We start from the raw sequence: 72,089 nt of genomic DNA, 5'->3' as shown, positions 1-72,089 counted from the left end.
CTAAGTGTCGTCATGCATTTCATTGACTTACTTGCTTTCAGTTGCCCATCAGCGAGTCGGCCAACCTTGGCCCAATCTCTACCTTCACCAATGCTGCACTGCACAATGTGAATAAGGGAGTCTCAGCTTCCCTCGAGATTTGAGCACTTTAGCCCACCACTGGCCTCCTAGACTAAATTGCACATTTCTGGAGGTCAGTGGCTGCTTGGAACAAAAAATTTCACAAATTTGTCCCTTGGCTAGCAATCTTTCACAACTGGAATCACACATTCTACAATCCAAGCAACCAATTGCCCAGCTAGATTGCACATTTTGTAGTTCCAGCAGTTAATTAGTCTCTCGATAGCCCAAAATGTGCCTTGTGTAGTCTTAGCAGTCAGCCTCTCAACCTCCGAGCCGAAATTGTGAAACATTCATGATCATTCAAGGTATGTTGCAAGTCAGTTCTCATGTTCATTTTGGTTTTCGACTAACAGATTACTTTCTATGAGTGTTGCCATGTCTCCAAGTATCACAATTGTTCACCTGCCTCTAATAAGTATAGGTACAATGGTTCCCAAGAGAGCATAGACAAGGACACCATTTAGAGCATGCTTAGGGATGCAGTCGATCAAGTGTCCATAGGCTTACCTACTCACAAAGACATAAAGTTGTTCGTGGACAAGGACATCAAGTAGAAACATCACAACAAGCAGCTTCATGAACAACAGTTGAAGGCAGCATACCGAATGCAGAAAATGCAACAAATGAAGTGAACAAAATGAATACAAGAGGAAGGTTGTTGACAACATAGAGACGGAAGCAAAGTTTCAAGATCAAGCATATCCACTGATAATGAAAGAAACTTTGGAGACTCGGGCTATGAAGTGACGGCACAACATGAAGATCGCGCGAAGGAAAAAGATGAAACAAAGAAGGAGTTGCATGTGCTGAAGTAGCATCTCAGGAAGAACATGAAAGTGCACAGATAGTCCAATGAGTTATAGCAGAAACAAGAACAATAATGGGCACAACATGCACTCACGGATGAAACTACACTAGTACAAGTTAAGGATCCATCCCATCAACTGACACAGAGAAAACATGGTGAGCAGTGTGGTTGATTGCATGCAAAGGATCCAACAACATGCATGTTTTTGAGAACACACATGCAATCCAACCCATTCAGCACACTCACCAAGGCAAAGACAAGAAGCAAGTCAACCTGGGGCTGAACATGAACTTTGGCAAGTTGATGCGCACGACCACCAACACACACTTGGAGATCAGCATGGACATTATGCGTCAGTGTGTTGTTGGTTCAACCGTGCCCAAGAAGAGCATGCACATGTTGGTAGATGATTTGGATGAAGGGGCTGAACCAATGCACCGGTTGCAACGGAGGCAAGAGTTCACTTCAACAATATGTCACCATGAGGTGCACACACATCATCACGAATGACCAAGCTTAGCATTTGCTCACCACCTTCAACATCACAAGCATGTCAAAGAGTTAGTCTCATCACAATGGACTGAGTGTTAGTGATGTCTTGCATGGCTTACTCAAGCCATGTTTTCTCACATGAGTACATGTGCATCGTAATGTTGAGTCATGTCAAGTGTAAGTCAAGTGTCAATAGTTGGATGTAACAGTCATAGAGTAGGTGAAGAGTCATGAGGGTAGTTTAACTATCACAAAGGGGAATGTCAGAGATCACCCCACCCTTTGCTATAAATAGTCCCTCATAACTCATTGTATGGGCTTTTGGTCAGCCAAGCTTCTACTAAGACTATCTTGAAGAAGGCTTGGATAGTATTGTAACGTGCCTTGGCTTCTCCACTGCATGGAGCTAGTACATCTCTTTGGAGGAGCAGGTGGATGTGGCTGTAACGTTCCACTGATGGGGCTAGTAGGTTTACATGGTGTATTGTTTGATTGTGACTTACACTTCTTTATATAATAAAATCAAGCACATTTTCATGCATATATTGTTGTTGTAGTTGGACTTCTTCAGTTGCCTTAATGATATATGATGTTTAACTTATGTACTTGTGTATGAACTGATTCATATGCAATTATATGAATCTTTTTGTTAATGTGTTGCATATGTTGTTTATCACTACAACAAAAAAGGTCATTGGTGAGGGTCATGCTTGTGATGGAGCTTTAAGGTCCATCGCCAATGTCGCATATGGTGACGGTCTTTAAAAAAATGTTGTTGTACATGCATTTAGTGATGGTCCTTTAAGGTTTGTCACCAAAGACATTTTTAGTGACACTTTTGGTGAGGGTTGTTAAAGGTCTGTAACTAATTCTCTCTTTGGTGACACTTCTAGTGATGATATTTCATTGACCCTCACCAATGATCTTTTTGATTACTTTTGGTGACGGTCAAAAAATTTTCATTATCATTGATCATTCCATTGAGTTTTTTATGACACAATGTGCATGATACTATATTGTTTATCAAAATATAATGATTTAAGACCATTGTTGTAGAGCCTTTTTCATTATGTGGCTGAGGCTGTAGTGGTTAGAGTCAGTCAATTTGTTAAGAAGTAATCAGTGTGTGATCAAGTAATGAGAATATAATTTTCCTATGAGTTGACGCATCATTCCTCTCTATTAGGTTTATTAACTAACAAATTCCATTTAGATAAAGTTCCATTAGTGTGTGTAGGAACCATATTATTTAATACATAATCAAGCTCTTTCAATTCTATTGATGAGAGCAACCTAGCACTCCTCAACACCCTTGGCACATCTTAACATGTTTTAGCCCACACTAGCATTCCTTGGCACCTCTCATGTCTTGGAACATCTTTGTACCTAGAAAATATTGCCATGACTAGGACACCCAAACACATGTTGGCAGGCCCTAGCATAGCATAACACTCTCTTAGCATGTGTTGGCATGCCCTGTAGTCCCTAGAATTCCCTAGAACACTTTGGCATGCATTAAAATACATTAGCACTTGGCACACATTGCACTTGTCATGTATTGGAACCTATTATTAGTGTGCCTGACATGCCCCTTTTAAAAAAGAGAAAGTCTTGACTTATTAACCCTCTTATGTGTTCATTTCCTTGCATTTTAGCTTGGTTCTTCCTTGTGTTTCCTTAACACTCCTTGAAACATATTGGCATACCTTGAGACCCTACACATCCTAGCATGCCTTAGCATCTTTCATGTCTTGGCATGCCTTGGCACTATTTTTCACATGTTAACACACATTGGAACTCCCTAGCATGCTCTGGCACTTTTTAACATGCCCTAATATTCCCTAGCCGACACAAGCTGAGTGTCCCAAAACTTATACACAATAATGTACAATATGCAATTGTCTAAAATAGTTTAAAAAATGATCATTTGGCCAAAATGTGCCACATGTCATATAAAAATAATAGCTAAAGGAAAAATAGTGTTGTGCCTAGCACAAAGTCTCCCTTTGTCTAAAACTTCTTTTTCGAGCCCCTTATTGCAACCACAGGCTTGTCTCTTACAAATCCTATTATGAACTTCTCCTGGCACACTTGGTCCTTGGCACACTTGAATTCACTAACACTCCTTGACACACACTCGTATTTGTTCATTTCCATGCATTTTGACGTAGTTCTCCTTGTGATTCCTCAACACTCCCCAACATGCATTGATATTGTACAACATTTGTTACGATGCCTTTTCATTCCTTGGCATGCCCTGACCCTCCCTAGTGATCATTCCCTCACAACTACGCTTACTTCATTTTCAACTTGGGAACCCAACCAAGTCCTCACTTGACTAAAAGAGCTTGAACAAGTGATGATTACTACAACTAGACTATGTTTTTGAATTGTGTAGCTTAGGATTTTCTCCACAAGCCTATTGAAATGGGTTTGTGTGAGTTTGTTCACAAAAGGATTTGTGGGAAAAGAACCCAAGAGAAGGGGTTTTGGACTGAAGATGGGTTTTAAAATCTAAAAAAAAAATTAAAGGAATATTAATATTTCCTAAGGTCTAAGTGGATAAAACTCATAAGTTCTAGAGGGGCCTAAGTAACCTAGCTAGGAAAAGTTATTTAAGTAGGCATTAGTATGAAGACAAGAACATGAAGTGAGAAGGAGCTCATTTGATTAAGGAGGCCAAGAGAGATGTAGTCATAAAGTAGGCTGAGTTAGAGGGTTGAGTAAGGGTTTCTAAAGGGAGGCTAACATCACCCACCAAGAGCAAGATCATCATGTGAGGGTTCACAAGAATGTCGCATACCTTAATGGGTTTGATATAAGAAGTAGGATGGCATACTATTGGTTCTCTTATGGTAAATCAAGCTCAAGAGAGGTGAGTCATGAGAATTTGGGCATGTGATTTCAGTGGTGTTTTTGTGTGAAGGCCACATCAAATTCTAAAATAGCAGAGAGGGTTGAGACCTTGTCTTGTGGTGGTTAGTAGGTTGCAAGGTATGTGATAAAGACCAACACAAATGGAGGAGGGTCTTCACTAGAATTTAGGGCCATAACAAAAGTAGTTGTAGGTGTAATATTGACTGAGGTAATCACAGTTTGAGGGTCATAGAGCTCTGAAGTCCAGGTCAAGATTCAGTAAAATAAATGCCCATAGTCTATGGATCCACATGATCTAGGTTGAGTCTCTTATTGAGGCAAATGTTTTTTTTTCTATGGGTGGATAGGCTTTTTTCTAAATCAATTAGAATATAAGTATAATTCCCTAGTTAGGGATATTTCCTAGCATGTTCAGTCCATAAGGTATGCCCTTAAGACTGTGACAAATATGTGTAGAAGAAGAGGGGTCATGACCCTTAGAGTGAGGATTATCTCTACAATATAGACCATAGATATGGAAGATGGTTTACAGAAGTATGTGTGTAGATATAGGATCCAAAGGAGGGTGGAACTTGAGAAGAGGATTGAACAAAATAAATGTGCCATATGAGGAAAAAATTTACTTGAAGAGTAGTTGATTTTTGTGGACTGTCCATAGAGTTTTGGACGGAGCACTGAAGCAACCTATAAACAATTAGTCAATGGAATTTTAGTGGATGATTTGTGACCCTAGTTCAATCATATCTAAATTTTTAGTAGGATGATAAGAGGAGTAGTTCAGTTTTGTTCATAGATTGGACAATAAAGAAATTGGTACACAAGAATAGTGATTTTGAGAGGACTCAAATCACTATTAGGTGGTAGATTTGAAGAGCCTTAGATGAGGGCAGGTTTGTGGGAACTAGATCGGTAAAAGAATCGACTGTGGTTGGGAAAATTTATGGCAGTCCTAGTACAGTTGGAGTGTTGTTAGGTTACTATGAAAGAATATCCCTAAGTCTTGTACTTATGAATGATAGCAAGACTATAAGTGGAAGGGTAGGTGTATTGGGCCTAAGGACATGCAAACTTTTAAGGACTAAAGTAATAGTCAAGTGGGCTAGCCAACTAGTGCTAGTTCATTGTATGGTAGAGGATTGAGTTAGTGAGAAGAAGTGTGACCTCCATAGCCCAATACTTGTCATCTTGGAGTAGCAGTATGGAAAAAATGGGCAGACCAAAGAGTTATTCACAAATGGAATTGTGAACACTTGATTGGAGACCCTAAGTGTTGGAGACTTTGAAGGAAAAATGAGGTACCTAGAGGGAAAATTATGTTGAGTCGATTTCATTAACCTAAAGGATTTGAGTTCATTGATAGAGTCATATTGAGGAGTTGTAGAATGGGAGGCAAGAGGACTTGCCAAATGTGTTCTAGACACATGGATTGAAAGGGTTGTGTGTGGCCACCATCAGTAAGTAGGTCAAGTGTTGTCTTGTTCAAGGTAGATTGGTTGTCAAAGGACTAACACCAATCCCTAGTTGTATTGCTTGTATCAATGAGATTGTAAAGGGACATTATCCCTGGTATGAGAGATCTAACATGTTTTATTATAGTTTTTAATATAAGGAAGAATGGTTTGAAAAAGTTAAAAATTTTCATGTGCACTATTTGATTCCCTAACGTGTGTAGATTTCATTGTGCAAAGTAGATGTGTTGTGGCACTTGAGTGTGTTTTCATCAAAGATTATAAGACCAAACCCATATTCTCATTTGGATTGTTGTGGAAATTCAACATATGTCTTGTTCACCTAAGAACTACATGTAACTCATCTTAGGCCACTCATGTCCAATCTAAAATCATCCCACTTAAACAAGTTACCAAGACAAGGCTCATCACATCCAACCGTGGCCATAAAACAACTAAGTAACACAATTTACATCTTGACATGCCATAGCACCTGACATGTCTTAGAATGACTCAGCACTATGTAGCATGTGTTAGTATCCCTTACATTCCTTCGAATTCTTTGACACTCCCTAATCCACCCTTGCACTTCCTCACATGCATTGGTAGTTTAGCATACCTTGGCACTACATAGCATATAACCTTGTCACTCCCTTATTAACACACCTAGAACTCATTAAAACTCCTTGTCACACACTCTTATTCATTCATTTCCATGAATTTTGACCTAGTGCTTCCTTGTGCTTCCCTGAGACTCCCTAACACTCCCTAGCATGCATTGGCACATCCTAGCACTTGGCACATCTTGGCATGTAGGCCTAGCAGTCTAGCATTCCTTGGCACTACCTAGCATACCTTGTCACTCTCTCCTTAGCACACTTAGAGCTTGTTGACACTCCTAGTCACAAACTCTTATTCATTCATTTCCATGTATTTTGACCTTGTTCTCCCTTATGTTTCCCTAGCACTCCTTAACACTCCTTGGCATGTGTTGGTACACCCTAGAACCTAGGACATCTTAGCATGTCATCCTGACCACGGACATGCCTTAACACTACTTAGCATACCTTGTCACTCCCTCCTTAATACACATGGAGCTCATTGAAACTTCAAATCACACACTCTTATTTATTCATTTCCGTGCATTTTGACATAGTTCTCCCTTGTGTTTCCTTGGGACTCCCAACTAACACTTCCTTGCACACGTTGGAACATCTTGGTCGCATGCCACCATAACACTCTAAAATTCATTAGCACTGCTAAGCTTGCCTTTTCACTCCTCCTTAGCACACCCTGAACTCACTTACACTCCCTTTCACACACTCTTATTCATTCATTTCCATCCATTATGACCTAGTGCTCCCTTGTGTTTCGTGAGAACTCCTTAACACTCCTTCACACACGTTGGCACACCCTGGCACTTCGCACATTTCGAAATGCTTTCCTAGCACTCTATCATGCCTTGGCACTACCTAGAATACCTTGTCTTCCCTCCTTAGCACACCAAGGACTTGCTAACACTCCTTATCACAGACTCTTATTCATTCATTTCCATGCAATTGAAGCTAGTCCTCCCTTGTGTTTCCATGAAACTCCCTAACATAGGTTGGCACCACACCCTAACACCTAACACATCTTGGAATGCCTTAGCACTTGGAATGTCTTGGCATGCCTAACATGCCTTGGAAATTTCTATCATGTTTAGAACTTCTTGGCATTCCTTACACACCTTAGCACCCCCTACTTGTCATGCCCTCATAAATAGTCTTACTTTTTTTGTGACTTGGGAACCCAACCAAGTCATTGAAAAAATAGTGTTTTCCCTAGCCCAAATTCTCCCTTTATATAAAATTTCTTTGTCCATACCCTTATCATAATCACATGATTACCTCTTGCAAGTCCTATTCTAAAATTCTCCTAACACACTTCGTCCTTGGGACACCTGGAATTCACTGACACTACTTGGAAGACACTCTTATTCATTCATTTCCATACACTTTGACCTAGTTGTACCTTGTGATTCCTTGACACTCCCCAACACTCCTTGAAACGCATTGATAATTTCTAACATGTGTTAGCACGCCTTTTCATTCCTTGGCATGCCCTGACACTCCTTAGCTATCATGCCCTCATAACTACCCTTATTTTTTTTAAGACTTGGGAACCAACCAATTCCTACATCAACTACAACATTCTGACCAAGTTATAGTTACTACAACTATACTATCCCTTTTTCACCTAAGAATGACCTATAACTCATCTTAGGCTGCTCATGTCCAATCTTATCTCATCTCACTTAACAAGTTACCAAGTCAAGGCTCACGTCCAACCATGGCTATAAAACAACTAAGCAACATAGTTTACATCTTGACATGCCATAACACCTAACACGTCTAACAATCCATTAGCACTATGTGGCACGTGTTGGCATACCCTGCATTCCTTGGCATGATTTAGCACTACCTAATACACTGTACCACTACTTGACATTCCCTAACACTCTTGCATACCATAGCATTGCCTAGAATATAACTTTGTAACTCACTCATTATCACAATTGGAACTCACTGACACTCCCTATCACACACTCTTATTCGTTCATTTGCATGCATTTTCAACTAGTACTCCCTTGTTTTTCCATCACACTCCCTAACACTACCTAGCATGCATTTGTACACCTTGGCACTTGATACATCTTGGCATGTTTCCCTAACATTCTAGCATTCCTTGGCACTACCTAGCATACCTTGTCACTCCCTCCTTAGCACACCTAGAACTCACTACCACTCCTTGTCACACACTGTTATTCATTTATTTCCATGCATTCCAAACTAGAGCTTCGTTGTGTTTCCCTAGCACTCCATAACACTCGCTAGCATGCATCGACACACATTGGAACCTGGCACATCTTGGCATATTTCCCTAGCCTCTAATATGCCTTAACACTGCCTAGCATAACTTATCACTCCCTCCTCAACATAATTTATCATTCCCTAACACACTGTACCACTCCTTGACATGCCCTGGTACTCTTGAATGCCTTGGCATTGTCTAGCGTATAATGTTTTTACTCCCTCCTTAGCACACTTGGAACTCGTTGACACTCCCTATCACACACTCTTATTCATTCATTTCCATCCATTTTTAACTAGTTCTCCCTTGTGTTTCCGTTGCACTCCCTAACACTCCCTGACACGCATTGGCACACCTTGGCACTTGGCACATCTTAGCATGTCACCCTAGCTCTTTAGAATTACTTGGAACTACCTTACCATGTCACTCCCTCCTTAGCACACCTAGAACTTGCTGACACTCCTTGTCACACACTCCTATTCATTCATTTCCTTGTATTTGAAGCTAGTGCTTCCTCATGTTTCCCTGGCACTCTATAACACTCCCTGGCATGCATTGGCACACCCTAGCACCCGACATATCTTGGCATGTTACCCTGGCCTATAACATGCCTTAACACTACCTACATACCTTATCACTCCCTTCTTAACACACCTAGAACTCACTGACGCTTCATGTCACAAACTCTTAATCGTTCATTTGTATGAATTATTTTCACCTATTGGTCCCTTGTGTTTCCCTACTACTCTTTAACACTCCCTATCACGTGTTGGCACACCTTGGAACTTGACACATCTTGGCCAGATGTCACCCTGGCACACTAGCATGAATTAACGCTACCTAGCATACCATGTCACTCCCTCCTTAGCACACCGAGAACTCACTGACACCCCCATCACAACTCTAATTCATTCCTTTCCATGCATTTTGACCTAGTGCTCCCTTGTGTTTCCTTGGAACTCCCTAACACTCAGCATGCATTTCCACACCTTCGTATGCTTCTCTAGCACTCTAGCATGCCCATGAATTATCTAGAATATCTTGTCACTCCCTCCTTATCACACCTGGAACTCATTAACACTTCATTCCCATCAATTTGGAACTAATGTTCCCTTGTGTTTCCTTGACAGTTGGTCCTAACATTCCCTAGCATGTGTTTACCCCACATCCTGACACTTGGCACATCTTGGCATGCATTAGCAGTTAGCCTGCCTTTGCATGCCTAACATTCCTTCAAACTATCTAGCATGTGTTAGTACTTCCTAGCATTCCCTAACACACCTTGGCACCCTGTAACTGTCATTCCCTCATAGATAACCTTACTTCTTTTGTGGCTTGGGAACCCAAACAAGGCATTGGAAAAATAGTGTTGTACCCAACCCAAAGTTTCCCTTTATTTGAAATTGCTTTGTCTAGGCCCTCATCACAACCATAGGCTTGCCTCCTGCAAGTGCTATTATGAACTCTCCTCAGAGACTTCATCCTTGGGACACCTAGCATTTGCTGACACTCTTTGGCACACACTCTTATTCATTCATTTCCATGCATGTTGACCTAGTTCTCCCTTATGATGTGTGGTGGTTTGAGGCCCTATTCATGTTCACTGAATTAGAGAATTTTTTTTTAGGGACTAAGGATCTTGTTTTCCTTCCCTATCCATCGTAGAGGTCATAAAACCCATTCTTCTTATGAAATAAAATATTATTGTGCCCATATTCCCATTCTAATATCTTGTTCATGGACATTAAAGACGAGAAAGTCATTTTTTGGGCCTAAATCATTTTTTCATTCCTTGGCCAAGATATAAGCCCTAACTCCCATATATGATGTGGAAAACCTCATAATGGAACCTTTATCCTAAATAGAGGCCTAAAATTCCTCAAGGAGGATTTATATTGCTCTTTATGGTCTTTCTCATGTAGTGGAAGCCATAGAAGTTTTGTTTTGGGCTTGAGGCCATTGTTTTCATCCATTTGCCATGGTACAAGCCTAAGACCCATTCTTACCATGTAAAACATACTAATGGCACTAAACATCCCCCATAGAGGCCTAAGATCCTCTATAGAGGTCATGTGTGGTTATCTGAGAGCTACTTCACAAAGCTTAATCATCAACGATTCAAATAAGGCCTAAGACCCTTATGTTCCTATTTTGACCAAACCTACACTTGTAAACATCATATGTGATCTGAAAGCCTCCTAATTTCATTAAGGTTCATGATGAGGCTCCTGTTGGAAAAAGTAACTATGTGCAGTGTTCAATAATGTACTTGAGTCATCATGTAATGTACTTTTGAAAAGAATAAAGAAAATTATTATTATTATTATTATTGTGACTTATTAAAGTATGGGTTTCATGCTTGGGTCACCATGTTTTAGGTAAAATTCCCCATTAAGGACTTCTAGGATTTATTCTGAGTTTAAAGAATTATCGTACATTTTGTTATCACTCAGGTTGTTCCCCAAAAGTTGTAAGAAAAGGGAATACAGCCAAGGTAACCAGTAACCAATCTTTTAGATGCATATTCTAGCCAATATGCATCCAGAGAGGGCTCTCTCTTTATGATTTAGCTTGGTTTTTATTGGTATATTAGGCTAGTTATGAAGTACAAAGGTTTGTTTGGTTTTTGGATGGTGATTTTTCAATAAAACAGGGGTGTAATCTGAGAAGTTCAGTCCATTGGGCTAATGGAGTCTATGAGGATGAACTGCTGGATATGGCTTTCATGATAGAGGGAGGAACTACAGAGCAAGGTAATTGACCATGGAACAATTTGTAAGCTGGAATCAGATGGTATGGAATCAGGGGGTGAAGGGCAATCAAGAATCATTCATCATGCTGACAGAGGGAAAGTGGATGAATATTGCCAGGGAGCAGTTAAGAATTCCTTAGCTATACTCAAGATGCAAGAACCAGGGGAAACATGAACATTTAAGAATTCCTATCTATGCTAATCGTGAATAAAACATTTAAAAATAACAGGGATTGAACAAAGAGTACAGTTAAGTAATGTCTGAGTTATTCCTTTTTCCTGTAATTTAGAATATGATATATAAATGATATATAAAACACAGAAACAGTAAAACATGAGTTAAAAAGACTTATTGATCCATGAAATAATTCGAGAATTCTGTAACATGGTCCTCGGCCATCAAATCCACATCCAACAAGTTCAGCAACAATGCATTCCAACAGGCTTTTATTCAGAAGAGTTTCAGAATTACAACGCAGTTCCAGAAATGTATCACCAACCCCTAATACTTCACTTGGGGAGGTATTTGTACAAAAATGTTTACAAAATATCTCAATGAGATAATATCTAGCAATAACTTTTTCCACCTACTCTACAGGAGAAGTAAATGATCTTGGGAACAGAGAGAAATGAATGCAGAAGTAAGAGATGCTGTGCTGGCTACTCAGTTGGTCAGATGCATTGATTATTTTCTCAGCGAGTCGGCCGATGGATACTTTACTGACATTCTGCTGCTAGCATTGCTTTCTTGGGTGCTTTAACTGCGTTTTAATAGACCATTGCCTAGCGCGATTTTTATCTCCTCTCTATCTCCACTTTATGATATCTGTTGTGTTCGGGGAAGAATAAACCAAACTTTGAAATCCGCCTACAAAATTTCCAGCATACTCTACCACCATTGGTCATCTGGTAATTGGTGTCTACACATTTTTATTAGAGTTTCATCAGCATCCATGTACCTGAAGAAAGTAGGCTGGACTGTGAAAAGATGTCTCACTTCATGCTCAATAAAAAATAGATTTTCTAAATTGTCATATAGGCTCTGTCCAGATGGGAGTGCCTTCTCTCCTGCAGAACTTGATGATGTTGTGACTTGATTATCCACATATGTATTCAACCTACGAGCATAGTCTGCATGTTTCATCAGTCTATAGTCATTGGTTAATAAATTGGGCAGACCCTTTTCGTCCAAAGCTGTAAACTTCTGTGTGAAAGAATTTATATCCACTTTCATGTCCTTGCACTTCCTCCCCAGATTTTGTATGAAGTTCCTCATGGTCAGAACTCTTTTGACTATTAGAATGGTGCCTATCCTGTCCCTGATATCCAGTGCTGCCAACTGTTCCTTGGCGTGGGTGTTCAAAAACTGTATTAGCCTATTGGCCTGTTCGGGCATGTGTCCCAATAAATCCCTGGCCTTTTGAATTTCTACTTGAGCTGCTGTCACCAAATCAATCTGCTCATGAATTATCTGTATTGATTTCCATATATCTGTGAGGGATTGGCCAATGTTGGTCCATAAAATTGTTTTGATTTCTACCAAGGGTTTATGTAGAGAGAGATCCTTTTCTAAGGCTCTTACTTTATTTTCGAATGCCTTTACCTCCCTTGTCTTTTCTGCCACAGTCATTTTAGATTTGTCAAAACTTATTTCCAACTTGGCCAATTTCTCTTTAGCATCTTTAATGCTGATACTTGGAGTCTTAGATCCTCCATAGCCTTTATCAATTCCTCAGTTGTCATGGTAGTGTTGCTGCCTGTTGTTGTTGTTGTTGAAGTACCTGTTGCTGATGTCGGGCCAGTGGGAGGGACTGCTGTTGTTGCTGTAGGAGGAGCAGTTGTAACTGTTGGAGCTGTTTGAGATGGCTGGGAGGTTGACACTCCCTGTTTTTCCTGTAATGCCTTCTCTAATTCCTGCTCTGTCTCATTTAGTCTTTGATTCATTTTCATTAGCAGGTCCATTATGTCTTCTTCTGATTTTTCTTGCACAACCTCTGTGGTTTGCAGATGCATAGTAATTGGCAATTTCAATTGTTTCCTGAGGGCAACTATGTCATCCTCTTTTTTCTTCATTAATGCTTTTATTCCCTTGGCATCCTTGGGATCATGTCCCAGCTCAATGATAATTTCCTCCAAGGACTTTATCCTGTTGTCCTTGGCCAAAGAGGATGCCTTTTCCAACTCTAGTTGGGCAGATGTGTTGTTCAATGAATTTTGCAATTGTTGAGCTAGTATGGCTTTGTCTGCCAATGTGGAGTAGACCATTTCACTAGTTTGCTTGTGCAACTCAATCTGGTCCATAGGGTGAATGTCTTTGGCAAGAGCCTCTAGATTTGTTCTAATATAATCAGCAGCTGACTGTGGCTGCACACTTTAGGCTTGAAGTGGCTCAAGATCATCTTTCCTTCCTTAATGTCATATGCAGACATCAACCTTTGCTGTTTGGCGGGGGTCATTTTGAGAAATTGATCATAAAGTTGCAGTCTTATTGGCTCATTCTGTGCCTTGATGTCTGTGAATGTCCTTTTAATATCAGAACCTTGCTTGCTCTATGGCCTTGCTGAGGAAATTTCCACACTATGTTGTTTCCCCAATTGCCGCCCATCAGAACTGGTGGATGTTTCTAGCACTGGAGATGTCTATGGGCTGGTTGCCCTCTCACTTCTTGGACTTTCTATGATCTCCTCTATAACTTCCTCTTCAGGTAGAGGATTCACTTTTTGCCTCTTTGCCTCTGGTTGCTCTGCCGGCCCACTTACTAGTGTGGTCTCTTCTTGGTCCCTTTTTCTGCCCTATTCCTCATTGAGAGGAATCTGCAATGCTTGTATCTCTGGTGCTTTGGTCTGGGCAGGAGGAATTTGCCCTTGGCCTTGTTGCTTTGATGATGCCGGCTGATCTGTCATTATGTGTTGCTTTGAATCCAACACTTCTTTGCTCTTTGATGTTCCTGCAGTTGGAGTAGTGCTTTCTTGGGCAGGTTGTTGTGAAGTTGTAGCAGATGATGTGCCCACTCCGATTTGCTGAGGCAATTTGAAAGAGACCTGTCCAAAAGAGTCCAGGTCAAGTGTCTTTTCAAGATTTTTCATTGCTTGTTCCATTTTTTCTTCCTCAGTAATATGCTCTATCAATGTGCCCTCTACCCACTCATCTTGATTAGCATACTGCTCTAATTTAGGGATTCTACAATGATCATAGCCTGAAAGCCACAGATGGATCCATTTGGGTCATAGGGTACCCAGCAAAAGCTCCTTTTTAATTTGAGTTGTTCACTCAATATCTTCTCAGCATCCTTCCATCCTTCCTTTTTGTTAATGATGAAGGGGCCTAATTGGTTTCTTAATTTTGGCTGAGCCTTTTTCTTGGCAGCATAAAAATGAGTCAAATCCGAGCTCATAAATTGCCTGAAATATTCAAGAGCAAACAATCCCATAGGCACATATTTTGGCAGTTTATAGGGGCATAGCTCACAGCCATATATCTTGATCTCAGTGTGATTCTGGTAAAAGTACCAGTCACCTATTTTGTAGCTTTTGGAGAGTTGTAAAAATTTTTGCATGTCACCAGAGAGTCTGGGAGGAGGAGTTCACATTAGCAGAGAGGAGACTGGATGTATGAATAGATCAATGAACTCACAGTAAGTGTAGGGAGAATTATGGACTTGATGGAAGACTGAGGTCCAAAATATCACACACTTCCTTTCGCCTTTAGCATCCAATTTTCTGATAGGAAACTGAAAACTATCTACTTGATAGTACAAGAATAGATGATATATATATGATGTATACTTGAAGACCCCTTCTCTATTTAGACTCATGAATTGTTCATGGATTTTGTTGGAAATGAAAGTAGCAAAGTCAAATTTGACATCAGGAGGATGTCCTGGAATAAATATGGACATCAGAGCTAAAATGGTCTCATCAACATACTCACTTGTCTTAAATCCCAGGACATAGGATATCATATCAATAACCAATCTTCTAGCTTCATTGAACAAGACATGGTGAAAAGGAGGTGAATCTCTAGGCTGGCAATCTGGGCTCATAAAAAACTTGGCAATTCGGCCTATTTTGCAGTGGATAGTTTAGAGCTTTGGTCCAGCAAATATTTCATGGACAGAGGAGCCAGAGGCTGAGTGAGTTTAAAGTGCAGAATTTCATTTATGGACTCAGGAGTTATATGAAAAAGGACAGTTTCAGATGGAGTCATGACTGCACTTTGAGTAGGCTCATAGTTGGAACAGCACAGGCGGATTATATCTGAAAATACATTTACTGAGGGGAGATAGTATATGGGCAGATTGGATTCCCATATCCCATAGAGATCAGTTTTGTTTAGGTAACTGTTTCTAATTTCACAAAATGCCAGTAGATGGTCTTTGTCACCAATTAAATTTGTATTTGGAAGTCCCTATCAGCTAAGGGCAACCACTCTAATTCTTTGTGAGGTGCATTGAGGGGGGCAAAAATGAGGCCCACTAGAGCCTCAATTATTCAAATTATCTTGTGGTATTCAACTTGGAGTTTGGATTTTTACAACAATAGTAGGCTAAATGACAGTTCCTGGGGGTTTTCTCAGAGAATTTGCAGGCCGAGACCGATTTGTATTTATCTTAGTGGGCGAAATTTGAAGAGGGAGACGGAGTTTGAGGGATTTCTTAGTAAAATGGGCAAACACAATGGTTATGGTGCGCAGGTTTGAAGGCAGCATGGGGTTTTTAATTCAAATTTGGGTTCTCCAGGAAATTTTGTAGAGAAAACTAAAAAAAAGGGGTTTAGAAGTGAAATTTGAGTAAATACCTGTTTTAATGAGTGCCCTGTGCGAAATGCAGGTGGCAGACCGAGCTAGAAGACCAGTTTGCGGGCTTGATTTGGCCTGGTAGCAGACTGTGTGGTAAAACACTGGTTTGAACTTAAACAGTATGCACAGGTCACACAGAGGAAACAAACAAAAATGAGCGAAAATGACTCTTTCACGCCTTTTTGACAAAAATTGATTTTGGCGGGTTTTGGCGCGTTTCGGTCGGGTGACGTTAGCATGATGAAATGGCTTGTCGATAGTTGGGTGACGTGGTGCTGACGTAGGACTGGTGGGGTCATGACGTCAGCGGATGACCCGAGGGTGATGTCAATGGGGAGGGGGCATGGGCGGTAAGCGGTTTGGCCCCCACACCACTTTTGGGCCATGGTGGTATTGGAAGGGGGGGCAGCGATCATATCAAGCGGACGCCACGTGTTTTCTGTATGGCGGCAATACCGCCCATTCCCCAAACGCTAACGGTCGGCACAAAAGGGCTTGTGATATGCATCAGAGCCGTTGGATTTGTGGACTATGATCCGACGGTTGGCGGCAAATGAAACTGGCAGAGGGCTATGGTGCGGGGACCCGCCATATAAATCAATGTTTTGTAATTTTTTTGCAATGTATTCAAACTTTGGTTAAATATTCGGGTTTGGTTATTTATTTAACCAAATGTTAAATAAATCCTGTGGTATGCACGCGCAGGGTTATTAATGGCCCCGAATGAGCCATTAACCCCATAAACATTGGTATATGGCTATATTAAGCCGGGGGTCGGGGTATTTACGCTATTTGGGGTTTTTATGTATTTTATATAATAGGGGGGGGGGGGGAATTATATAGGAACTATATGATAAAGTTAGTATGTTAATATGAAAGGTAGGTTTAATCAAGACACTAAGTTTAAAAAGTGAAACTTAGGCTTAGGGAAATGAAAAGGGATTTGAGTCATGGATTTTGGAAACTTAGCAAGATGGAAGAAAGGCGTTTTTACACAAAAAATGTGGCTTTATTATCCTAAGTAAAACATAGTTTTACTTTGTCTTTCTCATGAAATGAAGTGAACTAGGTACACTGAGCAGATCTCAATGTCCTTGTGGGGAGGTTAGTAATTGTTTTTTGGAGAAATGAGAAGGGAAATTAGTCATGCTTCATCTGTTTTGTGACCACATAGTTGACATGATACTTTATGATATCCATGAGATGAATCATCTTCAAAAGACAAAATTGCCCATAAACCTGCTTCTGCAACATCAAATTGCCTACCGAGCCAATTACACCTAACATTTTTTGTTCCTTTTTGATTGGGTGCATTTGAACTAGCAAACCCTTACTCTCTTCTTTTCTTTTAGCTGCAATCCTATCTAAGTCTACCCTTATTTCTTCCAGGGGCTCATATTTAGCTGTTGAGCTCCTTTGCTTCTCTACCTAACTACTTATCTGCCAAGCTTGAACTGTTTGGACAGATTTCATTCTCTATCTCTAAAACAGGAAATTTAAACATGGATTGGGAAAGATAGAGCTATTTGGCCACCCATCAAGTGTGACAACAGTCACCTAAGTGCACATATTGAATCTTCTTTGCAAAAATAGGATACTAGTGGCATTTTGGACTAGCACACTTTCCTGGTCTTTTCTTTGGGGTTCATTTTCTTTGTTTTTGACCAATTTATTCTTTTTTCCCTTCGATTTTCTTTTAGGGCATACCCTCTTTTCATTTTTTTAATTTTTTGATTTTCTTGGAAATATGGAACCTTTGCAGCATGGAAGGATGAACATATTTGGCATTTCATCAGTCAATCATGAAATATGACACCTATTGGTATAGGAGCACAACACTGGCTCCACTTGGGGATGGCTTTTCCTGGTGAAAAGCCAAGAACAACAGGTCAGATGGCCTTATATTCAATTCTTGCTGCAATCTGAAATTTTTCCTTTGCTGTAAATAACCAAAACTGTATCTCTGCAACATATATACATTTTTCATAAATTCATTCAAACAATTGCAGCCCTGTTTTAACAGTTTGTCTGAGTGTTTGCCATCATATTTTCAGCTCCCAAGTCTTCTTCTTCAATTCCTCTAATAAACTGAAAAGGTACTATAAAAAGGTAGCACAGTTCCTTGACTTTTTCTCAAAATTTGCTGCATATTCCTTCCCTACCTTATTGCTGTAATAAACTACAGAAAATAAACACTCTTATGTACAAGTTAGAGTCCTGTCATCTCAACAAAGTGGATCAAAATAGTGCTTGAGCATCCGACCATTGACTGGCCCATCTTCTGCTTCTGTACCATCCAAGTTTTTCAAAAAGTAGGCGTTGTTTCCTTGTACAGCCTGAATAGCAAAAGGTCCCTTCCATAGGAAGTCAAACTTCCCATGTTTTCCTTTATCTTCCCTTCTGGAATCCCATTTCAGCACTTTGTCTCCCATGAAAAAATCCTCTGCCTTTGTCCTTTTGTCAAATATCTTCTTAAGTTTTTCTTGTAAAATTTGAGACCTTTGATACACTTCTTCTCTAGTCTGCTATAAATGAATTGTTTGATTGATTCTTCTCTGAATGTCATTGGGTTGTGACTGCACTTCTTGCAGCAATTTTATTACAGGGATTCCCAAAGATGAAGGGAATATAGCCTCCATGCCATAAACTAACTCATAGGGGCTTGTTCCAATGGATCTTTTTGTAGTCAACCTGTCTGCCCAAAGTGCATTGATAAGCTTCTTATGCCAGTTTTTCTTGTTTTCCTCCAATACTTTCTTAATGATATTGATCAAGCTTTTATTGGATGATTCAGCTAGACCATTACCTTGAGGGTAATAGGCTATGGAGTGGCCTAAGGTAATATGGTATTTGTGACAAAAATTGATCATTCTTTTGGATTTAAAAGCAGCAGCATTATCAGTTATAATCTTTTCCGGACAGCCAAATCTAGACAAGATATTGGTTTCTAGGAATTGCATGATCACTGAATCATTGGCTTGCCTACAAGGGATGGCTTCTATCCACTTGGTGAAGTAATCTGTGGCAGTCAAAATCCATTTATGCTGGCCAGAAGAGGGAGGGTGAATCTCCCCATTGAAATCTAAACCCCATTGTTGAAATGGTCTTTCGGTGGAAATTGGTTTGAGGGGTAGAGGTAAAAGCTTTCTCTTGCCTTCAAAGATTTGACATTTATGGCAATAAACTACAAATTTCTTTACATCAACAAACATGGTAGGCCAATAAAATCCAGCTCTTAAGATTTTATCAGCAGTTGATTTCCAATACAAATGTCCACCACAGTCTCCTATATGAAATTCTTTAAGCACTTTGTCAGTTTCATCTTTTGTTAGGAAATTTAGTAAAATGCCTTCATGATTTTTCCAAAATAAAACATTATCTACAATACAGAATTTTGAAGCTTTCATTTTCAGAAATCTCTTTTCAGTTCTGGATAACACTGGAGGAGCCTGTAGGTTTAACAGTACATAAATTATATCAGCATACCAAGGTGATTGTAAAAAGGCTTGATTGATCTGTGGAGTCGCCATCTCTTGTTTGTTATCCAGTTCATTGATGTCAAGGGCTTGAAAGTTGGTTTCAGTCATCAATTTAGCTAATCTTTGTCCTTTTATCAGCTTTGTTGGTTTAATTTCAATGTCATATTCCAAGATGTTAGCTATCCATTTGCCTCTTTTGCCTTCTATTCCTTCTTCGGTTAGAATATCCTTGACCACAGTATTTGGCACATAAGCTATTACATGAGAGTATAAAATGTAAATTCTGAAGTCCTTGATAGCTTTTACAAGGGCATAGGCTTGTTTTTCCATGATTTGATATTTTAAAGGTGCATCTCTAAGTGCTTTGCTGAAAAAAGCTATGGGTTTTTCACATCCCTGATCATCTTTCTGTAATAGGACAGCAGCAATAGTATGTTCAGATGCAAAGGAAAAGATTATAAAGTCTCTGTCAAATTTCGGGCTTGTGAGGACTGGTGTTTTAGTTAAAGCTATTTTGATCTCTTCAAAGGCTTGTTTAGCTTTTATTGTCCACTTGACTTTGGAATCCTTTTTTAACATATTGTTCAGCAATCTTATTATTTCAGCCAAGTTGGGTATGAATCTTCTTAGAAAATTGATTTTTCCTAGGAAAGCTTGCAGTTCTTTGATATTTCTCGGGTGAGGAACTTGCAGAATGGCTTGTATTCTTTCTATATCAATCCTAATACCATATTTTGAGACTATGTGACCTAACAGTTTGCCCTCTTCTAGGCCAAACAATGATTTCTTAGGATTGAGTGATATACCATATTTTCTGCAGATTAAAAACACTTGTCTTAAATGTTCTAAATGTTCTTGATCTGATTTGGAAAAAGCAGTGAGATCATCAAGATATATGACTAGAAAATCATGAATTTCTTTAGCAAAGGCTATGTCCATTGCTCGTTGAAAAGTTGCCACTGCATTTTTAAGTCCAAAAGGCATTTTTACATACTTGAATGTTCCCCAAGGTGTTGTAAAAGAAGTCTTATCTTGATCATCAGGGTGAACTAGGATCTGATTAAAGCCTGAGAATCCATCTGGAAATGAAATTCTAGAGGCTCCCACTACCCTTTGCAAAATGTGGTCCATCTTAGGTAAGGGGTAGTGGTCTTTTAAAGAGACTTTATTTAGATTTCTCAAATCAACACACAGCCTTATTTCTCTTGTTTTCTTCCTAGTGGGCACTAGATTTGAGATCCATTTTCAGAATCTAATGGGTGTAATTATTCCAGCTTCATACATTCTCTTGACCTCTTTCTCAATGAGAGGAAGGAGCACAGGATTGACCCTTCTAAGTTTTTGCTTGAAAGGTTTTTGATTTTCTTTTAAGGGTATTGTATGCTGGATTACAGATTATCATAGGACTTAAGGTCTTCATAGCTCCATGCAAAAACATCTTGAAATTCTTTAAACAGTTCAATGTATTTCAGTTTTTGGATAGGTGGCAATGCTTTAGATAGTTTTATCATTTTAGGATTTTCTGCAGTTCCTATATTACAGTCCTCAATTTCTGCGTTTAATGGCTGCATTTTTGGCTTTCTTGGAATATCATTAGAGTCAAAAATATCCTCCAGAGGAGTCAAGCCTGTGGGTAAAAAATTATCCTTTAACTCAATCACTTCAGACTCTCCTTCAGCAATTTCATCAAAGTTTGTTTCTTTCAGCTCTTGTAATTTTTTGTTGGTAAAGATTGTTGGATGCAAAATCTGATTTGTTGTTTCAGCTGAAATGTGTTTTTTAATTGTGTCTATTTGATGATCTTCACAAATGGTGCTTGTGTCTATATTTGTGGTAGAAAATTCTTCTTTTAAAGTCAGGAAATTGTTAATCTGAGTGTCATTTTCAAACACTTGCCAATTTTTAACATTGTCTGGTACAGCAGGTCTATGTTTAATTTTAGTAGTAAAATGATGATTAGGCTCAAATGGTAGTTTACAAGTGCTGGCAAATGTTGCCAAACTGTGAGCATGCAAATTGTGGTTCCTTGGAATTTTGGAAAGTTGTAATTCTAGGAAGGTATTGAGAATTTCAATTGCTGCCACTCTGTAAGCCCTTAATCTGAGGTCATTAGTGAGAAAGTTTCCTTTCATTTGTTGGATAACCCAGTCAGAGTCTCCTAAAATCGATATCCTAGCTGCCCCTAGACTTTTGATCAATTTGAGTCCTAGTAGCAGGGCTTCATATTCACCCATGTTATTTGTACATCTAAAATTCAGCCTGTATGCATGTCCTTTAGCATGATCATTTTGCCTATTATGTATCCAAACCCCTGCCCCTGCTCCTAGTTTATTAACTGATCCATCAAACTCTAGGTACCAAAGGATTTCTTGATTACAGCTGGTATCAGGAGTTTTAGAAACTTGCTTAGTGGGAAGATTTGGATTTTCAGTTTTATGTAGTCCCTTTTGTGTGTCTATTATGTCAATTATTTCAGCAATTTCTAGAGTTTGGGCAATAGATTCTTCATTTATGCTTTTCCTTTTGTTGATGCCAAAACTTTGACATCAGTTGGGGGGCACATTTCAGCATTATATAGGATGAAAGAGTCCATATCAGAATGCATGGAATAGATAGGAAAGTTTTGGGGTTTCTCTTGACTACTGACCACATATTTCATCAACATTTCCTGGTACAATCTCTTTGGCTGGCTAAAGATTGAGATAGTAGCATAAGACATGTCTAACTGCAAAGATCCTTGGAGCTTTGCACACCAAGATCTAGACAAAAGCATTCCATATTTCGGTGGGATATCAGCTACCACTACATCCATTAAAATTGTCTTGGTAGGGTATTGGACTAGTGATACACATAAATCTTTGATTAGGCCTAGACACCTGACCTGGCTAGAATCAAAAGAAAACAAGTCTTTATATGGCGTTGCGATATCTAGGTCCAACTTTTCCATCACAGACTTAGGCATTAGATTATGGGAAGCTCCTGAATCAAATATTGAATTATGAAGTACTTTGTCATGAATATTTAGACTTACATAAAATGGAGGAACTCCTCCATCTACTAATTTTCCATTTACTTCAGGGCCAAAAATTAATTCTGGCTGGTCATCTAGGACATTCACTGTATCCCTGTTTTCGGAAATTTGAAGTGTCCTGCTGATTTTTTCCCTATAGACCTCATGTTTAGCCAATTCAGACAGTGGAATGGATATTTTTAACTTGCCTATTTCGGTTTCTAGGTTGAAAGGTTTTTCCATCTGAATTTTTGCATTCCGGGCAGCAAGATTTTCTTTTTCTGTTGTGTTTTCAATGGTTTTTTCTCTATCAGGAGTGCTGTTCTGAACTGGATCTACTTTAAAATTAATTTCAGGAGATTTGTTTGCATTTTCTTTGGCAGGAAAGGAGACAGATGGTTGACTTTTTGATGGCTGTAAGTCTGATATGTCCTCAACCGTGGGCTCTTTTGAGTTGAGGTCTTTTCTCGCAGGGAGTTCTATAGGGGAAGTTTTATCCTTTGCTTTTTTAGGCTGCTTGGTATCTTTCTGCTTGTTGGTTTCAGGGACATCTATTATTCTGCTCCTTAATTTGTATTTTTTATAGACCTCATAAACAGCTGCATCATATCCCTCTCTGAAATCAAATGATTCCCCGGATTTGGTTTGAAATTGATTAAAGGTGTGAGCCTCTTGATCATCTTGGGTCAAACAAATTTGCTGTTCATTGTTTATACCCATTAAATTAATCTGAGTATCCTCTATTGGCTCACTAGAGGTTGAAGCTTTAGCATAGTTTTCCTGGAATCGAGGTCTAATGTTTTGGTCAAGACCAGCCTTCCCCGTATTAGGATTTTGATTTTTCTTGAAGTTTGGATTTCTTTCGGTGTTACTTGGTTGACACTCCCATGAAGACTTCCTCTCAATTGTTTCTACTCTATCACACAGTCTATCCATTCCTTTAATAATTGCATCTAACTTTTGTTCAAATGCAGAAGGTTCTTCTTTGAAGGGAGTCCTTCTTTCAGCTCTAACTCGAGCTCTTTTAGAGATCAAATTGTCCTCTACACTGACAGCTATACTCTACATGTCTTCTAAGCTTGGAGGAGCTCTTTCCCTCAGCTGATATGCCATATTAGAATCAAATCCATCAGGGAATTTGATCAAGGCCAAGTCTGGTGGAGGTCTAGTATTCTGAGGAATAGCATTGTACACATTATTAAATCTGGCACAGTAATCTTGAACAGTTTTTTATGGGCCTCTTTTCAAACTTTTATATTCTGATAGGATGTGCAATGGGTCCTTCTTCTTCTCCCATCTGTTAAAAAAGATTTGGTAAAGGGCATCTGGATCAGCAATTGTGTTTATAGGAAGCACCCTAAACCAGGTCCTAACATCACCAGTTATTCTTTGTACAAAGATTTTCATTTTGACATCATTATCATCAATTTCATAGTTCTCAAAATAATCCATCATTTTCTTAGTATGTTGTTGAGCTGCGTAGGTGCCAGTACCATCAAAATAGGTAATTTTGCTTTGATAATCTTGAGGCATAGCGCCTGGATTTGCAGGTAACTGCAAGGGAGCATATCAGTTTGTCATGTTAACAGGGATAAATGTGACAGCTGGGAGAATGGGGAAATAGTGGAAATATGTGCTGTGGATGGGGGAGTGGAAAAGATGTTTTGAAGTGATGATGGTGAACTAGAAGAAGCTACAGTAATGGCAGAAAGGACTGCTGCTTTTCCGGGAGTAAGCTCAGTTTGGATAGAGTTCTGCTGAGGTGTGTCAAGGTTTAAATCAGTAGAATTTTCTTGATTATCTCAGCTCCTAAGGTTCTTTGGGATCAAATTGGGATTTTCAAAGATAGCTAGAGGATTTGGATCTGGATTTGATCTAGTGTAATGGGTTCTCTTTTTTGGAGCCAGCTTCTGACTATATTTTTTGGTATTTTCTGGAAATATTTGAAGAATACAAGTTTTGACAATATTTTGAAGGAAGCTTTTGAAATATAGGAGGCTTTGGGCTTTCCTTCAGATATGTTGAAACAAGGAAACTGATCAAGTCTTTGAGATAGCTGTTTAAAGCCTAAAACTAGACTCGAGATAGGCTGAAGCATCTTTTATTTACTCCTGTAATTGCATATCAAAAATAGTTTCAAAGGCTGCATGGCTAACTTCAGGCTCCATGTGTAGCTTTAGAAAGTAGTCAGCAGTAACAAACAATCATTCAGATCCCTAGCGGAGTCGCCAATGATGTTATCACTCAGGTTGTTCCTAAAAGTTGTAAGAAAAGGGAATACGACCAAGGTAACCACTAACCAATCTTTTAGATGCAAATTCTAGCCAATCTGCATCTAGAGAGGGCTCTCTCTTTATCATTTAGCTTGGTTTTTATTGGTATATTGGGCTAGTTATGAAGTACAAAGGTTTGTTTAGTTTTTGGATGGTGATTTTTAAATAAAACAAGGGTGTAATATGAGAAGTTTAGTCCATTGGGCTAATGGAGTCTATGAGGATGAACTGTTGAATATGGATTTCTTGACAGAGGAAGGAACTACAGAGCAAGGTAATTGACCATGGAACAATTTGTAAGCTAGAATCAGGGGGTGCAGGGAAATCAAGAATCCTTCATCATGCTGACAGAGGGAAAGTGGATGAATATTTCCAGGGAGCAGTTAAGAATTCCTGTTTATGCTAATCTTGAAGAAAACATTTAAAAATAACAGGGATTGAACATAGAGTACAGTTAAGTAAGTTCCGAGTTATTCTTTTTCCCTGTAATTTAGAATATGATATATAAATGATATATTAAACACAGAAACAGTAAAACATGAGTTAAAAAGACTTATTGATGCATGAAATAATTCAAGAATTTTGTACCATGGTCCTCTGCCATCAAATCCACATCCAACAAGTTCAACAACAATGCATTCTAGCAAGCTTTTATTCAGAAGAGTTTCAGAATTACAGCGCAGTTCCGAAAATGTATCACCAACCCCTAATACTTCACTTGGGGAGGTATTTGTACAAAAATGTCTACAAAATATCTCAATGAGATAATATCTAGCAATAACTTTTTCCGCCTACTCTACAGGAGAAGTAAATGATCTTGGGAACAGAGAGAAATGAATGCAGAAGTAAGAGATGCTGTGCTGGCCGCTCAGTTGGTGAGATGCATTGATTATTTGCTCAGCGAGTCGGCCGATGGATACTTTACTGACATTCCGCGCTACTGGCGTTGCTTTCTTGGGTTATTTAATTGCACTTTAATAGACCATTTCCCAACGCGATTTTTATCTGCTCTCTATCACCACTTTATGATATCTGTTGTGTTCTGGGAAGAATAAATAAAACTTTGAAATCCGCCTACAAAATTTCCAACATACTCTGCCACCACTGGTCATCTGGTAATTGGTGTCTACGCATTTTTATTAGAGTTTCATTAGCATCTGTGTACCTGAAGAAAGTAGGCAGGACTGTGAAAAGATGTCTCACTTCATGCTCAATAAAAAACAAATTTTCTAAGTTGTCATACAGGCTCTGTCCAGATGGGAGTGCCTTCTCTCCTGCAAAACTTGATGATGTTGTGACTTGATTATCCACATATGTATTCAACCTGTGAGCATAGTCTGCATGTGTCATCAGTCTATAGTCATTGGTTAATAAACTGGGCAGACCCTTTTCCTCCAAAGCTGTAAACTTCTGTGTGAAAGCATTTATCTCCACTTGCATGTCCTGGCACTTCCTCTCCAGATTTTGTATGAAGTTCCTCATGGTCAGAACTCTTTTGACTGTTAGAATGGTGCCTGTCCTGTCCCTAATATCCAGTGCTGCCAGCTCTTCCTTGGTGTGGGTGTTCAAAAACTGTATTAGCCTATTGGCCTGTTCGGGCATGTGTCCCAATAAATCCCTGGCCTTTTGAATTTCTACTTGAGCTGTTGTCACCAAATCAATCTGCTCATGAATTATCTATATTGATTTCCATATATCAGTGAGGGATTGGCCAATGTTGGCCCATAAAATTGTTTTGATTTCTGCCAAGGGTTTATGCAGGGAGAGATCCTTTTCTAAGGCTCTTAATTTATTTTCCAATGCCTTTACCTCCCTTGTCTTTTCTGCCACTGTCATTTTAGATTTGTCATAACCTGTTTCCAACTTGGCCAATTTCTCTTTAGCATCTTTTAATTCTGATACTTGGAGTCTTAGATCCTCCATAGCCTTTATCAATTCCTCAGTGGTCATGGTAGTGCTGCTACCTGCTGTTGTTGTTGTTGAAGTACCTGCTGCTAATGCCGGGCTAGTGGGAGGGACTATTATTGTTGTTGTAGGAGGAGCAGTTGTAACTGTTGGAGCTGTTTGAGATGGCTGGGAGGTTGACACTCCCTGTTTTTCCTGTAATGCCTTCTCTAATTCCTGCTTTGTCTCATTTAGTCTTTGATTCATTTTCATTAGCAGGTCCGTCTTGTCTTCTTCTGCTTTTTCTTGCACAACCTCTGTGGTTTGCGGATGCATAGTAATTGGCAATTTCAATTGTTTCCCGAGGGCAGCTATGTCATCCTCTTTTTTCTTCATTAATGCTTTTATTCCCTTGGCATCCTTGGGATAATGTCCCAGATCAATGATAATTTCCTCCAAGGACTTTATCCTATTGTCCTTGGCAAAAGAGGATGCCTTTTCCAACTCTAGTTGGGCAGATGTTCAATGAATTTTGCAATTGTTGAGCTAGTATGGCTTTATCTGCCAATGTGGAGTAGACCATTTCACCAGTTTGCTTGTGCAACCCAATCTGGTCGATAAGGTGAATGTCTTTGGAAAGAGCCTCCAGATTTGTTCTAATATAATCAGCAGCTAACTGTGGTTACTGCACTTTAGGCTTGAAGTGGCTCAAGATCATCTTTCCTTCCTTAATGTCATATGCAGACATCAACCTTTGTTGTTTGGTGAGGGTCATTTTGAGAAACTGATCATAAAGTTGTAGTCTTATTGGCTCATTCTATGCCTTGATGTCTGTGAATGTCATTTTAATATTAGAACCTTGCTTGCTCTGTGGCCTTGCTGAGGAAATTTCCACACTATGTTGTTTCCCCAATTGCTGCCCATGAGAACTAGTGAATGTTTCTAGCACTGGAGATGTCTGTGGGCTGGTTGCCCTCTCACTTCTTGGACTTTCTATGATCTTCTCTATAACTCCTCTTCAGGTAGAGGATCCACTTTTTGCCTCTTTGCCTCTGGTTGCTCTGTCGGCCCACTTACTAGTGTGGTCTCTTCTCGGTCCCTTTTTCTGCCCTTTTCCTCATTGAGAGGAGTCTGCAATGCTGGTATCTCTGGTGCTTTGGTCTGGGCAGGAGGAATTTGCCCTTGGCCTTGTTGCTTTGATGATGCCGACTGATCTGTCATTATGTGCTGCTCTGAATCCAGCACTTCTTTGCCCTTTGATGTCCCTGTACCTGGAGCAGTGCTTTCTTGGGCAGGTTGTTGTGAAGTTGTAGCAGATGATGTGCCCACTCCAGTTTGCTGAGGCAATTTGAAAGAGACCTGTCCAAAAGAGTCCAGGTCAAGAGTCTTTTCAAGATTTTTCATTGCTTGTTCCATTTTTTCTTCCTCAGTAATCTGCTCTATCAATGTGCCCTCTACCCACTCATCTTGATTAGCATACTGCTCTAATTCAGGGATTCTACAATGATCATAGCCTGATAGCCTATTTTTTACCTTTCTATCATAGATGAATCCATTTGGGTCATAGGGTACCCACCAAAAGCTCCTTTTTAATTTGAGTTGTTCACTCAATATCTTTTCAGCATCCTTCCATCCTTCCTTTTTGTTAATGATGAAGGGGCCTAATTGGTTTCTTAATTTTAGCTGAGCCTTTTTCTTGGCAGCATAAAAATGAGTCAAATCTGAGCTAATAAATTGCCTGAAATATTCAAGAGAAAATAGTCTCATAGGCACATATTTTGGCAGTTTATAGGGGCATAGCTCACAGCCATATATCCTGATCTCAGTGTGATTCTGGTAAAAGTACTAGTCACCTATTTTGTAGCCTTTGGACAGTTGTAAAATTTTCTGCATGTCACCAGAGAGTTTGGGAGGAGGAGTTCTCATTAGCAGAGAGGAGACTAGACGTATGAATAGATCAATGAACTCACAGTAAGTGTAGGGAGAATTATGTACTTGATGGAAGACTGAGGTCCAAAATATCACAGACCTCCTTTCGCCTTTAGCATCCAATTTTTTGATAGGAAACTGAAAACTATCTGTTTGATAGTACAAGAACAGATGATATATATATGATGTATACTTGAAGACCCCTTCTCTATTTAGACTCATGAATTGTTCATGGATTTTGTTGGAAATGAAAGTAGCAAAGTCAAATTTGACAGCAGGAGGATGTCCTGGAATAAATATGGAGATCAGATCTAAAATGGTCTCATCAACATACTCACTTGTCTTAAATCCCAGGACATAGGATATCATACCAATAACCAATCTTCCAGCTTCATTGAACAAGACATGGTGAAAAGGAGGTGAATCTCTGGTCTGGCAAACTGGGCTCATAAATAACTTGGTAATTCGTCCTATTTCTACAGTGGATAGTTTAGAGCCTTGGTCCAGCAAATACTTCATGGACAGAGGAGCCAGAGGCTGAGTGGGTTTAAATTGCAGCATTTCATTTATGGAATCATGCGTTATATGAAAAAGGACAGTTTCAGATGGAGTCATGACTGCTCTTTGAGTAGGCTCATAGTTGGAACAGCACAGGCAGATTATATCTGGAAATACATTTACTGAGGGGAGATAGTATATGGGTAGATTGGATTCCCATATCCCATACAGATCAGTTTTGTTTAGGTAACTGTTTCTAATTTCACAAAATGCTTGCAGATGGTCTTTGTCACCAATTAAATCTTGTATTTGGAAGTCCCTATCAGCTAAGGGAAACCACTCTAATTCTTTGTGAGGTGCATTGAGGGGGGCAACATTGAGGGCCACTGGAACCTCCATTATTCAAATTATCTCGTGGTCCTCAACTTGGAGTTTGGGTTTTTATAGCAATACTAGGCTAAATGACAGTTCCTGGGGGTTTTCTCAGAGAATTTGTAGGGCGAGACCGATTTGTATTTAGCTTAGTGGGCGAAATTTGAAGAGGGAGACGGAGTTTGAGGGATTTCTCAGTAAAATGGGCAAATACAATGGTTATGGTGTGCAGGTTTGAAGGCAGCACGGGGTTTTTAATTCAAATTTGGGTTCTCTAGGAAATTTTGCAAAGAAAACTAAAAAAAACGGGGTTTAGAAGCGAAATTCGATTAAATACCTGTTTTAATGAGCGCCCTGTGCGAAATGTAGGTGGCGGACCGAGCTAGAAGACCAATTTGCAAGCTTGATTTGGCCTGGTAGCAGACTGTGTGGTAAAACACTGGTTTTCACGTAAATAGTATGCACAGGTCACACAGAGGAAACAAACAAAAATGAGCGAAAATGACTCTTTCATGCCTTTTTGACAAAAATTGATTTTGGCAGGTTTTGGCGCGTTTCGGTTGGGTGACATCAGCATGATGCAATGTCTTGTCACGTAGTGGGGTGACGTGGTGCTCACGTAGGGCTGGCAGGGTCGTGACGTCAGCGGATGACCCAAGGGTGACGTCAATGGGGAGGGGGCATGGGCGGTAAGCGGTTTGGCCCCTGCACCGCTTTTGGGCCATGGTGGTATTGGAAGGGGGGGCAGGATCATACTGGGCGGACGCTATGTGTTTTCTATACGGCGGCAATACCGGCCATTCCCCGGACACTAACGGTCGGCACAAAAGGGCTTGCGATATGCATCAGAGCCGTCAGATCTGTGGACTATGATCCGACGATTGGCGACGAATGAAACTTGCGGAGGGCTATGGCACGGGGACCCGCCATATAAATCAATGTTTTGTAATTTTTTGCAGTGTATTCAAACTTTGGTTAAATATTCGGGTTTGGTTATTTATTTAACCAAATGTTAAATAAATCCCGTGGTATGCGCGCGCAGGGTTATTAATGGCCTCATATGAGCCATTAACCCCATAAACAATGGTATATGGCTATATTAAGCCGGGGGTCGGGGTATTTACGCTTTTTGGGGTTTCTATGTATTTTATATAATAGGGGAGGGGAAAACATTATATAGGAACTATATGATAAATTTAGTATGTTAATATGAAAGGTAGGTTTAATCAAGACACTAAGTTTAAAAAGTGAAACTTAGGCTTAGGGAAATGAAAAGGGATCTAAGTCATGGATTTTGGAAACTTAGCAAGATGAAAGAAAGGCATTTTTACACAAGAAATGTGGCTTTATTATCCTAAGTAAAATAGAGTTTTACTTTGTCTTTCTCATGAAATGAAGTGAACTAGGTACACTGAGCAGATCTCAATGTCATTGTGGGGAGGTTAGTAATTGTTTTTTGGAGAAATGAGAAGGGAAATTAGTCATGCTTCATCTATTTTTTGACCACATAGTTGCATGATACTTTATGATATCCATGAGATGAATCATCTTCAAAAGACAAAATTTCCCAGAAACCTGCTTCTGTAACATCAAACTGCCTACCCAGCCTATTACACCTAACATTTTTTCTTCCTTTTTGCTTGGGTGCATTTTAACTAGCAAACCCTTACTCTCTTCTTTTCTTTTAGCTACAATCCTATCTAAGTCTGCCCTTATTTCTTCTAGGGGCTCAGATTTAGCTATTGAGCTCCTTTGCTTCTCTACCTAACTACTTATCTGCCATGCTTGAACTGTTTGGACATATTTCATTCTCTATCTCTAAAATAGGAAATTTAAACATGGACTGGCCAAGATTGAGCTATTTGGCCGCCCATCAAGTGTGACAGCAGTCACCTAAGTGCACACATTGAATCTTCTTTGCAAAAATAGGATACTAGTGGCATTTTGGACTAGCACACTTTCCTGGTCTTTTCTTTGGGGTTCATTTTCTTTGTTTTTGACCAATTTATTCTTTTTGCCCTTCGATTTTTCTTTTAGGGCATACCCTCCTTTCATTTTTTTAATTTTTTGATTTTCTTGGAAATATGGAACCTTTGCAGCATGGAAAGGATGAACATATTTGGCATTTCATCAGTCAATCATGAAATATGACACCTATTGGTGTAAGAGCACAACACATTTAAAGAGACCCTTCTTGGGGTTTTGAATCATGTAAAAAGGTTAAGTATGGAGTCAAATATGAATTATGGAACCTCCACACCACGTCAGCCTAAGGGAATATCAAGTTGGCATTAGACCTATCTGACCCCACAAGAAGCTTATAAAAGGAAGGACAACAAAATCATTTGAAGCATCACTTCTCATCAAGTTCAAATTCTCTCTACTGGGTTGAAGTGCGAAAATATATTTGCTCGGCATAAGTGTGAGGTGGGTAGCTGGGAAAGTCTATTGTTGAGAAGACAAAGTGAATGCGAGTTTGGTTGAATCTAAGGAGTCAAGGAAAATTGAAATTTTGGTGGTGGTCTCTCTCTATTTTTTTCTCTATATTGGGAGATTAGAATCTTCCAATTTGGACTGTTGCCAGAAGATGTTAGCTGCTGCAAGTTGCTGCATAGTCAAAGTTGCTGGAAAGAGGTCAATCTTCTGGAGGTTGACTTGGTGTGGAGGGAAGGTATGGTCAAGGTCTAGGGTGAAGAGTCTCAAAGAATACTATTGAAAGGAAGCATTACTTTGACTGGGTTTTCCCCTCGAGGGGGGTTTTGGCCTAGCATGTGCCTACATCTTGTGTCCATTGTTTTATGTGTTGCTGCTTTTGGTAATTTCTTGATGAACTAAAGAAAGAAGATATAAATAATAATAATAATAATAATAATAAGAAACATCACAGGTAATTATCAGATCGAGAAAATATTTATTACCTTTCTGGTTTTCCAACAGCTCCAAGACCCAATCATGTTGTGCAAGACCTTTCAATGGTAGACACATCCCTCCTAGAAGCCAAATAATATCCCTTATAGAATATAATTAATGTGGTGGTTTGAAGCCTTTTTAATGGCTACTGATTATTTAGGACTTAACTCTAGGCCATGAGACCCATTCTTATTATGCAAAACATACTAAATGCCCATATTCCCATCTAGAGGTCTTGTTCATGGCAATTGAGCACGAGAAAGATTAATTTGGTGATCAAGGCCCTTGTTTTTCTCTCCTAACCATATCATAGATGCTAACTCCCATATGTGGTGAGAAATACCTCTTATGTTTCCCATATCTCTACTTAAGTCCAAAGATTCATTAAAGAAGATCTATGTGGTGTTTACATCTAGCTCATAGCCCTTGAGACTAAAAACCTTCTTGTAAGGCCTAATGCCCTTGTCTACCCCCTTTACCCATGGTACATTCCTTGACTCCTATACATGGTGTCAAAAAATTCCTAATGGAATTGATATCCCATATACCCTTAAGATTATTTAGAGAGGATCTATGTGGTTATTCAATGCCAAATTCATGGTCCTTGATCATGAGAAACTTCATTTTAGGAGTAAAGGTATTTTTATACTTTCCTCATACTAATTATTATTATGAAAAGAATATTAATGGTTCTCATATTCCTAGCTAAGGTCCTTTTCATGTCCATTGGTAAAGGTCTTGAGAGTTATTCCTAGTGTCCAAAATGTGGTAATGTTGTGCAAATATCAATAAATATAAAGGCCCCAATAGAAATTCCTCCATAGGTCAAAACCTCTCAGAATATTAGATCTGGGCTATTGGCCTCATTATTATAGGTAGAATCTTAGTTCAAAAAAATTCTCAAACCTTTAGGAAAAAACATGTTATCATACTTTTCTATATCTATGTTGAAACAAGAAAAAACCTTTACATAATTTTAATTTTGAGTATTTTAATTTATCTCATATAAATAGTGGCCACATAAACAACTAGAACCTAAGAAGGTTATAATCTTTTGACACACATAAATATATTTGGATAATACCACAAATTACATACCTCTTTGCCCATGTTATGCTAAATTTTCTTCGTTTAAACCAAATGAAAGTCGCCCCATGTTATCGTAAATTCTCTGCATTTAAAGCAATTCAAAGTCTTTCAACAAAATTTTGGTGCCACAATGTTATGGTAAATTCTCTGCATATCAAAGTCTTTCGAAAAATTTTTCATCACAATTTTTTCACCTTAATTGTTTTTTCATCCAGCAATATGGGGTACCTAGAGGTATCCTTGAATGCCCATGGCATCGGTCAGCTTGGGATGCTACTCCTCGACCCTATAACACATTCAAATCTTTCAGTCCTCAAATTCCATTTATTGATTAGTGCATCCCACCCTTCTCATTCTTCGACACTCCCATATGATGCTTATTCACCTCTGCAGACGTAGAGTCCATGAATAACTTGTAAAGGTATGGAACTTTCTTTAAATTCTATCTTTGATATTTTTGTACTATAATGGTATAGATGATAGGTGCAAATCTGTTTGATTTTTTTATTTTTTCCATTGAACACATTGCTTCAAATCATCTATTAGTGAAAATAATCATCTGAGAATGAAGTATTTGGCTTCATCCTTGCCCGAGCTCTCCTTTTTTTTTGTCCAGGGTTTCTCGTCTAGGGTTTGTGCTATAAGCCTGGTAATTTATTTTAGTGTGGTGTTTCTATGGTTCAGTTTTAGTTGATACACTATAAGTCAATCAATCAAATTTATAATGTAGACCCATATTTACAGTAACATTCAAACAGAGACAGTTTGGGATTTCAGATAAGAGTTTCTATGAGCTTGCAATCAAACATTATTCACTGGTCTTTGTTAGAACTATTTTTGGTCAATTTTGGGAATTACAATGCAAATTCATGTTCACAGTAAAATGAAACTGTAGATAGTTCTAGATCTCAAGTAGGAGTTTCGATGAGATGACAATCAAACATTAATTTATTGGCCTTCAACAAATTCTTATCAACTTATATTGCGAAATGTTACGTTGCTAATACGTCCCACTTGTTCAAATTTAAGTCCAATAGTCATGGGGAGCACCATAAAGGCTATAAATACAATTAGGAAGATGATTATAAACTTAGATTCAATTGAAACATGGAACTATGTATATTGGCACATTAACCTGAATGCTACTCTCTTATGTGGAATTGACATCTTATTGTTGTTACAAGGTATCAGAGGCTTCTTAATCCTAGCCAAATCCAACACTATAAGGAACAATTGGAGCAACATATAGTAATTTATATAACAAGAAATAGAATGGTAGCTTGAGCTAGGGCTTGACAATTAAAGACCATGCGTGGAAATTTGTACCTATCGTATGTAGCCTATTGTGTGTTTCTATAGGAATTTTCTGTTCAAAAAAATAAGACAAGTATTCATGGATTAGTTCACTTGCTACATGGGTTTTCTCTTGTAACATAGTGGAAAAGGAGAGAAGTGGGAGTGAGAAAAATTGGGCAGTTCCAGATCCAATAATAACATCCTTTTTTCTTCAATAACTTAACTCTTTTCGTTGTAGCAAAGGTGTTGGGGCAGTGTACCTTGTTTTGCATGCACACTTCATTGGCTAAAATAGTCTTTGAATTATTTATATCTTTGAGTACTATGGATGCACTCCAATGATCTTCAATGCAATGTAAATTAACTAATTCTTACCACCAGGATCTACACACAATTTCAAAATTCTTCAGGTACCAGATATAGCTTCTGGATTACTTTCACAAATTTGGCATATCTCAGAGATAAGATAATGTACCTATATGCCCTGTTTTCCCCCATAATTTATATTGTTGATTTCCTTTACTCTCAAATCATATTATCCTTCAGTGTTCAATTATTCTTATCTTGGACAAAGGAGTTGAATTAGTGTAAGGGTTGAATTTGTTCCAGTAGCTTTCAAAAGTGTGTGTAGTCGATCCCTAGCCAAAGACAATTCATGTATTGTTGCTCCATAACATTCCAGCCACACTCTAGGAGTAGTATTGCTTCTATGATCCTTTGCCAAAGTTCCCTTGATGTTGGCATGAACCTATTGACCACATTGTTGGTGAGGATGAAATTTTTTGTTATTATAAGTCCCCTGGAAATAACTGATCCATGGGTTGCAAATGTAGGAAACTCTTTCCTCCTCTTAGCCTTAACTTTCCTAACTTTTGAAGGGAAAGGTCAACATGAGTGTTGCAAAATAGACATGATAACATTACATAGGAAAATGGTACAAATATAGGAGAAACGATAAGGGGACTATGGGTTGGGGCACACTCTATAGTCCAGTTCCACAACCCAACAATATGTAGATTCTCACAATCCAGATTGAACATTAAACAAGTTGATGGCATCAAAAAGAAAGAGAGTAAATTTGTACAATTGGACAAGTAAGTAGTGAGTAGTCAAATTCTCTGGTATCAAGGCAAGTTCAATCCTTTGGAAAGAAAGTGCTTTAGATGAATCGAGGTCTACATTTTGAGAAGTCAATCATCCCATCCTTTTTGTAGTAATCCTCACCATTAACCTAGAAAAGGAGGAACAACCTTGCAACTAGCAATTGTGAGACATTCAAATACAATGGAGATCACTAGGAGGTAGACTAAGAATTTCTCATCTTATTGCTTCATCTAGTGCTACAAATAATTAGTAGAGTGTCAATATTATCTTACTCAAATTTGATTTGAGTGTTACTGCAAACATGACTGTTAACTGGTATATGTTGCTTCTCTTTAATAATGTCTTGGTTACACATATTACATATGGGTTTTTACTATTGTTACTAGCATAAACCTTCTTCTATGGATTACAATGGCAATAATATAAATTGGTTGTTGCTTTGCTTATGTTCACTATCCTCTTCAAGGCTTGGCATTTTCTCCATATGTTCTAGTAATTGTAGATCTGCATTTAACTTTTCCTACATGATATCTTAATTTTCCTTTTCCTAGTGGATTTCTATTATCTTCTCCAATATATATTTTCAATTACAATTGTCACGCTAGCCCATTTTCCAGTATTCTTGGTCTTGGATCTCACAAGGATATACATCTTTCCTGAAAATGTACATCCTGCCTGAGATTTGCTTAGCCAACTCTGATCTAAAAATTACAAGATCTAAAAAATGAATGGAGTAGTTAGATTATAAAAGGTTGCTTCAAAACATCTCTTGCATAAGGAGATACATATCATTATGATTGCATCCTGATCTAACACACTATCTCTTGCTTTTTGGGCCAACCATTTATCCTAAAATGGGGCCCCATTTCTACAAAGAACGATAACAAAATGAGTCCTATACTCAGCAGGAACAAATTCTGCAAAACCTTTGGCAACCCTATACTTTCATATAACATGCTTAACTGTCTCTGGTTGTTTTTATTTATTTATTATTTTTAGTAATGAGTTACCATGTGAACTATCAAAAAAGAGGGCTTGGCCATGTCTAAAAATTACAAGATCTAAAAAATGAATGGAGTAGTTAGATTATAAAAGGTTGCTTCAAAATATCTCTTGCATAAGGGGATACATATCATTATGATTGCATCCTGATCTAACACACTATCTCTTGCTTTTTGGGCCAACCATTTATCCTAAAATGGGGCCCCTTTTCTACAAAGAACGATAACAAAATGAGTCCTATACTCAGCAGCAACCAATTCTGCAAAACCTTTGGCAACCCTATAGTTTCATATAACATGCTTAACTGTCTCTGGTTGTTTTTATTTATTTATTATTTTTAGTAATGAGTTACCATGTGCACTATCAAAAAAGAGGGCTTGGCCATGCTTATTTCATAGGTTCTGAAAAAATATTTCTTCTACATCAATGTCTCTATGAGGACTCTATTTTTCACTCTTGAGTTGAAGTAGATTTGTGTGAGGCTAAAGAGAAGTCTATTAAAATTTTGAATGTATTTTCACTGTGCCAACTCTGGCTTTGATCCATCCATGTTTAGGTTTTGATATATCTACCTCTACAAAAGGTTTGATTTGTGCTTTTTATAAGAAGTAAAAACATGTGTGAAGTTTAAGGGGAACAATGATTGGATAAATTGAATGGTGTTTGTGAAGTGTAGGTCCCTTTATAACTAAAAGGTTTAGCATGGAAGTGGAAATGAGCCAAAGTTGAGTGACCCACTTGAATATTGATGATGAATATCTCCTTCTTGTTTCTGAAGAGGCTTCTCCAATACCACAGAGAAAGCTGAAAAGGTTGAAGAGAGTAGGGCAAGCCCTCGGTAATGATAGAAGGCAAGTTCCTCTTACTGATCAAAATAAGATTGTTGATGAAAGTGATCTCATGGACTACTTGAATGCTAGTGAGTTCGTGAGAAATGGTCAAGGGTTTACTACTAGTTTGGAGCAAATACAACATCCAAAGGGACAATGCATTTTGCAAAACAACTTTTGCAATCTTCTAGGTGAAGCAGACAAGGAGGATGATAAAAAAATCATCAAGTTGATAATGTCCATACTAGAACTAACATGCTTGAAACCATAAACACATCCATGGATGAAAGTGGCAAAGGTTATGAAAACTTGAAATTCCATGCTTGTATAAATGAGCATACAAGGGGGATTACCCTATCATCTAAAATCAAAGCATTTCTTTAAAACCAAATGCTCCATGGTAAAATTTAAAGGCAAAGCTTGAAAACCCTTTGTATTTTCATTCTTGTACCATTTTTTTACACCTTCTTCAATTGAATCTCCTGACTAAACATATATCAATCATGTGATTCCATTCATTTGTTTCCACACCTGTTGAGAAAAATTAAATGACATGATGATATGAAAGTTAGATCACCATTTTCTTTGCAAATACTACACTACCTAACACCATGAGTATTTATCTTTTCCAAGATGTCCGATACTAGTGCCTCATTATCTAGGAATCAAGAGTAACCACATGAAAAATTGGCATCTTTGAGACAGTTGAATCTCCAGACCTTGGAACACCACCAATTTTTGAGGATCCAAGTCTCCCTTAGCATCCAAGGCATTATAGTTTATATTTGATGTGTAATCTACAATGGAAATTCAAAGACAAAACCGAAGTGTCATCTTTATCTTTTAGTCAAACGGGGCTAGACTTGATATTTTCTATATTTTTGTCCTAGATAACATAACTTCTACACTTAAGGTTCAACTCTGTATGAGGGTCACTTCTTATGCCAAATACAAATTATTTTCATAATGTCATCTGCCACCTATGATAAGTGATTCTTCTATAGTATTTTACTATAAGCCCGTGCTCATTTCCACTTCCAACAATTCAATTGTGCCAGAAAGAAAGATATTTGAACCATAAATATTTTTAAACCTATGGAGGGAAACATAAACAGAGAATAGCCTTGGAATGTGAACATTAAGCTCTTGATATGCTTCTTGAGAATGAATCATTTGTGTGTGACTTGTATCGATTAGTAGTATTTCCTTGAAAATAATGACTACATACTAGTACACCATTTGTACATTTACTCAACCCTGTCCAGTTCCTATTTTCTTCATTTTGAGATAGGGGGCCATGGGGATGATTAGCCTTTGGATGTTATGAGAGTTTCAAGGGGAGGAATCCTGCCTCCTACAAGAGTTTTATGCCCTAGCCTTTTCAGCCCTAGGTAGTCTCCAATCGATATTATCGAATCATCATTTGGTCCTTTTAGAGTGGTGGATGATGACACAGTTGTCCCCTCTGGTTCATCTTCAACCATTGATGCAGACATGTGACAATGATGATCTCTTGCCTATTTTTCCTACTTTAGTATTTATGTATCGTTGGGAAATTAGTATACATACTTAATTCTTATAGCTTTCATCGTTCTTACAATGTTTTCTTCGTAAGGTTGATCTCTTGTCTAGGTTTCCAGCTTTAGTATTTATCTACCCCTGGGAAGTTTTTGTGTGTACTTGTGTCTTATAGATTTCATTGTGCTTATAATGTTTTCTTTGTTCACATTGATTTATTATTTAGCTACTTTTTTAGTCACTAGGTCTTTTTATCCTATTCTTTACCCATTTACCTACCTTGATCATTCAAGGACATTAATTTCTCTCTCTTTCTACCCTACGATGAAGGTGTTCCATTTATTTTTGTTTCTGGATTCTCTGAAGTTCAAGTGACATATGAGATATGATTCCTGGTGTATGAGTAGTGCCAGTATTTATTTAGTTGATAAATGGAGATTGCATCATTCAAGCTTGGAGGGTGTGTAACCCTATTGTTGACAGAGGAAATTTCATGTCTCCCTTTTTATCCTTCTTAACAGTGCAGCCAGGGTGGATTTCCAAGGTAGGAGATGGCCAGGTCAGTGGAGCAGGTTTATGTCATTATGGGTTCTAATGGAGTTTTGCGGAGATTTTATGGGATTTTAAGGCATTCGCTTGGCATATTCCATCATCTGCACAATTTTCCTTTTGTTTTGTCGCATTTTGACAAATTTTAGAAATCAACATTATTAGTGGGCATAACTTAATTAATTATGCTCGAGGTGGCTGTAGAGCATTGGGAAGGTATGTTTTAATAAATAATTTAGTGATGTTTTAAGCAATAGTTGTAATCTTTTCTTTATTATAAAGTAGGGAAAACACAATAAGAACGAGTCCAAAATGATCCAATCACTAATAGTTGTCTTCTCTACGCAGGGAAAGGTAAAAGCAGGAAAGCGCAACGCGAAACGAGAATTTGATGAGAAGATAACGACTGTCCCTCCAATTCTAAATAAGGTTCAGACCAGGTCGAGTAAATCAAGGAAGATCAGTCCGGAACGAGATGAAGGACTGCCAGTTCGGAAATACAGGCCGAGTAAAGGAAGGCGTTAACAGTTTAGCGGATCACTCAGGATCTTTGATCCTGAGGGATTGCTACGTTCAATCGTTTTGTCGTCTGGAGAACTCCGCCGTTGATTGTATAAAAGGGGGGCAGCATTGGAAATTAAGGGGGATTTATTTTTTGTATCTTTAACTTTCTGTTCACGGATTTTACTGTCAGTTGAACTCAGACTATTGAGTCTATCTGAAACTGAGTTTTGTACTCTCATTGATGAGTTAATATAATATCTTTGGTGTTAATTTCTCCCTGCGTCTGAAGTAGTTTACGACAGTGCGCCATTGGAAGCTTCGGGCCCGGCTCCAACGGACACTGGCTGATTGTACCATTACAATTCTGCTTTGTGTGGTTTGTTTCTTATAATCTGTTATGATTGCATGTCGTATCATACTTATTCATCTGTAGCTTTCCTGTTATAAATCTCTGTAACAAGTTCATATCATACTTTCAGGATTCTTCGCATACTGTTGATCTGAGTTGTTTGCATCAATTACAGAATTCATAAGTAGAATATTTCAGCTACAGGTGATTGGAGTAATGGACTATTGGTGATTATTGCAGATCGTGTACATATGATTGACGTTTCCTGTCTTTAATGATTTGCTGTTCCATTTGATATGTATATGATTGACGTTTCCTGTCTTTAATAATTTGCTGTTCCATTTGATTAAGCTGCAAACTTGTATAAACGATTGCTTTCCCTTTGTATGTAAGTGTGTGCCAAGGATTGGAAGTGTTGACCTCGCGAGACTTAGTTTCTTTACTGCCGTTCCATTTACTGCCGTTCCTTTTATTGCTGTTCCATTTCTGAAGTTGCTGTTCCATTCTGTTTTCTTGCTATTCCTTTCGCTTGCATTTATTGAAGTGGCATGAGAGGAGGGTCAAGGCTGTTGTGAGATACAGTAGACGCTATAATTCTCCCAGATCATGATCCATACTCCTTCATCAGTTTCTAGGGGGATAGGTTACTAATTCCATACCCTCGACCGACGAAGTTGCTGCGTGTGTGATTTCTTTATGCAAAAGTAATTTAGCGTAGCTTAGCATCCGTTTACTCTTGTATTCTTTAGATCTATACTACGAATCATTATCCTGACAAATAGCCTCAAATTGAGATATCCTTTACAATAACAAAACGCTCCCGGATTGACTTGTAATGTGAGATAACTAGAGGTGAAAAAGACCCTTGTTACAGCTCCACATTTTGGCGCCGTTGCCGAGGAAGGGTATAGCCATTTGTCTTTTAACAGGGTAGTGTGTGAATCTGTTAGGGGAGAACTGGATTCTAAAAACGGAAGGTAAGAACCTGCGTGTGGAGCATGTAAAAGCCCTGCTCCACCGTCCGCTTTCCTAGCAGAATTGATTTAGTAATTTAATTGGAGTGCATGACTAAGCAGAAAAAGCCAGAAAAGAATCAAAAGCCTCCATCCAAAACTGAAAAAGCCAAGGGGTCGGCGACCCTTGGACGAAAGACCTTTATAGATGAAATTTATAAGAAAGCCGAATCTCAGCAATCAATAGGTTATAGGAAAGTAAACTCTAAACAACCTGCTAGTTCCCTTCAGGCCTCAGAATCACCATCTAAAGCCTTTGCTGAGGTGCACAGTCAGACAGAGGAGCAGGACTTTCAAGAACCTGACAATTCGACTCTTGGACCAGTGCACGAAGGAAATTTTAGCAATCTTTGCGAAGGAGAAGGAGAAACAGGGGAAATCGAGGAACCTAGATCTCCTATTGAACCAAACCAGCCTTTAAACAGTCCGGATAAAGGAAGCGCTGCAAAAATCCTCGTTGAAGGAATTCATTCACCTCAGACAGTAGGGGCCATCATTATCCCTGATAAAGGGAGTGCTGTAAAAACAGTTCCCGCTAAGATTACCCCTCCGATTGCTCTCTTAGAAATTCCTGAAGATTACTGGCATATATTTGATTCCATGGCGCAGAATCAGCCAAATACCCAAACCTCTACTTTGCAATATCCCATAGTAGATTCCGCTGTGAATGCACCGATGAAGGCAATTCCGCTTCAACATATCCCGACGTTTCATGGACTCACATCAGAAGACCCTGATGCATTTTTATTCGAATTTGATGTGTTATGCAGGGGATACGATTACACCACTGACCCCCAGAAGTTAAAACTGTTTCCCTTTACTTTGAAGGGAGCAGCTCTGAGATGGTTCATGGGTTTAGGTGGTGGAGTCATAAACAATTGGGAAGAAATGAAAGTGGCCTTCTTAAAAAAATATCAGGATTACTGTAGATCAAGAGAACTAAAGGATGAAATCTTTCAAATGTCAGCCAGACCAAATGAAACTTTAGAAGAATATGTAGAACGTTTCCAATATAACTTGCAAAGATCTCCTTATGCATCGTTACCTCTGCCCGATAACGTGTTGAAAACTGCATTGATTAGAGGTATGAAAGAGCAATGGATTGAAACGTTGAATATTATTTGAAAAGGAGACATTTATCAGGAAAATTTTGCTGACATCATTAATCTGTGTATCAGGAGCTCAAGAGGCAGCACAAGGATCAAACCAGCAGAATATGATCGCTTCACTAGAGACAATAGAACATCAATAGAAGGAGTATCACGAGTGGAACTTGGAAATCTGCTAGAGAATTTTAAAACTGATATCATGGGGACATTAACTACACAGCTTGATATTGTGCAGGCTAAACAAAAGCAAGCAGAGGCGGAACAGAATCTGGCAATTTTCTGCCCTCGGTGCAGAAAGAAACATAGCCAGAAAGAATGTCCGCTCGATACAGTTCAAATATGTGCTATTTGCACCAAGGACCATCCGACTGAAAGCTGTCCCTCGCTTCCTGGTTTGAAGGCGGTGTACAAAGAAGCAGAAGAGGAACCAGAATCAGCATATTTTATTAACCAGCGTCGTCAATGGCAGCGTAGGCAATCTGGTATGTTTCAAGACCCCTCCTCTTCTTTTCAATCTCCGCAATTTAATGCTCAGCAACAGAATATGTGGCAAAATCAGTCTCAGCACCCGTTTTCAAATTGGTCGCCTCAAATGTTTCCTACTCCGAACCCTTGGATGAACCAAGCTGGTTGGCCAAACTTTCCTTATCCTCCGCCATATTGGCCAAATAATTCATATCCTCCGCAGTGGACCCCTTCCACTTTGCAAAGTTCACCCTGGCAGAGCAACTGGCCAAGATCGACATATCAAACACCAGGATCAATTCCGCTCCCTCAACCAACTCTGCCAGCCTTGCAACAAAATCCCCAGCCCAACCTAAGACCGCAGCTCCCAGCCCAACCCAACCCTAACCCAAATAATCGACCAGTTCAATCTCTTCAAATTATAGAATCTTCCGAGATTGAATCTGGTCTACAGGAGTGCAATGATCTTCAGTTGAGATCTGGGCGAATAATAGAAACTGAGGGACATAGAACCGCTCATATTGAAAACCAGTTACCGATAGAACAGCCGTCACAACAAGAAGATGTAAGTAAAGACTAGGTTCATCAGCAAGTAATTACATCTTCTCCACCTTTCCCAGAACAACTGGCCATTCCGAGACAAATGCAATATCCGGATTTTGATATTCTGGGAGAACTCCAAAACTTGTATATAAGAATTCCATTCCTTCAGGCTATACAGGATATTCCCATATATGCAAAAACCATAAAAGACCTGTGTAGCAGAAAATCAAAAAGAAATATAACCCCTAACCCTAGAGTCCAGGTAGTCGGCACCTTATCCGACCTCTTATCAGGGAAAGAAACACCAATTAAATATGAGGATCCTGGAAACCCAATTGTCACTGTTCAAGTCCGTGGGCAGACCCTGACCAACGTTTTAGTAGATCTAGGGGCTGCAATTAATATCCTGACAACATCAACCTGCCAGAAGCTTGGAATCACATCGGTAGAACCTACTTCCACTTTACTAGAGCTAGCTGACTGATCAGTAATAAGACCAGAAGGCACCTTGTATGATGTCATGGTTTCAGTGGACTCTTGGGAATACCCGACCGATTTTCTGGTGATTAATCCAAAAACCCAACTAGATGGACATCCGCTAATTCTAGGTAGACCATGGCTTGCTACTGCTGACGCCTACATTGGATGCCGGCAGGGAAACATGACCATAACCAGAGGGCCGGATATCAAAAATTTAATCTTGTACCCGCCAGCCCAGCCAAGCATCACACCTCATATATCACTGACCAATCTGCGCCCTGCCTCATATATTACTGATAATATTAGACCACCATTAATAGTCCAGGAAGCGCTAGATTTTAAAGATCAAACGGAAGATGATGCCATCAATAAATTCATTAATCAAACAGAATCCACATCGTATACACAATGCTTTATGATAAAAGTGGCATTTGATAACGAATTAGAGGAAGATCCTCTAAAAGATGACCATGACCCAAATATACCTGTAACCTCTGTTGCTAACAGCAAAGTAATACAAATTGAACCGGGCAAAACTTTAAATATTAATGCTAATCTGACACCAGAGCAAGAGACCAAACTCATCCAGCTCCTACGAAAGTATCAGGAGGCATTTGCTTGGGACTATCCCGATATGAAAGGGATTGATCCCCAGCTATGTACACATCGTATCTATATCAAGAAAGATGCAAGACCTGTTCGCCAACCACAGAGAAGACTCAATCCCCATTTAAAAGATGTTGTAAAAGATGAGCTGCAGAAATTATTAGACGTTAATTTTATTTATCCTATTTCTGACAGCAAATGGGTCTCCCCACTTGTGGTAGTACCTAAAAAGAACGGGAAATGGAGGATCTGTGTCGATTACAGAGAATCAAACAAAGCTACACAAAAAGATCACTTCCCTCTCCCTTTCATAGACCAGGTATTGGACACCTTAGCAGGCAAGAATTTTTTTTCTTTTTTGGATGGCTTCAGCGGATATAACCAGATTCAGATTGCCCCTGAAGACCAGGACAAGACTACCTTTACTTGCCCCTGGGGAACGTTCGCCTACCGAGTCTTACCCTTTGGATTATGTAATGCTCCGGCCACATTCCAACGGGCTGTATTTAGCATCTTCGTAGATTTAATTAATGATGGATTGGAAGTCTATATGGATGATTTCACACCATATGGAGATGACTTTGATCTAGCCCTGGACACTCTTGAAAAAGTTCTAGAGCGCTGCATCGCTACCAGGCTTTGCTTGAGTCACGAAAAATGTTACATGATGATGACAGAAGGACTCATTCTGGGACATTACATCTCAGCAGCTGGCATTCAGGTAGACCCGGCTAAAATTCAAATACTCATGCTTATCCCAACCCCCACTAATCAAACAGAGGTACGCAGTTTTCTTGGTTTTTCTGGGTATTATAGACGATTTATACAACATTACTCACATATTGCCGCACCTCTACATGCATTAACTGGAAATGTTGATTTCTTATGGACAGAAAAATGTGATCGAGCCTTCACAGAATTAAAGAAGTTGCTATCTACAGCTCCAGTTCTCAGAGGACCTAATTGGAACTTACCATTCCAAATTTCAACCGACGCCTCAGACACAGCAATCGGTGCAGTTTTGGGCCAAGAAGAAGAGAAAAGACCATACGCTATCTATTACATCAGCAAAAATTTGGCTCCGGCTGAATTAAATTACACTGTCACCGAAAAAGAATTTTTAGCTGTGATACATGCTATTAATAAGTTTAGACACTATATTACAGGCTATCCCGTTATTTTGTATACAGACCATTCTGCTATTAGGTATTTAGCAAACAAGCCTGTTACAAATGGAAGAATAACCAGGTGGTTGATCTTGTTGCAGGAATTCGACATTACAATCAGAGACCGACCAGGGAAGGAGAACCCTGTAGCTGATTTTCTTTCACGAATACCAAAATCAGTTGAAACAGCAGCAGTTGAGGACTAATTCCCAGATGAACACTTATTTGCTGTCGCTGTTCAGACTCCCTGGTACGCTGATGTGGCTAATTATCTCGCAGTAGGTAAGCTTCCAAAACATTTAACTCCCAATGAACGGAAACAGATCGTCCAGAAAAGCAATCGATTTTCGTGGGTTGGGGGCTATCTGTTTCACACAGGCGCAGATATGGAAATCAGAAGATGTATTCGAGAAGACGAAATCTTTGATATCTTGAAAGCCTGCCATGACGGGCCATGTGGAGGACATTTCGCTGAACGCAGAACAACACACAAAGTATTACAAACGGGATATTACTGGCCTACAATTTTCAAAGATGCCAAAAAATTTGTCCAGGCCTGTGATAGTTGTTAGCGTGTAGGACGACCTGGCCCAGCAGACGAAATGCCTTTGCGGCCTTAATTAGTGATCGAACCTTTCGAACGCTGGGCTCTGGACTTTGTCGGACCCATCAACCCCCCATCAAACCAAAAAACCTACATTTTGGTGGCAACTGAATATGTTACCAAATGGGTTGAGGCGGAGGCATTACCCAGAGCTACAGAGGAGTCGGTAATACAGTTCTTGTTCCATTTGTTTGTACGTTATGGTCTTCCAAGGGAAGTGGTTACAGATGGAGGACCACAATTTGTGGGACATAAATTAGCTGCAACACTCAATAACCATCACATCCACCACAAAATTACTACCCCATACCATCCGCAGGCAAATGGGCAAGTCGAGAACAGTAATAAGATAATAGAGTCAATTTTGACAAAAACTGTTGCCTCACACCGCCGCGATTGGGCCGCCCGACTACCGGAGGCACTGTGGGCTTATCGAACCACATGGAGAACTACCACCAGCTATTCACCATATCACTTAGTGTTTGGAAATCAACCCATTTTTCCTATAGAATTTGAGATCCAAACCCTGCGAACTGCCCAAGAAGTCGGATTGGATTTAAGTGAAGCACAGAAAAATCGATTACAGCAAATTAATGAGTTGGACGAAACAAGGCTCGCTGCATTACAGAATACAGCACTCATCCAGTAACAGCGAGCCAAGTGGCATGATGCGCTCATCAAAAACAAGATATTTCATGAAGGAGACTGGGCTCTGTTATATGATTCTAGATTTCAGGATTTCCCGGGGAAGCTTCAGACTCGATGGTTGGGACCATACGAGATTCAAAAAGTCCATGACAATGGGACCCTTACTTTGATTACAATCGATGGATCTGGATATACATTTAAGGTAAACGGCCACCGAGTTCGTCTGTATCACAAACCGCTCGCTCGGGAATCATTTTGCCAGCAGCTACGCCAAGATACTAACATCAAGATGATGGGAGAGGAAGCAAAAATTTCCTCCCCTATAGATGGGTAAGCAGTTCATTCTTTATTACCACATTTTGTATATAAGATTGTAAATTTTGTATATATGTTTCGAGTGCGTGTTTTCGCTGTTCCTTTTCAAAAGGAACAACACTTGCGTGTTTTGCTGTTCCTTTTCAAAAGGAACAACACTCTTGAATTTTTGCTGTTCCTTTTCAAAAGGAACAACACTTTTTGCTGTTCCTTTTCAAAAGGAACAGCACTTGTGTGTTTTGCTGTTCCTTTTCAAAAGGAACAGCACTTGTGTGTTTTGCTGTTCCTTTTCAAAAGGAACAGCACTTGCGTGTTTTGCTGTTCCTTTTCAAAAGGAACAACACTCTTGAATTTTTTTTTTTTTTTTTGCTGTTCCTTTTCAAAAGGAACATCACTAGTGTGTTTTGCTGTTCCTTTTCAAAAGGAACAACACCTGCATGTTTTGCTGTTCCTTTTCAAAAGGAACAGCACCCTTGAGTTTTTGCTGTTCCTTTTTCAAAAGGAACGGCACCCTTGAGTTTTTGCTGTTCCTTTTCAAAAGGAACAGCACTTTTGAATTTTTGCTGTTCCTTTTCAAAAGGAACAACACTTTTGAATTTTATTCCTTTTTTAGAAAGAGCAACATTTGTGTGTTTTTTTCATTTCTTTTTTTTTAGCAAGCAGCATTTGAGTGCTTTTGTTATCTTAGGACATTGCATCAAAAGAACCCTCCCACCTTCCCTTGTAAGAAAGAAATAGTATGCCCTCGTCCTTTCTATAAGAAGAAAGCATTGTCCATCCTTTTCCTGAGGCCATAAGTAGCAGCTATATATGCAACAAATATAAAAGGCATGATATATCGAGATCAGCACATCATAAATCGCTATCTATAACAGCCCTAGTATTGATGCAACAAAGGAAGGATCCATACACTCATCATTTTTTCAGCCATAAGTCTCACCTCCTCTGCCCTGTTGGAAAACTTCATCATGTTACGTTCCTACAATTTTCTTTATTATTACTTGGAAATAAGAATAGAAAATTTATATCTTCCTATTGGGATAACAAGACTTCTTCCGCCATTCCCACTCTTAAGGAGGGCTGAACCACCCTTATGTGTAACTATACAAGAGCAAAAGTCCATCTCAAAAGAAAAAAAAAAAGCAAAAGAAAAATCAAAAGAAATTATTTGTCAAATGCAGGATAGGGGGTTTCATTAAAGAACCAGCCTACTATGATCATAAGATTGGAAGCGAAGTGGCATTCCCATCATGGCCACCACACCAGGGATATGGTCCAATAGGTTCATTATATAAACAAACCTTGGAACAGGGGGTCTCATCACGAGCCAACTTGCCCACGTTTCGCGCCTCTCTGGTGAATGGCGTCATGATTATCTGGTTACCAAGCCAGCATGATGGCCTACATGTTGACAAGAATTGCTCTTCAAAACTACACAAAGGACTATGGTTCCGGGGTGAAATAAACAACTCTGCCACGGTTATAAACACCGGTCGGCAGCAGAGCTCTGTTAATGGTATTGGAGTCAAAACATATACACCAATTTGGATCTTATTAAATATTTCTTTCTATCCTCGTAATAATTATATCTTACACCTTAATGGATACGTCACATGAACATCTATCATTACCAATTATGGCAAAGGTATTGACTATGACTATCTCAGACTTTCCATGAGTGCTAGACGTCCTATCCTTATGTTCTGCATCACATCACGAAGGCTTATGTTAAACGTGATCTATCTGTCGCATCGATCTCGGTATTTCTTTGTCTAATCTGAAACATGGCAAAACTTTATAAGCTGTTCCATTATGACTCGGTGATGGGATGACCGCCTTCTTCTATTTGACGGCTGAGGCAGCCTATCATTTCGCGCGGGGGGGAGGTGACTTCATTACTCCGCTGGCCACGTGTTAACACATCATTCGGAAATGATATGATACGAAGGTACGATATGCGTTAACGGCATGACAATGCTATTTTTTGCAAAAGTTGTTATTTATGATCAATTATTCATGCATGCTCTGTGTCTTTTCTTTTTTTGCCGCAATTACGTTCTTTGCATTGCTGTTCCATCTAGACCCTGAAACAGAACCATGGGGGGAAAGTCTATCAGAAGCGAGCCGAGCGAGCTCGTAGTCTCCGAAGCCGCTCGGAAGATCTTAGAAAAGGTAGGGTGGTTAACTTATTTTGGCCGCCTGCGCAAATCAAACGAAATAGTGGCCATGGAATTCTTGCAGAATTTGCAGGAAGAACACTCAGTGGTAGATGGGAAGCAGATAGCAGTCACGAAGGAAATAATCGCGGAAGTAACCGGATTACCAGACTCAGGTCCAATATGGACGACAAAGAAAGAAAGACTGCAGAAGATCGTAGAAATCTTCCAAGATGAAGGGCAGAAGCTGACAGTGAAGGGAAAAGGAGTGCTGCCGGCAACACTGGGAGAACCTTGGAGCGAACTGGCAAAGGTAGTACAGAGCTACATCACCTGCGAAGGACGAAAAGATGTGGTAAGGCCACGTCACCTTAAGCTCTTAGCTGTGTTAAAAGGAAAATGTGTTGTGAATCTCCCTGCATTGTTAAATTCATTGCTGCATGATGCCTCTCGGAGCCTGAAAAAGGCACACCATGAAGACGCAGTGGTTAGCCACCACGGGTTAATCCGCCTGATAGTGACATACAGTCTCGCTCAGCAGCAGAGTAGCTGGCGGGAACTTATTACAGCAATTGGAGGGGAAGCAGCATCACCATCCCCAAAGGCGAAGCACCCCGCTAGCACCTCTAAAACACCTAAAAAACCCAGAGAATCGCCAAAACCTAAGCAACCCTCGGGCACAACCGAGCAAACGAAGAAACGAATAAAGCTGGGGAAACAAAAATGCACCCCTAAAGCAACTAGACATGCAGAAAAACGTAAGGAATTGCCCGAAGAAAGACGTGCTACCTTAAAGCGAAGGTATTCCTCTGGCACGCCAGAACAGTTTGAAAAACGCAGAAAGGTGGAGGTGGAAGAACAGGTGGCCAGCACACCCAAACAATCCGAGAGGCCTAGAAAGTCAGCTCGGTTGGCAAAGATAAGAGGTAGGCTGGAAAAAATCCAGCCAAACATTGACCAGCCGATTGAAATAATAGAGGAACCTCCAGCGCCAGAACAAATACCTGGGGAAAACGTGGGACAAACAGAGAACGAAGTAGAAGCTGAAGAAGGAAATAAGAATGATGACTCTGCGGCCGAGACCAGCTATCCAGAGGCAGCTACTGAGCAGCCAATTCAGGAGAAGGAGATGGAACAATTGGGGGGTAGCCATCTGCAAACCCCTGTGGAGGAAGAAGAGTTGGCCACCATCTTGGCCAGCCTTAGAGGTTATCCTTCACCCTCCAGTCCGGCAGAGCCTCCCGAAGGACCCTCTGAGGAAGAGACGTGTGAAGAATTGCATGATGGAATGGCAGGGGAAGAAAACCCCCCTGTCGTTGACAAAGAAAATGTGAATACCAATCAGGAACAAGCCGTTCCCAAAACTCCAGGAGGAGATCCACCTGCTGATGCCATGGAGGATGAAAATGTTTGTCAGGAACAGGACGTTCCCTGAATGACAGAAGAAACCCTCGATGAAAGCGGAGCAGAACTGAGGGCCGCCCATGTGGCCACAGCCGAGGCAAGAGAAATTACGAAGTTGAGAAGAAAACAGCAGAAATTGCTGAATATTATAGGCTAGCTTCGGCAGAAAATTCGAAGTCTGAAAGCCAGTTTGAGAATAAGGAGGACTGTAAGAAGAAAAATAAGGACAAATACAGCTGGGTCCTGTCAGGGGAGAAGGCAGAGCACCTATAGGCATCTAGTAGGTCGATACTCTGCCAGCGAACCTACAGCTGTTCCAATTAATACTAAGGAACAAAATGCTGTTCCATCTGGAATAGAACACCAGAATGCCGTTCCTATTGACATAGAGGAGCAGGCTGATATTCCAAACAGCCCATTAGAACCAACGGCCGTTCCAATTAAAACACAGCCACAAGACGACATCCCATTTACAGAGGGACCACCGTACCCCTTTATATATGTCAAGAAGGAAGGGGAAAATAGAGCAGTTCACACTGAGACACCACCTTCAGGGAAAATTAAGCGACGAAATGTGAAGGTCCAGGCGAAATTTCCTGCCTCCAAGGAATCATGGGAAAGGGATCCAAAAACCAAGGCCTTGCGCCGCGAGATAAGACATGCCCAACAGGAGGCTGAACAGCTACGGGAACAAATGATCCCTCGAGAGAAATATGAGGAGCTGCAACAGGAAGTTGAGCAGAGGATTGCTCGAGAAAAATACGAAGAATTGCAGCAGAGGGCTGAGCAGTTAGAGGAACAAAGGATCCCTCTGGAAAAACATGAAGAACTGCAACAGTAGCTGAGAAACATGAGTCAATCGGAGAGTCAGGCTTTTGAAGGATGGCAGAAGGAACAGGAAAAGGTTGCTAAGGTAACACGTCGACTAGATGCTGTTATTAAACAATTGGACACTGTATGTTCGTTGTATGATGATGTTTTGACTTGCAGGGCCCCCGCGAAGAATTATGCTTTATTCCTCCTTGAAAGATACTTAAGATTGAAAATAAAAGCTGTCAGGGCAGGTGCCCCCATTCAGATTAATACTGTTAATGATTTCATTGATTGTTGCAAACATTATGGGGTTAAGGTCCAACGATTATTATGCGAATTTTATTTGCACAATATGGTGCTTGAGCAGGAAACTGACCTAAACCCTGGTCCCTTTGTGGGGGATATACAGCTGCAAGCCTTTGTTTCATTCGGGGTCAATCAGTTAAAGTGGCTCAGGGCTTACAATGCCTTTCAGAGGCAGGAGCACAGCCTAGATCTATGGGTCAGGGCTGAGCCTCAAGATCCAGTTCGCCTATGGCAATCACACAAAAGCCTTATGAGAAACCCTGGCGTTATAGAACTACTAGGACCCATGCATGAGGAGTTGATCCGAAATAGCTTAGAATACTTCCTGGTTATTAAAGATTCCGCCTTGGAGGCTGCCAAATTCCGTTATCGGATTTCCACCCCAAGCGTCCAGCTCAGGGAGCCCCTCAAATACGAGAACTTTGAACTGGCTGCTGAACAATTGCCCTTTTATGGCCAGTGCATTCTGCAAGCTGGACCATCATGGTTAGGATATCGGTTCCGTAGCCCAATTATCTGGCACCCTGCACCGGGGTACCAGGCCGTGTATAATATGCCTGCAGATCAGTTGCATTACTTCTTTGATAATCTGGTTTCCTATCATGGTTGCAGACCCCCTCATGAAGTACCCTCTCCAGCCTATTCTCTTACTGCTCTCCATGTTAATTATAACGTTTTCATGAGGCCATGAAACAGAGTAATTCGGGGGGTGTGTAGAGCATTGGGAAGGTATGTTTTAATAAATAATTTAGTGATGTTTTAAGCAATAGTTGTAATCTTTTCTTTATTATAAAGTAGGGAAAACGCAATAAGAACGAGTCCAAAATGATCCAATCACTAATAGTTGTCTTCTCTACGCAGGGAAAGGTAAAAGCAGGAAAGCGCAACGCGAAACGAGAATTTGATGAGAAGATATCGGCTGTCCCTCCAATTCTAAATAAGGTTCAGACCAGGTCGAGTAAATCAAGGAAGATCAGTCCGGAACGAGATGAAGGACTGCCAGTTCGGAAATACAGGCCGAGTAAAGGAAGGCGTTAACAGTTTAGCGGATCACTCAGGATCTTTGATCCTGAGGGATCGCTACGTTCAATCGTTTTGTCGTCTGGAGAACTCCGCCGTTGATTGTATAAAAGGGGGGCAGCATTGGAAGTTAAGGGGGATTTATTTTTTGTATCTTTAACTTTCTGTTCACGGATTTTACTGTCAGTTGAACTCAGACTATTGAGTCTATCTGAAACTAAGTTTTGTACTCTCATTGATGAGTTAATATAATATCTTTGGTGTTAATTTCTCCCTGCGTCTGAAGTAGTTTACGGCAGTGCGCCATTGGAAGCTTCGGGCCCGGCTCCAACGGACACTGGCTGATTGTACCATTACAATTCTGCTTTGTGTGGTTTGTTTCTTATAATCTGTTATGATTGCATGTCGTATCATACTTATTCATCTGTAGCTTTCCTGTTATAAATCTCTGTAACAAGTTCATATCATACTTTCAGGATTCTTCGCATACTGTTGATCTGAGTTGTTTGCATCAATTACAGAATTCATAAGTAGAATATTTCAGCTACAGGTGATTGGATTAATGGACTATTGGTGATTATTGCAGATCGTGTACATATGATTGACGTTTCCTGTCTTTAATGATTTGCTGTTCCATTTGATATGTATATGATTGACGTTTCCTGTCTTTAATAATTTGCTGTTCCATTTGATTAAGCTGCAAACTTGTATAAACGATTGCTTTCCCTTTGTATGTAAGTGTGTGCCAAGGATTGGAAGTGTTGACCTCGCGAGACTTAGTTTCTTTACTGCCGTTCCTTTTATTGCTGTTCCATTTCTGAAGTTGCTGTTCCATTCTGTTTTCTTGCTGTTCCTTTCGCTTGCATTTATTGAAGTGGCATGAGAGGAGGGTCAAGGCTGTTGTGAGATACAACAGACGCTATAATGCTCCCAGATCATGATCCATACTCCTTCATCAGTTTCTAGGGGGATAGGTTACTAATTCCATACCCTCGACCGACGAAGTTGCTGCGTGTGTGATTTCTTTATGCAAAAGTAATTTAGCGTAGCTTAGCATCCGTTTACTCTTGTATTCTTTAGATCTACACTACGAATCATTATCCTGACAAATAGCCTCAAATTGAGATATCCTTTACAATAACAAAACGCTCCCGGATTGACTTGTAATGTGAGATAACTAGAGGTGAAAAAGACCCTTGTTACAGCTCCACAGTGGCATTCCAAGGATATTAATTCGTGGAACACCTTAGTGTAATATCATGTTGGAACTGGAAGGGGAAGATCTATAGGATGGGATGATTAGATATTAGTTTCAGTGGCTTGAGGAGACATGGTTGCCAATTTACCATTTTCGCACATTAAAAGAATATTTTAATTGAGATAAAATAGGGAAAAGAGATCCATGATTAAAATAATAATAAAATAGAAGGTTCTAGAGGAGTCCATCAAATCTATAAAAGAGGAGGAGGAGACCATTGGAGTACATATTGGTTTTGATATTGTTTCTTGTATGTGAGGTTGAGAACCGATTCTCTACTCCAACAGTAGCTCCAGGACGGAAACCCTCAGGTGATTCAGTGAGAGTGGGCATGCACCCATCTCTCCCCTTCGTGAATCCATCCAGGGTTCACAGGTTGCAGTGTATTATTTTTCAGTTCTGTTTTGGAGGTCAATTTGTGGCATTATTGTAGATCTATTTGAGGCCAGCTTTTTATCTCAACGATACAAGTTGTATGTGCATGTAAAACCCTTGTTTATCTAATATAATAAAGCTAAGTATTTTTCTGTTCATGGTGCTATGAGATTGCAGTGCTTGCTTGTCTTAATTTTACATGGAAAGCTTCTATTAAATGCATGATTAGTTTTATGTGAAGTGTCTGTTCCGTATTTTTTGCAATTGGGACATTGTAGGAAATCATTTTATTATTGGGGAAATTACATTCTTATCTCTTGGATTGTGGCTAGTATATGTCAAGCATGCATAGGGATGATATATAGTGACGATTTTCAATGCATTTAGTAATAAGTGGCATATATGTTCAACATATTAACATTAATGCCAAACTTTTTGTAACATTCTAAGGCAATTCTGCCCTAGGGTTTTACTGTAGCAACAATCCTTCCTTCTCAATTGCATAAATAAAATTTTAAAACAATTTACCAAACAATTTAATATCTTGCCCAAACAATGTAATATAATTGGCAGAACAATAATACATGGAGTTCAATTATGGTGGCACACCTAACCATATGCCCCCTATCAGAGGGGGCCCAAAAGGTAAATGTCCCTTTCTGTTTTTCCTCAAAAGGGGAATGTGAGGAAATGTTATTGAATGGAAAGCAACTGAGTGTCTAGCTTGAGTGATCATGGCTTTCATAAAATTGTCTGAAGAATCAATCTCTATTTCAAATAGAGATGTAAGTTATGAAAAGTATTTTTTTGTCTTTGTTTTTAATTTTAAAGTGAAACATGATTTGTAATGTATTAAGAGGCTATGCTGAAGCAGACAAAAACACATACATATTTTCTTATAAAAAGTTCTGAAATTTGACAAAATTTGTAGACTTCTACTATATCCTCTACATGTTCTTCATTCCCATTATCACTACAATTGTAGTTTTTCTTAGAGGCAGCTTGTTTAACAAAAATACCCAAGATACATAATATTTGAAAAACATAAAATATGTTAAGGATTTTCACTGTCTTGAGTTTCTGACCCCTCAAGGTGTAAATCATGAAGAGCTAGAAGTGGAGTTGTACAAATATTGCTCTTCATCCATTCAAAGTATTTTTTTCTGTTGTTCTCCATCTTTCTACCTCCCTTTATCAATTGATTCATCGACTAAGAAATGTGGTTGAAACTTAACATAAATGTTTGAGTAAAATTTTTTAATCTAAAGGAACTCATTAGCTCACGACTGTCTCATTCCTTGGTTTTTTTCCCGGGGGGGGGGGTGCTTGGGAGTTTCCCACAAAAGGGAAATGTTCCTCCTTGTGTTTCCCAAAAGGGGGATGTGGAGAAGTGTCTCCCATTTAGTTTCCCTATCATGGAAACATGGGAAATGTGGGGGGTGTATTGTCGTGAACACTAGTAACTACTACTTGACCTTTCTACTGGTAGTGCTCTAGAATTAGCTATCAAATACTATTTAATGATGCTATGTTTCCACTATGATCAGTGAATTGCTTCTCTAGTGATGAATGAATTTATTGTCATTATTGTCTTTTCTGTTAGCCTCACCCTATTAGTTTCATGTCCTGCGTTAGTTTCAAAGTTCCAGATTTCTGTGTGAGTTTCTATCAATTAAAATAATCAAATATCAATTTGGGTTCGTAACAGTTAATCTAGATTGGAACCATGTTAAGGTATTTCTTCATGTGTACTATAATATTTTTGAACTTTTTCCAAAAATGGCTCTCAACGTTTTCCTTTTCTTTCTACTCTTATGCTATAAAACTGAATCTTAAATTAGGAGGAAACATCAATCATGATGGGGTATCTATACGTTGTTACAACTTACACTTCCCCTTCCCACGAAGGCCAGAAGGGTATTTTTGAATGCAATCTATGGTCACAATATACTCCCCAAATAGAAGGGTACCAATATGAGTTTCTAATTCATCTAAAAACAATTGGAAAATCATTTTATAGAATTATTTTTGCATCCTTGGAAATGTGATGTTTTCTACTCCTTATTAAAGAAAAATGATTCTTAAATTTGAAGGAAATGTCAATCATGATGGTATCTCTATACATCATTACAACCTACACTTCCCCTTCTCATGAAGGCTAGAAGAGTAGTTTTGACTGCAATATGTGGTCACAATATACTCTTGAAATAAAAGGCACTTGATACTAATTGAGTTGCTAGTTCATATAAAATTTATTGTTAACAATTTTTGAATAAATATTATCGTATCCTTGGAAGGGATAGTATATCTTGCAGGCCAAAGATAATATGGCAATAAAAGAAAAAACAAAAATCATCTCCCTTTTTCTCACAGGAAGTTGGGCCATCAAACATTGCATCTCTCTAGTGGATGGGCTTCTCAAGGATAGCATGCAAATTTTGACCAATCTATTTTGCATAATTGTTTGGAAAAGGGAAAATCCCAGAAAATGTGTCATGATACTTTTCTAATATCACGAAAGCCCATATACTAAAATTTATTTTTAAAGGTTCCTAGATATTTTGTTGTAGGGTATATTTCTTTGAAACAGTGAGTACATAAATGTACTATTTTTTTTGTTGGGAAATTAAATTTAGGCATTTAACTGAAGATAATTATTGATCTTAGAATTATTCTCTTCCTTAAGTGATGCAAAGTAAAATGAATAAGAGAAGTTATATTTCTGGAAATGTGTGCATTTGACCAATTTGTGGGAATTTGGAAAAGTTTTGGTACCATATGTTGTGTCAAACACCATAACTAGTATGACATTAATTTGACAGAGGAAACTTCATTTTGATGCTTCATGGAAATGGTCAGAACTTTTCTTGTTAAAGTCATAGTTAATCTGCCTCTCTCTTTGTCCATGTATGTGTGCATTCCTTCGGAGCATATGGATTTATTTAAAATTATAATTTTCAATGCCATATGATTTTTACTTTTATCTTGAGCCTTATTCTATTAATGATTCCACATCTTTGTTTCTTTTTCATGATTCTTGGATTCACACTTTCTGCTTGTGCTTATGTCTGTTTAGATTTCTTGGCATTAACAAGCTGCAGTCTAATTTGACATTCAACATTATAGATGTCGCATTTTTACGTTACAAGTGGCACTGAAATGAGTTTCTTTGCAGATTAGATGTTAAATGAGACCCAAGCTATAATGCTACTCACTAATAGTGGAAATCCCTTAAATGCTAGCTTTATAAAACCTGCAAGTTTTTCTCAACAAACCCCACGTATTTCACTTGTAATCTCTCATTGAGATCCATACCAAATACACATTTATCTCTTCAAACTTCTGGTGGGACTTCTAAGGTGGGTAATCCTCCCATACCCTTGGTAGGTGATCCAAACCATCACCAATCGATCCATAAGTTACAAGTTGGTAAGGAATCCTTGTTCTGCCAATTATGGTTTTATTTGCGTTCCATTGGAATGATGAGGTCGTGTGACAAGAAAATATTTATAATTTTGTTTCTTATATTAGATGTTACTATGCCCTGATTCCCAGCCTTCAGTAGCACATTTCCCTCTTTTCTACAACTTACTCAGATCAAACCAAACCCACTTTACCAATCAACATTGAGCTTGGATTTGATCCACCAATATCCATAATGTAATAATATAATATTTTCTACTCAATGGATTGTTGCCTCATACATATGACCTAGGTTGTTTACATTATTTTTATTCATAACACTGAAATCTAAGTAAACTAGAAATTTGTTACTAAAGCATTCTCTTAAATGCTTAGCACTTCTGGTACATAAATGAAGCATAGAAAATAATTTCAATAACCAACTAAGACATTAATATCTACATAGTTTTTTATCAATCTATGCATTTAACCCTTCAACTTCTTGATCTCCAAGCTCAAAACATGTTGAATATGAATGGGAGAAACATATATTTTACAAGCTAGTAACGCACATACTATACAACTTACTACAAGGTATTATTTGTTGGTTATCTTGCAAGTTGCAAATAACTTATTCATAGAGTTGCAGTTGGCCTTCTCATTCCTCTTAATTTATAGTGGGTCTATCTTTGAGCCACCACATGTCAATCTTTTATGTTTTCCTCATGATTTTATTTTCTTAAACAATATTTCTATATATGATTTTTATTCAAGTATGCTTTAATAGCTACAAATGGAAAATATTTGTTGTTATTGGTTTATCTAGTAAGTTGTATTTCTTCTAACGTTTTTTGTGAATTTTCATAACAGTGAGCTAGAAGGAGACAATCTCTTAAAAGGTACAGGTAAAACTAACAACATAATGAGGTTATCATGGGTGTTGGTACAGTCACAATGTCTTGTAGAAGTTAAAAGATGGATAACAATGTTGCAAGGTAGGTGATTGTTCTTAGCTTAAAGTTCTCTAGGATGAAAAGTTGCAAACTATCGCTACACTTTTCACTTAATGCTTTGCATCAATCTAATTTTCTTGAAGTCAACTTGCTGGAAGCATTCTAATGTATTTAGTCTATATCTAGACAAAGCCTTTTGATTCTCTTAATTTCTATGGAAGTATGCAATTCCCTTATTTTCTTTTATTTTTTCTTTATGAAGGCATGCATCATATATTACCTTATTTGTGAAGAAAGATACATCAAGTGATACATAAGAGTAGAAATAAATACTCTAAGCAGTGGCTAAATAGGCACCCCCTCCTCATATATGCCAAGAGTGGTGGTATGTCAACCTTCTACACAATATCTAGAGAACTTATAAGATGTTTTCTTAATGAACAACTATCCAATATATCGGGCTTAATCATAAATGAACTTAAGAGCCTGTGTATCAAAGTATACACTAATGCCCTCAAACATAGTCTATATCTAGATCAAAATCTGCCCCATATTTCCATACCTTTTAAATATTAGGAACCATGCTAGATCTTACATTAAAATAAATCAACTCCCTCTTTCAGTGCAAAATGAAAGGGTCATCATCTAATGGACACACATCATCAAAAAATTACAGCTCCACCTAAATCCTTTCCTGAGGTGATCATCAGGATTTTGACAATCTGCACTTCATCTTTGAGATCATGTTGCAAGAAGGTGATCTAGGAACTTTTTCTGAACGTGAAACTGTATAACCTCCCTTAAATGTTGCATAGATACCTAATGTAGTATCTTAGAATAAGGACAATGGGATGCTAGAGTTAGATCTGATCCAATACCTTTGATGCCATTTAATACAACAACTGCAATCTTCCTTGCTGAAAGGAGTGTCACTATACTTTTGTCTACTAGGCAATGATTATCTTGAGTGTTCTTCCAAAATTAAAGCTTCAAGTGAGATGCACCTCTACTATTTATTTTAATGACATATCTTTGTAGATTATTTATATAAGCCATCCAAAGTTCACATTTGTCTTGTTCACAATTTAGTTTGCCAACAAGACTCTAATATTGTCACCAATTTACCCGGGCTATAATATATTGCTACTGGACTGTAATGGTATCATACATAATGTTGGGCTATCAAAGAAACCATAAATGATGTTGAGCTATATATGTTGAGTTGTCATACATAGGGATGATGCCACATCTAACTGTCAAGGTAACTATCACCTATGTGATGATGTTCCATTTGATGCCATATGAAACTGGACAACATTTTAAATTACACCACTATCATCAGTGGCTTTCTCCAATCCATTGTTTTTGCTAACACAAGCACTTTAACTCTCCACTACATCCACTCTTTCTATTCCTCTTGTTGTCTCTCTTCATTTGTTCCACTTCAGCCCAATCATATCCATTGTCTACTACATCAACATTTTTTTCTCAATGAGAGAGCCCTATCATTTTTGTGATGCTTTTGTTCAAGAGGCAAGCCTTAGTAGCATAAAAATTGTCACAAATTTGTCCTTTATAGCTGAAGGAAGAAACCCTTATTGACAATTCCTTACTGCTAACAGAGTGCCTGAAAGAGAGGCTTTCTTTAATATCTCCATACCGATGATGATATTTCTCTGCTTCAGCATATTAATGTCTTTACCAAGATATTAGCAAGATAAGATACACATAATGGTTGACAGGAATTCCATACAACACATTACTTGTATCATGGGAAACATTTCTCTACATAGCATATGCCTTCAAGCTCAGCTAGTAGCACAACATTAAGAAAATCCTAGCTTAGACATTAAACCAATTTCGACAACAAGCTTGAGTTCACTAAAATCCAATTGACAAAACCTTACTGGTATAAGTCTAAAAGGCTCAAAGCATACTAATGCACACATGGTTTCAACACACACACACACATACACACAAATATATATATATATATATATATATATATATATATATATATATATATATATATATATATATATATATATATATATATATATATATATATATAATTTGAAGTTGTCATACCATCGCCTTGTTGTAACTTTGGAAGCTGAAATGGATGTAGATCTATAGGAGAAAAGTGATGGAAAACAATGTTGATTCAATGCATTTAAGGTAACAACTTCAATGAACCATATTATTACAGCTCATTATCTTGACCATATTCTAAACTTTTTTTAGATCGAAAACTGAGCCAGGGGATATTCCTTGATTCAGCGATCTTCGGGGATTAGGAATCATATAAAGTTCCTCTACATAATAAGCTATGCTAATGAGATTCCAAAAGGTTTAGCATGATGCTACCATCACAAATGCAAGCTTCATATCTAAGAGACTTGCTCAGAATTTACTCCAAAACAAGACTGAAAATTTTCAGGATTATATTTCATCACATCTCTATCAGCTAGATCAAATCATAAAAGTGTACCAAAACTCTTCATCATGAAAAACGGGAACATGCTTAAAGATCATTCAACCATGTTGTGTGCTTAGCTTGGAAGATACAATTACCACCATACAATCTCCAACGCATCACATCGTTCTAGTGTTGAACATTACCATTGCAATTTCATAGCATAAATTACAAAATTTATATACGATGTGCTCATACTAAGATGTGTCAATTTTGCTTCCAATCGAGCATTTCTTTGCTCAAGAAGGATGAATATTCTGGCCCTTCAATTTTCTCAACTCAACCAGCAATAGAGAGAAGTAACTAGACTCCTCTTTATGGAAATTTTACAGTGAGAAACTTAGTCCTCCAACTCAGAGATATTTGGTCTCCTCTTTGACATAAACTCAGTCTTCCTATGCTCAGAGTTGTGATTTTTCTACCAGCAAGGAATAAAGGACTTGGATTTGTACGAAAATGGTTTAGATTTATCTCTTCACCACAAAAAAATACTCAGCTATCAAATTAACCCTTGAGACCAAGACAATCATCATTCTGTGAAATTTGTATTTCCCTAGATCTTCTCATATGCACAAACATGAGTTATGCAATAGAGAGACATAGTCAATGTATGTAAAGGAAAGAAAATCCCAGGCTAGACATTGGTCCAAATAAGGATCTGAGTTTGCAATGTATAATAATCATAAACCCTTGATTGATTCATGCCTTGAATTTTATTTACAGGTCAAAGGCAATTTCAGACAGAGGCTATTAGATCTGCTTTTTGATACACATTTAGTGATTTCTTCCTATACTCTTGCTTGGGTTTGACCTCACCTAGGCTCTCATACCATGTTAATTTTTATTTGACATGTTCTTTGCGTAGTTCAATTACTTCAGTGAGTCAATTAGCTCAATTCACCATTTTATTTCAATCCCATAAGCCATTATTATGATGGTAGTAACTGAGGAAAGAACATAAACCATAATCCCAAAAGACAAGCCAAGACAAGAGAACACAAAATTGGCTCAAGCCAAGGAAAACCCTAAGATGTGGAAAACCCTTGATCGAATCTTCTTATTATTAAAATCTAATGTTCAGTAGAGAGAGAGTGCACAATGATTTAGAGTCAGAATGACTTTCCAATATAAAGATTCGATAACACTACTCGAAGACCCAATCAATCTCGTGGTTAGGGCAACATAAGAAGGTGGATTTGATTAGGGCAATCGTTGATCATTGTAGTGAAGGATAAAAAATCATTCTTCCAACTGCAACCTTCCTTATTCTTCATGATGTTGTCCTTTGCTAGCTCTAGACGCTGGGAAAGGACCATATGAAAGCCATTGTTGACTTTATCTCAGTGGATCTTGGATAGGGATTCAGTGTCATACTGCTTTAGCCCTTTTATATAACTTGAAGGCCTTCAAACAATGTGGATAACACTCTAAACAAGGTCACTATACTTTGTTTCAGTTCTAGCCTCCTTAAAGGTATCCAAATCACCTCCAACAATGACCAGATTACTAGAATATTATGTTTGTGGTTGCTACAAGAGCTCGACCTCTTGAGCAAGGAATTCTAGACCTGCGACCCAACTGTAGGAGGGTCTCCTAGTTGTGGCCTTCTTGTTGAGAGAGAAACCCATGAATAAAAAGTCATAACCCATCAATAAACATGCCCTAAACCACAATGTAGTTATGCTCCTGAACTCGAACCTGTTGAGACTGTAGAAATTCTCTACAAATCCAGCTCAAATAAATCTAGCTCTGATACCATGTAGAAAATTTGCTTCTGTAGGTTTACCCGATAATGCAATATACATCAAAGAAAAATACTATAACCTACTTCTACTATCAATTTGCGGAAGCTTAAAGATCGAGCTGAACAATATAACCAGAACAAGAAGAATCAATGCACATGAAACACATGAAAATACTTTGGGGAAAGCCTCAATTAAAAACCCCACTATTTGTATTATCATACAAGGTAGAAATTCATAGGAATTATACAAAGCCTTAGCTCTCACATCTAGCCAGCTCTCAGTACAATCCTCACAGATGCTCACATGCAATCTTGGCTTCTTACAAGCCTTCCTCTCTTCCCTTCAAGCTCCTATTTCCTTGCGCAGTTCCTTTGGGATGATCCTCCTTCAACCAAGTGGAAAACCTCTTATACCCAGTGGATGATCACCTGATCTCACACACTGTCAAAACTGCGCAATCCTCAAGGAATAATTCCTTCTACATGGATGAGTTTTCTTTATAATAAAACACATGCAATTGATAGTACATTGTCCTTGACTTTAATCTCAACTATGTCTTTCTCAGTATAGAAATGCATGAGTTTCTGATGAGGGAATGTTCAGTTAACTCGAGTACACTTGTTGAGTGCATGCATGCATCAACTGACTGTTAACTCACCATTAGTTCCTCGAACAGTTTGGGACTAACTTAACTGGACTTAACTCAGTCAATTGAGTAAACTAATTACAACTCAAATATAACTCAATCTTATCTCCTTAATTTAAGGCTTATCTCCTTAATTTAAGACATAACTCTTGCATGACTTCAAAAAGACTTCTAACTTGAGTTTCTCCAACTAATTAAGTCAAAATAACTTAATTAATTATTTCCAAGTAGCTGTTAAGACTAAATTCGATTTTAATTCACAATTTAATTCAAGGAAAAATTAAATTGGAATATTCTTGTTGCCACATTTCAATAAAGACCAGAACCCTAACCAAAGAAGTTGTCCTTAAGCTTCGTTTCCTTAGAGATATCCTTTTCCACTGGTGCCTATGGGATAGGAGGACATCTCTATTTATATAAGATGGAGAGGGGTGAAGAGACACATCGATCGGGCTTGATGAGTTGACATAGAGATAAGGTTGACCTTGATAATTTTCATGTCAGAGAATAAATTCAAAAGCCCACTTCTACTTGTCCAAATTCGATGATCTTTAGGTCAATTTTGGTACTCTCGAAAAGAAGAATTTAATGACATAATTATCTTCCCCAAAGGAGTTGTTCAAAGTGGAATTTGGCCCTAGTTTCCAATTTTAACATATGCAGAAGATAAGACTACACTAGACGAAGGGCTATGATGGAAACATGTAACTCGAGCATGTGACAAAACCTTAGATCTCCACCTTCATAAGTGTTATAGACATTTTTGTTCCTTACAGCTCTAAGCATGAAATGTCCATAATCCAAGGGATCCAAAGTCCCTAAAAGTGTTGTTCCTACCCCTAGAGGAACAAGGTCAACCAATTACAGCTTCTCCCAGAAGTTCTCCACCAGAAACTACTCAAAATTGGTCAAAACTGGATCAGCGCACCTAAATGCATTACCAGGGTGCTATGAAGCGCACCTTGTACACACGGGAAGTGCGTTGATGCGTTGATCAGTGCACCTAAATACACTGTGAGGGTGCTATGGACGAGAAAAGACAAGTGGCGGAGACAGTTTGCGAGGTGGATGATCATGGAATCTTCTAGAAACTTCTCATGGGACACTTGCCTCTCAAAATCACCCAAGGATGAGTAAGAGATCAATGAGATCTCCAAGTGGAATCAAGAACTATCAGAGAGAAGACACTAATCAAAAACCCAGAGATGACTCACACCTCTGCAAATATCTATATATATATATCTCTCATCCCAGAGATCCAGAGGTTAGAGGCTGGAATTTGAATATTGCAAAGAATTGCAGTTGGTTTGAGATTGGAATCATTGGGTGCTTTATGCTTTGAAGGGAGGTGAAGAAAGGATTTCATTCGCTTGGAGGTAGATGCTGGATTGGAACTCTCTTGGTTGTATCTCCTCCTGAACCTTGTTATTTCATCAATAAATCTATTTTGGTTTCTCCTACATGCTGATGTGTCTTTGATGTATGATTGCATTAGTATGTTTAGTTTATTTCTAATCCTGAACTAGTTATGAATATGAATCTATGTCTTTGTGTAGTGTTCCCTTCTTGTGATCTTGCATGAACTTGTTGAAGCTTGGCGAGCGAGAAGGCAAGTAGCTGGGAGCTCTCAAAGAGAAGAGAAACCTGATCGAGGGACAAATGGAAGACACCGGTTAGTCCATCCATCTCTCTTCATTCTTAATTCATAAAGGAAGAATACTAGAATATCTGTTTCTGTTTGTTGCTAAGGCACTGTCACACCTTAGGTGGATAGGATCGTCCTGCATAGGCATTTTTCCCCACAACAAATTGGCGACTCCGCTGGGGACATCTGTTTAGTCATTTTATTTGTGTTTCTATCATTGTTTGTTTCATAGACTCAAGAGCAGCAATCGAACTGCATCTTCTATTTTCAGATGCAAAGTAGACAGCTGCTGCTTCGATCCAATCACTGGATTTGTCTATGATCTGAACAATGGACTCACAAATGATTTGAGGGTCCTTTGTGATAGATCTTAGCCCTCCTTCAAATCATCCCTTTGATTGTACCTTGCTTGTTGCTTTTATTTGGCCTGAAACTGTAGATTAAATTGCAAACCGTGACCCAGAACCCGGAGAGGACTCTCGTTTCTGCTCCAGCGCAGGCTCTGTGAAGAGACTCTGCATTTCAACGTAGGTCCCGAAAGGGCTACCTACGCTCTAATTCAGTTTCTCTGTTATACAGGGGCGCTGATCCAGCTTATGCCTTGTGCAGCTGGGGTTCTTTGCTCTGTTTTACCTTGTTTTGATCTCTGATTTTTGCAGCCTGTAACCAGCATAGGTACCTGTCTGATAACCCCTTTTCTCTGCCTTAATTCCGCCTCCTTTTGTATAAATAGACTGTGAGTGTTTTTATGTGTTTGTGGCATCATTTAGAGTCTTCCATTGCATGAGTGAAATAGTCATACTGTAGCCCTTGATTCAGATCTGTTGATTGTGGTCTTAGGAGAGAGTTCATTGGCTCTTTACAGTTGGTTATACATTTACTTTTGCTTTTGGTTTGAGTTTGTCTCTTTTATGTGTCGAAACAAGTGTTCATTTCGAAAATCGTAAAGTGTTGTATTCTCTTCTACCCTTTTTGATTTCGAAAAAGTAAACTTGTTTGTATTTGTCATTTAAAAGCAAATTCAAAGTTGTGCAAAAAGCTTTCTTTTTAGGCATCAATATTAAGAAAGCGGAAAACAAACACTTGCATTGTGCATTTTCATCTTGATAGTTTGCATGCTTGATTTAGGAAAAGTGCATTTAGAGTGTGCTGATTGCTCTTTGAGAAAAGATGGTGTCTTTCTTTTCCCTTTGTAGCTAGGATTTTCATTGTCGAAAAAGAGATAAAGTTTGCTTATCATCTTTTAGATTGCATTTAGGAGTTGTATCTACATCTCGTGGTGAACCTCAAAAGGCAAACTTCTAAGAAAGATCAACATAAAATAAACTGAGTGAACTTAATAACGCTTTGTAACATAACGCACAACATAGAGGTCTAGGCTAGAGACGTGTTCTGGCATCGTAAAACCTGGTATCTGTTGGCCTCGCTGATGGTTGGGTGATTCCTCCTGAGGGACCAAAAGTGACAGTATGGATTATGCTCCCATGTACCGTCGCGTATATATTGGGAGACCCCTATAGGCTTAAACCTTTATCCTTAGGAAGCCGTGTCGACCGCCCTACTGATCGCAATGCACCGAACACAGCATTTGGGAAGATTGACTGCCGTACCGTAAAACGTATTCTGCAGTTTTGTGATTGGTTTGGCACACCCTCTACCTAGATCTCCAGAGCAGTTCCTTTTGGCCTTTTTCAGACTCTATAACGGAAAAAGTCCATCCGAGCATTTGTCACTTCGGGCTCGTTAAAACATCGAAGGCGACTAGAGTCATCTTTTGTTTTTTCTCGACTCTTTAAAACTGAAAAAACAAGTTGTGTCTAAAGCGTCGTAAAATTTATTTTAAACGGAATAATCATCACCTTTCCCTCGTTGATCTTCGAAGTTAGTCTCCCTTCATCACAAGTTCTTGTAGAATCGCTAAGAAATCTTTTGGATAGACTAGATATGTCTGAACAACCGTCGACATCTAGGACTGTGTCATCCGACACAGCAGCAGCAGAACCTCCTGCTGCTACTCCAACAATGTACGCCGGTATACCATCTGTCCCGGCAAGTTATCAACAACAAGCCGGAGTCCAATCAGGGACGACGACGTGGTTAGTTCCTATTTCTTCATCCGGATTATCATCTGGTATTTCTTATGTTGAAACTCAACAAATTGATCCAATGTGTCTTCAAAGGCCAATTTACCCTTTAAGTACTGGATTTCCACCATATGGAGGGCAGTATGCTTTTTCATTGTTCCCTCCTAGAGAACAACCATATGGGAGTTTACAACAAAGTTCAGGTCAAACTGGAATTACATCCAGCGGTTGGGTACCAATACTGCCTCAACAACCAGGGGTTGTATATTCAATGCAACCAATACACCCTGTGTCGAATATTCCCACCATACCTGCTATAGTGAATGCGTCGCAAGTACAAGCGCTACCTGTTGTATGTCGACCCCAAGTTTCTCAGGTTGCAATACAACAGCCCCTTGTCTCAACGACTCAATCAAAACCCCAGGTTAGTGCCTCCTTATTTGGAGCGACTCAGGCTCAAACAAGTACTATGACTCCTCATCTTGGTCAATCATCCAGTATTGGACAACAGCAAATGGTCCAACAACCAGAGCTGGTTCAATCTCAACAACCGCCATTCCAGCAATCATATCAAGGACCTGAGCAACAAGCCTTTGTAAGTAATGGGCAACCATACTATAATGGTTATGCCCATCAACCTTGTCAAAGTTGCCAGCATTATGCTGGTCTGCAAAGACCCATTGCTCAGGCGATTCCATCTTATCCTGGGTATGCTTCGCCTAACCTGAATCAACAGTTGCCCTTTGTAGCAACTCTAGAATTACCAGATCTAAACCGGCTGATGAATGATCCAATTGCTTATGCCCCTTGGTGGCCAGCGATTCCGCATAAACTTCCATCAGATATTCCTAAATTTAATGGAAATCCGGGTGAAGATCCGTCGAATCATGTGATGACATTTCATCTGTGGTGTTCATCAAACACCCTGAATGATGATTCGATAAGACTTCACCTCTTTCAGAGGACGTTAACGGGTCCAGCGGCAAAATGGTACATTGAATTGCCTAGAGCTTCGTTCGACAACTTCAGTACCTTAGCCACAACCTTTTTAACCCATTTTCAATTACCGATAAGGTATGAAACGGGAACAGAACACCTTACCAACTTCAAATAGACGACCGCAACCCACATATCTGATCATATACATGAGTGGCGACGTCGTCGTAGGATGGTAAAAACGTACGTCCCCGATCAGCTATTAGCTGAATGGTTTATCAAGTCATTACTACCTTCCATCACGGAAGATGTGGCAAAGGGGGGAGTCGTAACAGAAGAGCAAGTTATCGCTTGTGCACAATATCTGGACTTGATCTATACTCAGTCTGGCACGTTCTACGACAAAATACCTGACGCCCCTAGACCGGAATTCTCAATTCCTCCCCCTCCTAAATCAAACAATGACTCTCATGCCGACGATGGCATGATTGGCACAACAGAAACGAAATCGACAAAGGCTACATCTAAAAAGGCCTGTAAGATTTCTAATCAAAATGCAAATGAGGAACTTCTTGCCTCGGAAGTAAATGTCGTGTCGATCGACAAGGGCAAACAACTGAAGCAACCAGGGGGCAAGAAGAAAAAGAAAGGGAGAAAAAGGAAACCCCCTGCGGGGTGTCATATATGCGATGAGGATCATTGGACGAGAGACTGTCCACATATACCTGAAGTTAAGAAACTCTTTAAGAGTTCAAAAACCTCAGCAGTATTGACTGATCCGTTTCCAAACCCGGGAACCAAACTGGTTGCTAGTCAAAATGCTTCCCGATCCCAAGTGCTTATGTTGTCTATCTCAAAGTAGCAAAATGATGCTTTGACAAGGAATAAAGATTACGGGAATCCATAGCTGTCGAATAACAAGGCTAATGAACAACCTAGTAGTTCGACGACAACTTTGACCAAAGTTGTGCCACCCATCATTCCTGAACAAATGATAAAGTCGCCAAAGGGAGTAGTACACAAATCGACATTTAATCCTCGTGCAAAAATGGCACAGAATTATAATATAATAGAGGACCTGGCTCAATCGTCGTTCGCTATGTCGACACTTGAGGTACCGAAAAATTGCCCCTCCCAAGAGCAAGCTTTATTATCAGCAATAGGTGGGATTGGCCCAATGGATTCCAATCTTGTGGCCTTTGATCATAAAGGATATGTCCCTCAGTTACCAGCTCAACTAGCTTTCCTTATTCAAGTGAAAGCCCTCAACAAAACTGTTCATTGAACAATTATTGATGAGGGGGCATCTGCGTGTATTATGTCGATGAGTTGCTGGAAAAATTTAGGCTCACCACCCTTGTCGAGATCGTCAACGACGTTAAAAGCATTTGATGGACGATCATACACTCCATACAGGATTTTAAGTAACTTGCAAGTTGAACTAGAAGGCAAAACAGTAGGGATTGATGTTGAAGTAATTGATGGAAACCCCGATTACAACATCCTACTAGGAAGGCCCTGGATATATGCCATGGCCGCAGTTGTGTCGACCTACTTCAGGAAGATTGCATTTCCCTTTCAAGGAGAAATTATAGTCGTCGACCAACAAACTTTCCTCCCCGACAGTTCACAAGTTACGGGAAGCATTCCAATGATCCATGGAAGCAATCATTCGCTTCAAAATATTGGAGTAGGTCTCCTAAAAGACCCTGCCTTAATGGGTACTTTTGCCCTACCGCCTCCGAGTAATCTGACGGAAGTGGCCACAGTGGAAACCTACAATATGAAATCTTCTATATCTAATGGATTCCAAAGATTCCTCAACATTTTGTCAGCATGGATCATCGCCATTTTAGAAATATAGTAGCAATCAATTTTCTTGGCCTGGGGGGCAACCCCAAATCAACGCTCATCAAGCGTTCAGATAGATAGATCTAAAGAATATGGTACCCCTTCAGATCCTTGGTCGCAAGTGCGTGTCACCAACGAAGGAATTGTCCAATCAATGGTAATTGACGGGGCACCATGGAATGATTCCCACCATCGTTCCCTTCTCCCGGATTGTGGGGAAGATACTCAAGATGACCTTTATCATCCTTCAGTTTTCGATTTTCTATCAAATACTGTAAATACAGTGGGTTCCGAGGATGGTTCTTATCTTGTGTCAACCTCGTTAAAAAATGAAACAAGGAGTCCCGAGGACGGTTCTTATCTTGTGTCAACCTCGTTAAAAAATGAAACAAGGAGTCTTGAGGATGGTTCTTTTACTGTGTCAACCTCATTAAAAAATGAAACAAATCCCCCTTCTCAAAGGTAAAACTTCATTCCAACCACCAAGTTGAATGCAATGAAGCTTGGGGGGCATGCACCTTGATTTGCGTTATTATGCTGGGGGCATGCAAACTTATCATGAGCAGTGTTACCGCAGGGTTCAAGCTCGTTAAAAAATAAACCCGCCTCGAGCAGTTTTAGCACATAGTTCATGCTCGTTAAAAAATAAACATAAGATCGAGCAAGTGTTTCAATCCGCGTTTAAGCTCGTTAAAAAATGAACTATCCTCCGGTAAATAACCACCGTGAATGCACCATTATCAGCCATTAAAGCCTTGGTCATGTTTGCTCGTCACCTCCACTTTTCCATTGGCCGATCATTCACCTCCATTTGATTGTTTACCCATTTTGAGGAACAGCTGCGAAGAGTGATTTCACTAGCCATCCTTGTGACACTGCCGTGATTTGGAAATTCCAAGCCTTACCTGGAATCAGCTGCTACCCATTTTATCACTCGTTCCTCAAAAGACGAGTCTTCTTTAAGCTCTTTTCATCTGACTCGTAAAATATGAAAAGATTGCCAAGTTTTGGCCTTCCAGCTCGTTAAAGTGACTGGAAGTGCTATCCCTCCTCTAGATTTTAATCTTTTTGGACCTGAGGGATTATTGCACAAAAAGATCGAGCGCTTGTTTTGTTCGGCTCGTTAAAACTATCGAAAATTCATCCCTTCTGTATTGTTTTATACTTTTTCGGACTTAAGGGATTAGATGACGAAAAAGGACTTCCGGAGTTAACTTTATGTACCTTTTCAGACTCTCTAAAAATGAAAAGGATCAAGTTATCCTTGTCGTTAGACTCGTTAAAAACATTAAATAGCGACAAACTTGTCTTTAGACGAGAACGA

This window comes from Pinus tabuliformis, chromosome 3_2 (assembly GCF_031772625.1).
Source record: "Pinus tabuliformis cultivar Carrire ecotype Pingquan chromosome 3_2, CPIR1, whole genome shotgun sequence".
NCBI lineage: Eukaryota > Viridiplantae > Streptophyta > Pinopsida > Pinales > Pinaceae > Pinus > Pinus tabuliformis.
The sequence above is the reverse complement of the archived record's forward strand: the minus strand, read 5'-3'. Positions refer to the sequence as shown.